The sequence below is a fragment of the Carettochelys insculpta genome, chromosome 9 (genome assembly GCF_033958435.1).
Source record: "Carettochelys insculpta isolate YL-2023 chromosome 9, ASM3395843v1, whole genome shotgun sequence".
Classification (NCBI taxonomy): domain Eukaryota; kingdom Metazoa; phylum Chordata; order Testudines; family Carettochelyidae; genus Carettochelys; species Carettochelys insculpta.
The window spans coordinates 6388889-6452560 of NC_134145.1; the positions used below are offsets into that span (position 1 = coordinate 6388889).

At 47.9% G+C, this 63672-nt stretch overlaps 1 protein-coding gene across 1 annotated transcript; it reads left to right on the top strand.

Annotated features, from left to right (window-relative positions):
- The first annotated feature begins 2400 nt into the window (after positions 1-2400).
- LOC142017420 (cytochrome P450 4B1-like) lies at positions 2401-27757 on the top strand. Its single transcript, XM_075002238.1, has 12 exons — positions 2401-2610; positions 4978-5119; positions 7484-7528; positions 9370-9497; positions 11460-11584; positions 11663-11817; positions 13370-13476; positions 15960-16150; positions 16926-17059; positions 24236-24300; positions 25150-25232; positions 26898-27757. Exons 1-12 carry the CDS (start codon positions 2425-2427, stop codon positions 27064-27066), a joined length of 1530 nt encoding a protein of 509 aa, XP_074858339.1. The 5' UTR covers positions 2401-2424; the 3' UTR covers positions 27067-27757.
- The last annotated feature ends 35915 nt before the right edge of the window (positions 27758-63672 follow it).

The following is a 63672-nucleotide window of genomic DNA, read 5'->3' on the forward strand; positions in this document are numbered from 1 at the left end:
GGGCCTGCACGGACTGGACCGAGTTGTAAGTGGGGCATTTGAAGTGGAAGTATGGAGAAAGTTGGGTGTGTGGATTGGCTGTTTACAGTATTGGACTGGTGAGCCTGAGAAGCCAAGGACACTGCTCAATCCGTTTGAGCTGGGACAGTTATTTGAGGATTGGTTATGAACTTTTCATCAATGATCTAGAAAATGAGGTAAGCAGTGAGGTAGCAAAGTTTGCAGATGACACCAAGTTGTTCAGGACAGTCAAAACCAAGAGGGATTGTGAAGAACTACAAAAAGATCTCAGCAAACTGAGTGATTGGGCAGCAAAATGGCAAATGAAATGTAATGTGGGTAAGTGTAAGGTAATGCACATTGGAAAAAATAACCCAAATTACACGTACAACATGATGGGGTCAAATTTAGCTACGACAGATCAGGAAAGGGATCTTGGAGTTATAGTGAATAGTTCTCTGAAGACATCCACGCAGTGTGCAGCGGCAGTTAGTAAAGCACATAGGATGTTAGGAATTATTAAAAAAGGGATAGATAATAAGACAAAAGATATCATACTTCCCCTAGATAAAACTTTGGTACGCCCACATCTTGAGTACTGCGTGCAGATGTGGTCTCCTCACCTCAAAAAAGATATATTGGCATTAGAAAAGGTTCAGAAAAGGGCGACCAAGATGATTAGGGCTTTGGAACGGGTCCCATATGGGGAGAGGCTAGAGAGACTGGGACTTTTCAGTCTGGAAAAGAGGCGATTGAGAGGCGATATGATAGAGGTATATAAAATCATGAATGGTGTGGAGAAAGTGAATATAGAAAAATTATTTACCTTTTCCCATAATACAAGAACTAGGGGACACCAAATGAAATTGATGGGTAGTAGGTTCAAAACTAATAAAAGGAAATTTTTCTTCACACAGCGCACAGTCAACCTGTGGAACTCCTTGCAGGAGGAGGCTGTGAAGGCCAGGACTCTATTAGGGTTTAAAAAAGAGCTCGATAAATTTTTGCAGGTTAGGTCCATAAATGGCTATTAGCCAGGGGTAAAGTATGGTGCCCTGGCCTTCAGTACAAGGGCAGGAGATGGATGGAAGGAGCTAAATCCCTTGATCATTGTCTTCTGTTCTCCTTCTCTGGGGCACCTGGCATTGGCCACTGTCGGCAGACGGGATACTGGGCTGGATGGACCTTTGGTCTGACCCAGTATGGCCATTCTTATGTTCTTATGAACTCTGGCTGTGGTATTTTCCCAAACTTATGCTTATTGACCATTCTGCCTTCTTCATTAAAGCTCTTTTTTCCCTCAGACTCTGTGCTTGTGAGTAGGGAAGCATTGCCTCTCTGAGGCGCCCAGGAGTGCCTGAATTTCCCAGGCTACTGGGTGGGGGCTTGAGCCGGCTCTGTGTGAGATGAATGAAAAGGAACCCCTAGATGTTGACCCTGACCCTGGTTGCTGCTGACTTCTTCGGGCAGAAGGGCTGCAATAAATAAAATGGCTCATCTTTAAGGTGTTACAGAGCTGCTTGTTTTTTTGGTTTTGATTTTATTTCTCAATGAGCATTTCTCTTACCTGACAGGATACTGCTCTTACTCCATGTATGGAAGCCTTAGGAGGAATATTAAAATTCTACAAATGTACAGAGCCACATTTGGTATATATTTGCACCAAGACTGAACTGGGCACATAGTGCTAAGAGCAGTGACATATTTAGGGGTTCTCTGGGCCCTGTTTTTGTTTCAATATAAATTGGGGGTATTTTTATAGCCTCACAGATATAAAAGACCAAAAATTCAGCTGAAGACCTGACCCTAAGTGTTTCTATATTTGTTGCTTTTTGCGTCCATAAGCCCCACCAATGTACCTCTGCTGGGAAGAGTTCATATTTGTAAAAGCATCCAGAAATCCACACTAAACCCAGAGCCTTGGAGAAAGAGCAAGAAAACTGATCTGTCCGTTACTGAAAGTAGCAGCTTTCCACCTCATTGCCTTCTTTGTTATGCAGCTATGTTATGTGAGGTAGACCATAAGTCAAATAAAGATACGCGTATTAAAGTCCAAGGATGAATTACATCGTCTATTGAGGCAACTGAAGGAATGATACAGACTGCAGCCTGTCTTTCTGTATCAGAAAGTTTTACTGGGAGCGTAATATTTGCTAGGTATCTCTATGATTTTAATTATTTTGTATCTTTCAACTAAATTGGCAGTGTAGCCCATATGTTCTAACTTAACTCATGCCATACACTTAATGGATTAAAGAATGACAGCTCCTTAATATTACCACAACATGATTTACCCACGGTACTGCATTCCAAACTGGGAGGCGTGCAGGGGGCGGCGTTAGATTGCTTTCACCATTGATATGAAAGGAGCGTGATTACAGGGAGAGATTCACAGCCTGTCAAGGCTAGGGAAAAAGCAAGACCATGGCTTTTGTGCAGGAGAAAGTAGCCAGCCCTTTCGCTCAGATTTTCTACCTGGCTGGGGGGTTCTGCATCATCTACATGCTGCTGAAAGCAGCCCAGCTTTATCGCAAGCGGCAACAGCTCTGCAAAGCCTTTGAGAGTTTTCCAGGTGCCCCCCATCACTGGCTTTACGGCCACTATCATGAGGTAGGGAAAGACTGAGTGGAGGGGTCGTATACCTATGTGCGCTCTCCAGCTGTGTGGCAGAGCGCAGGTGGAGGGAGGGTAAATACAGTGTGTGTGTGTGTGTGTGTGTGTGTTGGGGGGGGTGGAATCTGCTTGTCAGGCAAGGATCCAGGCAACGTGGGTGACCATATACAAAGCGTGAAACAGCAGGTGGTGTAGGCACTTACAAGGTTTCCAACAGAATTGCTGGGGTGTGCAGGACGTGTGGAGAAAAAGCCCTGGGGCCCCAGAAGGGAGAAGGCTTTGGGTGGAAGCAGTGGGACTGAGCGTAAACCTCCCCCAGCCACTCTTTACATGCTGCCCTGAATATCAAGATTGTCCCTCTAAAGTCAGGTCATTGGGCCCCCAGTGATGCCTTGCCTTTCCTACCCTTTAGCAGGGACTGGGCTTGTATGTCGGTATTGTGTCTGTGCGGGACTAAGCTAGGGCAACCATAGATCCCTGTCCCAAAATCGGGATAGCGAGATATGTGGGGGAGCGGCAGCGCCACCAAGCCCTGGGTAGCTGGGAAGGGGGCAGTAGCCGCTGGCTGCCTTCCTGGGAGCTCCAGGGAAGTGGCAGCCACTGGCCTTCACCCCAGAGCTCCAGGGAAGTGGCCGCCCCCAGTGCACCCTGGGGAAGCCGCAGCTGCCAGCCCTCCCCAGTAGCCCTGGGGAAGTGGCAGCAATGCAGCAGCTGCCCCCGCCCAGCTTCCCTGAGGCCCTGGAAGGTGACTCCTGCCAGCAGCAGCGCCTGCAGAGTTGCTGGCAGAAAAGGTCAGCAGGGGAATGGCCCAAATACAGGATAATTTGTGCCTTTTAAAAAATAAGGTGGGGCATCTTTTTGGCGTCCCAAATACAGGACCCTCCCACCAAATACGGGACGGCTAGTCACCCTAGGCTAAGAACAACGTAGCCACAGTAAGAGCTGGCTCCAATTTTCAGCTTTAGCCCTTTAAGCAAAAAGACTTCCATGACTTAGCACTGGCTTCTCGCCTGCTTATCATTCAACGTGCTTTCCAGACGCAGAACTTGGGGGGTCAGATTGAACAGACGTGATGTGCAAAGTTGCATGCCTCCACCTAGAGGCAATTCTCTGTAGGAAGTAGGTGTGGGTTTGTTTTCACAGTTACTAAGCTCCCCTGTTCACATGGGGAGCAGTTCCTGTAGCTGCTAGCGTATTCGGTCATGAGACGGGCTTGTAGCACTGCTCCCTCTAGCGCTGCATAGCTACCGTGTGTTAGATTTTGATTCTCTCTACCCCAGACAGCTGGGGGCCAGCAGGGGTTCTCTTCTCTATGTCAAGGTGCACAGCTCCTCCTTACAAGCCCACCCCACCCACTCCCATTCTCCTGCAGAGAAGGCTTGAGTGGCCCAGCTGACCTGGTGCAGACTTTCCATGCTGAGGGGAATTTCACTCCTTTTGCCCTAAGCCCACCCAAAGCCTTGCTACTGCCCCACCCCTCACCTTACATCCACCAGTGGCCCAGCAATCCCGTTGGCAGCCCTGTAGGCGGCTATACCCCCCCCGACACTTCACGCTTTGTATGGAGTCACCCAAGCTCCCTGGTGTCCAGTGCATTCACTACTCATCACCTGTGGCGAATAGGGCACTGAGTTCTGGCAAATGCATGTTGAACTACAGGCAGACTTAAACCTAAGACCTCAGGAGCTTAGTGCAGGCGCCTCTACAACTTGAGCTAAAGGCCAGCTGGTTCTCAGCTTAGCCTATAGAGGACGCTTATTTTTTCTCCATGAAGTGATCTGGGTACCACTACAAAGGACAGTTAAGCACACATAGGCATGTGGGTTACACGTGCAAATCTAACTCATAATAATTCTTCAAATTCGTCACACGTACTTAAGACAATTAGCACGGACGTTCTCCCAGGCCAGCCAGCAGGGAGCCCCTGTGGGCACTGATATTGCCCGTGCTGAAAGGGAGCACTGCAGGGCATGGCAAGGATGGAAGTGTGTGATCACACCCTCTAAAGCATGGGGGCAGCAGCTCCACACATTACCTGCAGTGAACTTCTTGAGCTCTGCCACTCCCAGAGGCACCAGAGGGTGGTTATTACAGGCTACGCAAGGTTCAAAGCCTCTCCGTAATTAGCCTCTCTTTGCTGCAAGGAGCCATGTTGCCACACTTGCGTCCATGATTATTGCACCATCTCACCGTTTCGTGAGAATTCAAAGTCCAGAAGGGATTTACTTTTCTAGTATTGTTGAATAACATTTTGTCTATGTGGCAAATATGGAAAGACAATAACCACAAGTGTGGTGAGCTTTGGACACCATTGCCTTAAGCTCTCTGTCTCTCTCTTTCTCACTCTCTTCATTATCTCGGCAGATTTCTCAAGCTGAAGAATTGAAGAATATATTATCTTGGGCAAAAATTTACCCCTATGCCTTCCCCGTGTGGCTTGGGAGATTCATGGTTTTCTTAGTAGTCCACCACCCTGATTATGCCAAAGCCATGTTTGGCCATGGAGGTAAGGTCATTGGATCTTAGCGCAGAAAAATTAGCACTTGGCACCCTCTCTGTGTCTTCTCTTGACTATTACGATTCTCCCCCTTATACCGTCCCCATATGCTTGGCTCTTCACAGTTACATTGGGGCACTTTAAACATTCACCCACAACAAGAAATCGGAACCAGACATCTGCTCCCTCAGAAATGTCATTTAGCTCAGGGGTTGCTAGTTTCTAAGTTGTTGGCAGGATGAGTTGACATCCCACAATTTTTGGTTGTTCTCCCTTTCTGGTTTAGGAAGCTCTAATTATTATTATTACTGTAGCTGTAGTACTTACGGGTTGTGACAGTGCCCATCTTGAAGAGGTATATTTCAGTATGATTCCACTCAAGATGCGAAAAGCTTTTCAAAGAAGAGGATTTTGCTGTACATGCTAAATGTGGTCACAGTCTAGATGAGCCTAATCTCCTGGGCTACGTCTACACGGCACCCTAAACTCGAAATAAGATATGCAATTTGTGTGGCTCAAGCTGCGTATCTTATTTTGAGTTTATTTCAAAATAGGCATGTCAGAATTGGCATTTGACATGGTCTAAACAGCACCAAATGTCAAAATAATGAGTTATTTCAAAGCATCCCTTACTCCTGCTGCAACAAGTAGTACAGGGGTGCTGAAATAGTGCACTCGGTAGTTCAGAAATTATTTCAGAAAAAGCCAGCACATTTCAAAGACGCAGAGTAGCTATTTCAGAATACCAAGGTATCCCAAAATAGCTCTGCCATGTAGACATAGCCCTGGATTACCATCCTTGCCACCACGGATGTAGAAGCTCTTTACATCAATATTCCACATGAAGATGGACTACAAGCCATAAAGAACACAATCCCAATGTTACCATGGCACCACTGGTGCTTGAGCTATGTGACTTTGTCCTTACCTATAACTATTTCTGATATGGGGATAATTTACACCTCCAAATCAGTGGCACTGCTATGGGAACCTGCACAATATGCCAACATTTTTATGGCTTTTATGTTCCCTCAGCTCCTGCCCCCAGCCCACTGGAAACCCACTGACGACTATTCTCACCTACATGCCTCCAGATTCCATCCAGGACATATTACACTACGCATTGTTTACAGTCATCCACTAAGATACGGTTGTATCTGCTTCAATCTCACTGACAGGGAGGAAAAACTATAAGATCCTACCAGGGGTTTGTAAAATTTACTCACTGGGAGAAGAAAAGAAACAGATCAACAGGGCCAGAAGAATACCCAGAAGCCAGCTACTTTTAGATAGGCCCAGGAGGGTAAACAACAGAGCACCACCACTGGGTCTCAACAAGGATCTCAATTATCTCACACAGTACAGGAACAATTTCCCCACCTCTGATAGTCCCAGGAAAGGCAGACACCCCACTTAACTTAATTTACTCTTCCCAGAGATCTTCTGAATGATAAATAACTCCCTGATCCTCCCTCCTGTTTTCTTTCCTTTTTTTCTCCTCCTCCTTCTTCCTCCATCCCCTCTCACTCCTTGCTTAATAGTTCCCTGATTTCTCAGTTCTGCTCCATAAGCTGAAGAAGTGGACCTTACTCATGAAAGCTCATTACCTAATAAATAAAAGGGTTAGTCTTTAAGGTGTGACAGAACTGCTTGGTTTGTTTTGTGAAGATACAAAATGACACAGAGACCTCTCTGAGATGTCTGGAGTCGATTCCCTGGTTGCCTTGTCCCAGAAGAGCACACCTGTCCTGGTGGATCATTGATGTCAGTGTGACCACTGATATAGCTTGGATCTTAATTCCTTTGAAGATGAGATGATCTGGCAATAGCATCTCCACTAACTTTTATGTTCCCCCAGAATAAAATCATTCAGAGCTTCCAAGGGCTTTCCTATGTTTGCCCATATCTCTAATGTCATCTTCCCATCACCTTCCCCATTCCTGTGTGCATCTAATTATATCTGGACTTCGGGGGAGAAGGTTTAATACTCATCCCTGCCTTTTGGGTGGGGACCCGACCTTTGCAGTTTTTTCTTTTCTCTGGGACTGGCCAGGAAGGGTGGGCAGAGAGGAAGAAAAGACTTAATAGTTGTCCCCAGAAGTTCGGGTGGAGGGAAAGCTTAGTAGTCATCCCTGGGAGTTCAGGGCAGGGAGTGGGGCCATGGATAGACAAGGAAGGCACCCTGGCTGTGGCCAATGGGGTGCTTCCCTCCTCGGGCTCCCTGGAGTATCTTGTGCCTCTCATCTCCTAGTTACTTGAACTCCTTCACTATGACTAGAAAAGTGAATTCATACCAGAAATACAACCACATTTTTATTCGCATGGTGTGTCAACCCCTAACCCTATATTTCTCTACTCTGTTGCATTTCACAGATCCCAAGGATATGACAGCCTACAAATTCTTAATTCCCTGGATCGGTATGTGGAATCATGCTTTGTCCATCCCCTTGAACAGATACATGAAGGAATCAAGGGCATGTCAGGCCCTTGTGTGATAGCAGAGAGTTTCAGCTTTCGTTCTTGCTTCCTTGTCTCAGCAGTTTGTGGTGGGCCACACTCATCTCTTGTACTTTGACTTACTTTATTCCCCTGCTATTATAAAACCACAGAAGATGACCATTCTGTTATGGAAAGCTATTGGAGTAACTAGTCAGCACTAGACTAAACCATTTCTCTATTTAGTCCAGAATCCTGCTGCACAATGACTGGTATCTGAGGTTTCAGATGCCAGCGAATACCTTCACCCATAACCAATGCACAATAAAGTTTGTGCAGGGCAGATGATACCCTCAGTCACATAAGTTTCCCTGAATGGCAGGTGTCACTGAGGATGCCTGAGAAGGAAAACACCCAGCTTAAGTCTAAAATAAGCCTGTTTTGACACATGCCAATTTCTTCAAAAGTGACATGCTAATAAACAGCCAGAAATATGCTAATAAGGCGTGGGTGCAAATTCCCGGTGCCTCATTAGCATAAGGTCACGTGATTTGGAGTCCGGAAGACGTTCTTCCAGACTCCAAAACAATGTGTGGAAGTGCGGCCCCAGGGGGGCTCTTCTGGAAGGAAGTCCTTTTTCCAGAGGCCCCTTCTTCCTGAAAATTTTCAGGAAGAAGGGGCATCCAGAAGGAGGACTTCCTTCCGGAAGACCCGGGGGGGCTGCGCTTCTACACGCTGTTTTGGAGTCTGGAAGAACGTCTTCCGAACTCCAAATCACATGACCTTATGCTAATGAGGTGCCAGGAATTTGCATCCATGCCTCAGGGGCACATTTCGGACTGTTTATTAGCATGTCACTTTCAGAGGAAAGTGGCATGTGTCGAAACAGCCTAAGAAATGTGGTTGAGTTTGCAGGACTGGCCTCTTTTTTTCTGTAAACTGAGCCGTCCGTATGTAGACTCAACACGGCACAAGGATGCGGAGTTCCTTAATACTGCACATGGGACATCATGATTACACTGCATATTTGTGTGATTCCTCTCAACTGCCAGTGCTTGTTGCACCATGTGACTCCATAGCACTGGGTATTGGCATACATGCAGATATCATTTGTAGAGAGGGTTGCAAAATTCTTCTCTCCCACGCAAAAACAAATTCTGCTTTTAGTCAAAACTCTGGAAGATAATGCAGAAAACTAAAATGTTGGGTTTCCAACCAAAGGGGAAATGGTTGTCATTAAGCAATACCCATCAAGCTTTCATTGGAAAACCGAAATTTTCCATTTTGGAAAGCCGAAGTATTTTCGGTTTTCAGTTGTTTGCCTCTTTTCATTTAAAATTGGTTCTGAGCGGCTCGAGTTGCTGCAATAGCAATTCCATCCTGGCTGGGACACAGCTAATGTCAGTTTCTTGAAGGGCCCTGTGTGGTTCTTACCCACAGATCAGTAAGGTGCCACATCCAATACTGATTCCTTTCGCATTTCCCCTGCCTTGCTTCAGTACCTGCATATGCCCTTCCCGTCCAACAGCATGTTCCTGCCAATCCCTCAGCAAGTTGTCCACGCTCCCTCTCCTTCCTCATGTTACTATCTATCAGACTGTGACCCACTGAGGACCTGCTTAGATACAGAATTAAGTACAGGTTCAACCTCTCTCATCCAGCACACTTGGGACCTGACTGGATTAAAGTGTTTCAAACTGTATTTCTGTTTTAAAATTTCCCTCCTTTCAAAGCACCAGAAATATGATGGGTGCAATAAAAACGATAATAATAACTCACAGCATGTTGAAATGATCTGTCTCTTTGCTTTTATATTCTTGCAGGGCAGGGATTACTGATCTTAGATGGGCCAAAGTGGTTTCAGCATAGGAAGCTGCTGACCCCAGGGTTTCATTACGACGTGTTGAAGCCTTATGTCTCGCTGATGGCAGAGTCTACCAAAGTGATGCTGGTAGGAATCATCCCCATGGCTGCTTTCAGTGGCAGAGCCAGGAACATAACTGGGTCCGGTGCTGAACAATTAGGAGACAGAGCAGGAAGGGCCAGCTTGCTTCCCACAGTTGCCCTACAACTAAGGGGTCACATCTTCAGCTGGTGTAATTCCGTGGAAGTTACACTAACATTTATCACCTTAGAATTCAGCCCAATATATTTTTCTGTCACCTGGTTTCCAATAAAGTGTATGATGGATGCGATTGAGCCCGGAGATGGTGAACGTAGAAGATAAACTAGGAGACTAGGCTGATTGTCAGAGAAGAAACTGAATTTGGATTAGTGTAAAATAGAGGAACAGAGTAAAAAAAATCCCCACAAACGTAGAGAATAGTAGACAGAGAAAAGGACAGGGAGAAATCTATTAGCTTCCATATACTATTTTACATCATTCATAAGCTACCCCCTTCTACTACACCAGCTTGTTTAAACAGTCCTTCATCTCAAAATACAGGTTGAACCTCCTTCATCTGGCACCCTTGGGACCTGTCCAGTGCTAGACAAGACAATTTGCAGGATCACAGGAAGTCAATATTGTCTAGCAGCATTACAAACATTTCCACTGCTTACTGGGCTCTTAGACATTTAGGAATAAACTACTGCTAAATAACAGCACAGAACACTGAGAGCCAGGACTGGTGACTGTAAACAAACTTTATGGGACCATGGGAAACTTGGCCACGCGCATGATAAGTAGTCATCTGACAAACCAAAATCATGCTAGCTTATGGATGTTGCCATTCCAGAGAGTTCCAGATTAGAGAGGTTCAGCCTTGTACTCTCTTTTGCTTGAGTGGTGAATTCCCTATGTCTCTGATAATAATTAGAGTATCTAAGCCAAGTTTATCTCTAGAGTTACATCACTGAAAATCTTGGCCCAAAATCGCTCCAGCTTTTCAACCATCATTTGAGCTGTGCTCTAAACACTCACAAATAACCATTATGTCTCGCCTTTTAATGGTGCTAATTAATAAACTTGCCTTAGTTTATTTAGAAGGCTGGCAAACAATACAATTTGCTAGAGGCAACCATTCAGGTGCTGAACAAAAAAATCTTTTAGACACACCCTCTAACATAGCTAGACAGGGTCACTTTATGCCCTGCCAGACAGACTTAGTTATCTGATTAATTTCATCATCATGATCGTCATCATCAATAACTGTGGGGTCAGTGCCCATTGGTGTCTGATGCCTCTCGCACTATTTCTTTCCATCTTTCCCTGTCCAGTGCAGAGTCACTTAGTTTCTGCTTAATTTGCATTTAAATTTTGCTCAGATGACATTCCTTTATGATGAAAGGCTGGCTGCTGAATCATACCCATTAGGAAACCAATAAAAATGAGCTCAAACTGCTACCTTGATTTCTGCTCATATCTGCTGTATACTAATTTGCGCAAAGGTGACAGATACTATAGAAAATATATTAGATCAACAATGCACCACTGCATATGGATTCTCCCTTCCCCTCTCAGATTGGGAGCTCACTCCTGCCAAAAATAATGGATCAAAATCTGTTACACAGATCAGTTTCTATTCACTTAGCTGAAAATGATCTCAGGAGATCATGAAAAGAACTTGTAAGCAGAAAGGCCCATGAATTGCTCCTGCCCTGGTTGCAAATTTGCTTCACGTCCAGAACAACAAAGCCCAGAAGCAGACCTACATCTTACCAACTTCAGAGATCAGGAAAGAAGAATTCAGATGTCGTTTTTCATTTCTGCCTCTTCTCTGGCCACTAATAAATAATCCCGTAACCCCTGATTTCACAAGGGAATTCCAATCCCTGTTCACATTCCGTACAACCTTAGTGGGGTAGAAAGTGAATATGGAAAGCAATGAAAAGAACAAAAGGGCAGTGGACAGGACCTCCAGTTCACACAAACCTTTTCTAGATTCCTGTCCTTCTCTGTCTCCTCCATTAGGATAAATGGGAACATCTGGTCACACAGGTTAAGTCAGTGGAGCTCTTTGAACATGTCAGCTTGATGACCCTGGACAGCATCATGAAATGTGCCTTCAGTTGTCACAGCAACTGCCAGACTGACAGGTGATTTTAAATCCTAATGAAAATGTTCTTCCCCCACAAAACCCATATTCGCCTTATATAACTGTCTCTTTCCTTCAGTGACTCAGATGGCTACATCAAAGCTGTATATGATCTGACCTACCTGGTGTTTCATAGAATCCACTTTTTTCCATTTCATAATGATTTACTGTATCGAATCAGTCCTCAAAGACGCCGCTTTCAGGAGGCCTGCCGACTTGCACACCGGCATACAGGTATTTCCCAGTGTTCTTCCCTTTTTGTCTCCTATTGACCACAGGATGTTGCCTAGAATTATAGAACACTAGAACTGGAACGGACCTCAAGAGGTCATGGAGTCCAGTCCCCTGCCCTCATGGCAGGACCAGGCACCATCTAGACGATCCCTGTAGATGTCTACCTAACCTGCTTTTAAATATCTACAGTGATGGAGATTCCACAACCTCCCTGGGTAATTTATTTCAATGACAGTTAGGAAGCTTTTCCTAATGTCCAACCTAAACCTCCCCTGCTGCAGTTTAAACCCATTGCTTCTTGTCCTAAAGTTTGATGGGATTAATCTATTTTTCACTGGTCTATCACAAGAGATAATCTATGAAAGGAAAACCTGCAGAACCTTTTTTTTTCCTAAATCCCTGAGGAAGAAGCAAGGCTTTAAAACTGAGGCACATGGCTAGCAGTCAATAGATCTAGGGCCAAATCCAATTCTTATGGAGTTTCATGAATTTCAGTGGAAATACACAAAGCATGGATTTGGCCTGATTTCTCCTCCTAGCTCTGCTACTGATTTCCTGTGGAATTTCAGATCAGTTTGATCAACTGCAAAACAGACATAATAAATCCACTGGTTGTAACATTCTAGCTGCGTCTACACGTGCACGCTACTTCGAAGTAGCGGCACCAACTTCGAAATAGCGCCCGTTGCGTCTACACGCGTCGGGCGCTATTTCGAAGTTAACTTCGACGTTAGGCGGCGAGACGTCGAAGTCGCTAACCTCATGAGGAGATAGGAATAGCACCCTACTTCGACGCTCAACGTCGAAGTAGGGACCGTGTAGACGATCCGCGTCCCGCAACGTCGAAATTGCTGGGTCCTCCATGGCGGCCATCAGCTGGGGGGTTGAGAGATGCTCTCTCTCCAGCCCCTGCGGGGCTCTATGGTCACCGTGGGCAGCAGCCCTTAGCCCAGGGCTTCTGGCTGCTTCTGCGGCAGCTGGGGATCTATGCTGCAGGCACAGGGTCTGCAACCAGTTGTCAGCTCTGTGGATCTTGTGTTGTTTAGTGCAACTGTGTCTGGGAGGGGCCCTTTAAGGGAGCGGCTTGCTGTTGAGTCCGCCCTGTGACCCTGTCTGCAGCTGTGCCTGGCACCCTTATTTCGATGTGTGCTATTTTGACATGTAGACGTTCCCTCGCTGCGCCTATTTCGATGTTGGGCTGAGCAACGTCGAAGTTGAACATCGACGTTGCCGGCCCTGGAGGACGTGTAGACGTTATTCATCGAAACTATTTCGATGTCGCAACATCGAAATAAGCTATTTCGATGTTGGCTGCACGTGTAGACGTAGCCTCTGTGAGGTATTTCAATGGAAGGGACAGTGCTTCAGAAACACAAAGTCTTTCAAATACTGGTTTCTAGAAGACCACATCTTCTACTTATCTTCTTTATGTCCATTTCAATGTTTGCAATAACCAGAAACTAACCTTTGACTGCTCAACAGCCTGACCTTTCCAGGATAAGTCTCGGTGATGTCCACGTGAAGCTAATTGATTTGCCACTCTCTTATACAGATAAAGTAATAAAAGAGAGAAAGAAGTCCCTCAAAGATCAACAAGAACTTGAGAAGATTCAAAAGAAGAAGTACGTGGATTTTCTGGATATTCTTCTCTGTGCCAAAGTGAGTGTTTGAATTAATCGTGTAAACAGCCAAGAAACATCCATGTGGCCTTACCTTACTGAATCCTCGTGGCAGTCACTCAATAATGAGTAGGATGTCTTCATATCACCCTCCTATTTGTGAGTCTGTTGACGGCTGATCAGCCTGATTCTGGAGCCAACACAGGTATTATCACAGAAAGGGTGGGTGTAAGTAGCTCTTGGAGGGGCACGTGGCAGTTTTTTGCCCCTCTTTTCTTCTCCACCTTGCCTTGTCTGCACTGAGGTGAAACATCTCAACTTTCACCACCTCCTCATGGATTACTGTTCTCCACTGGGGATGGTGTTGGGCAAGGTTCTCCCAAGTGTCGACATCAATGCTGCACTTTTCCACATGTGATATTCTTCTGTGTGCCAAATTGAGCATTTGAATTAATCGTGTAAATGGCCAAGCAATGTCCATGTGGCCTTACCTGTCAACAGCAGACACCTGGATAGTGTCGACAATAACTTCCCATCATATATATTCTCCCATCAATCCTGACAGCTTGCAGTAGGTTGAAAGTGAAGAGAAGAGATGTCAAGGGAGCATGTGCAAAGGACGGTGCTCAGTGACTGAATTTGTACAAGGAGTAAAATAAATAACATGCAGTCTAGTAGCACCTTAAAGACTAACAAATGTATGACATTATGAGCTTTTGTGAGTAAGACCCACCGCTTCAGATGACTGGAGTAGGCACTTAGAATCATAGAATCATAGACTCCTAGGGCTAGAAGGGACCTCAGGAGGTCATCTAGTCCAACCCCTTGCCTAAAGCAGGCTCAACTCCATCTAAATCATCCCAGCCAGGACTATGTCAAACCAAGACTTAAAAATCCAGGGTGTATAAAGCAGGGAGGGAGAGTGGGTGAAGGAAGAAGAGGGAAAAAGAGGAAGCGGGATTACCTCTCACTAGCAGGACTGGCAGACAAAGAAATTAAGATATGATGGATGTGTACCATTTCTGAGAACATCAATGGTGGGAAAACTGCCCTTTTACATACAAGATAGTTGAGCTCCCTGTTAGGGCCTCATTTAAATGTGTCATATTTATAAATGAATTCCAATTCAGATGTTTCCCTCTGTAATCTTATGGTAAAATTCTTTTGTAGAAGAATGCCTACTTTTAAATCCATTGTTGAATGTCCAGAGAGGTTAACAATAGGTAACTGGGCAATTTCCCACTTTGGTTCCCTAGAGTACTGTATCTGTGTCCGCACTGCAGGTGGGGGAAGGGAGCCGGAGGGCTGGGAGGTCACAGAGAGGAGGTGGCAATGATCCAGCGAAGGAACAGCGGGGGGAAAGCAGCAGTGCTCGTGTGAGGTAGGTCGAGGGGGGCATGTGGGGTGTGAGGGGTTTCAGCCTGGGGGCAGCAGATGGGGTGTGGGGCTGCCAGGGGTTTATAACTTTTTTTTCCCCAGGGGAGAACCTCCTCCCCACCCCCACAGGTTTTGAATTGCCTTGGGTCGCACAGTCTTACTGAGCTGTCAAAATGGGTCGCTGTGTTGAAAAGGTTGGGAATTGCTGGTCTAACCTGTATATCCCTTACCGCAGATTAACCCTGGTACTTCTTGCTTTATCTCCAGTACCGAGGGAAAATAATTCCTCTCCATCCTCTTTGTAACAGCCCTTAATAGGGTTGAAGATAATTCCCAGGCCCCTCTCACTGTCTTCTTTTCTCAAAACTAAACAGGCCCCTCTTTTAACCTTTCCTCCTGGAGTTCAGGTTTTCTAAAACAGCCATCATTTTCTTCCTTTGCTCTGGAACTCTCTCTCTCTCTCTCTCTCTCTGGAACTCTCTCTCTCTCCTGGTCCACATCTTTCCTCAAGCGTGACACCCTTTGCTCTGGAACTCTCTCTCTCTCTCTGGAACTCTCTCTCTCTCCTGGTCCACATCTTTCCTCAAGCGTGACACCCTTTGCTCTGGAACTCTCTCTCTCTCTCTGGAACTCTCTCTCTCTCCTGGTCCACATCTTTCCTCAAGCGTGACACCCACAACTGGACACTGACTCCAACCAGGGCCTCACCACTGTTGAACAGAGTGGATCCCTTGTCTCCCGCAATTCACAAACCGCACTCCTGCTAATGCACCCCAGAATGGCGTTAGATTTTTTCACATCTGCTTCAGTTTGTTGGCTGCTATTTAGTGTGGCAGCGCAGAAAGTTCTCACCTGACACCCTGTTGATGAGAAGCTCGGGTTCTGTCTCATCTCTGCAGCCTTCGCAGTCCTAGAAGGGGAAAGCCTGTCTTTGTATCCAAAGGAACTGACTCTGATTGCATTTATAATAGGTATTTACTTGTGCTATTCCATTGCTTCCAGGGGTGTGTCTTCTGAGTTCCTGTGCAAACATGACAAAGCATACCTGGGATCTTCGCCAGCAATTAAGGTGTATTTTTTCATTGTAAAAGAGTCCTCATTAAATTAACAATTGTCTGGGGATTATTTACCCGGCTGCTTTGCTAGGATGAAAACGGAGCTGGATTGTCTGACAGAGACCTACGGGCGGAGGTGGACACCTTTATGTTTGAGGGTCACGATACCACGGCCAGTGGCATATCGTGGCTCCTGTACTGTATGGCCCTGCACCCAGAGCACCAGCAGAGATGCAGGGAAGAGATCCAGGAGATTCTGGGAGACAGAGACACTGTTCAATGGTGAGAGTTGCCTCACTGGTTTAGCATCATTGGTGTTGAATTGTTCTCTTAGGAATGTTTGAGGAATTAAAATGGATCTGTTTTACAAGCTGTACACCGAAGGGTCAACATTTCACATGGCAATGCTACAAACGACAGATCTGAAGGCAGATCCTAACTTCCCTTGTGCTCAAAGCCGTTCAGTTCCAGATCTTTGGTTTCTCTCTCGTAGTTAATAAAACACTGGCGTTTGATTGGAAAAGGAATTGTAAACTGCTGAGGTTGAGGGAGTTCCCCTCAGTTACACTAGGACTGAATTCCGCACTTGGAGTTTGCAACTGAATTAGGAATAAAACAAATCTGATACATTTATTGCTAAATGGAATCCCAAATAGTAAACATTTGCATTTCCATAAACGATTACCTCCAAGGGTGTCAAAGTGCCTTGTAATTAATAGATTGAGCCTAACCACAACCGTGTGAAGCAGAGTTAGTTCATGGCTGAGGACCCCATTGTGCTAGGCACTGTACAAAGGTAGAACCAAAAGTTTATTGCTGGGGAAACTGATTCACTGGCTTATCAAGCAAGTTGCTCAGTCTGTTGCAGGAAGTATTACAGAGGTGGGAAGAGAGCCCAGGAGGCCTCTCTTCTTTAACTAGAAAATCACTTTTCTGAGTTTCAACAAAAAGAGTAGGAGTGTGTGTTTTACTGGCAGATGTCGATGCTGCCAGCCATTATCTTGGTAGTGGTAGGAGCTGTTCCTCATTCATAGTGTCCACCTTTGGTTGCTTTCAGGGATGACCTTGGCAAAATGACTTACAGCACCATGTGCATCAAGGAGAGCCTTCGCCTTTACCCGCCGGTACCTGCAGTGGGCCGACAGCTCAGCAAACCCATCACCTTCCACGATGGCCGCACCTTACCCGAAGGTCTGTTTAGCCTCTTTGCTAAGGTCCAATTCTAACTTCAGCCAGGCACTTTTCACTCATGTTGAAATCAGAGTTTGTCCCTGAATGTGCTTTATGACAGTCAGAGGGGAAAAAATCCTCCTGGTAAAGCCAAGACCTAGGTGGAGTGATCTGTGAGGCTCCCGAGGCCTCATCTGGCTCCATGTTGGCTTGTCCATAGGGAGCTCACCAGGACAAACTGCACTTTCTTGTACCTGTCTGCCCGATTGAGCCCGCAGGGGATTCATCCTGGGAAGAGTTTCTGGGACTGCTGCCTACCCTATCTCGGAGACTACTAATCTAACCCACACTGCTCTCCATTGGGTGATTTGTGAGGCTCCTAAGGCCTTGTTTGTCTGCCTCAGGTGAGCTTCCCTTGGACAATCCAACATGCATTGTCACATTGCTGTACTTATCCAATTAATATCTCATGTGCATGCAATAGTGCCTAGCAAATGGGACTTCCTTCTTAGTTTGTGCTTCTGGATATCCTCATAATGCAACTAATAAACAATAAAAAGAATCCTTGGGATTTTCAAGGGAATTAGGTAACCAAATGCCATTCAACTTCAATAAGATTTGAAGTAACCCACACACCTTGTTTTCCTTCAGGACTTCAGCAGGAATTCTGTTGTTTCCTGGTGCTTTTCCATTGGAAAAAGCATCAAGAGCTTGAGAAAGTTCCTCCTCCATAGGCTCTGCATGTAGCTCAGACATTTCTGGAAGAGCTGGGATGAGGTTGTCAAGCTCATTGGGCAAGATCACACCACAAGACTGCGTGGGTGTATGACAGAGCACTGATGCAGAATTGCTCATGGCATGTTCTCATCAACTCAGTACAAGCAGAAATGTTGAGGAACAGTATGTACCGAGCTGAATCCAAAGCTTTTCAAAGTCCATGGAAAGCCTCCCATGATTTACTGTGCTTTGGCCAGGCCCAAGAAATTTACAAAACTGAGTACCCTATCATCTCGGTCTTCTATGATCTTGAGAGTGATGGAGGATTACAGGTGTCTATTACCAAAGCAAACCTTTATTATTTAAAATGAACCACAGAGGACATTATAGTAAATTTCACCCTGTGCTTTCTCACATTGCGTTCTGCTCGCCTTGTCTTGATCTTACCAAATTCTCCAGCTGTTTCTCCTCTCTTCACTCAGTGAGATGGGTTTGATTATGCCCATTGCAAAATACTAAACCAAAGCATCCAACCATCAGAAAGCAAGCAAACAGAGAGTGGCATTTAATTCCAGCCTGCAATGTCCATGGCCAGTGCATGCTGTCCTATCCCATGCATATGCATTGAATGACTTAGATTACTTACAGAGTGCCTCCCGCCCCTGCATTAGGGGGCCTTGTGGGACCAAGTGCAGGGACCTTTGGACATTCTGGTCAAAGCTGCAGAGTTCTCTGACTTCACCTGCTCTGTGCCGATTGGCCGTATGCTCCATCGCTACCTTGTCCTCCTCTCGCCAGTTTCACACCCACTCTGCCCCTTCTACCTACTGCCCCTCTGTCTTAACCCCGCCACCACCTTTTTCAGCCTAACCTGAACCCTCCTAACTAACCCCACCATGCAAATCAATCAATGTGTTTCTTTGCTGCCATCACATTGTGTGTGCTCTGTACCTTGCTGTTCCTGTGGGTTTCCTGACATGGGGTATTCTTGCTATCTCCACAAAACACACTGCAGTAGGTCAGAGGTGGAAGTCACCTTTAGCCTAATAACTGAGAACTATGCTGGTGAAATATTAACCTGAAGCAAATATGTTAAGGCACATCTACCCTTCTTCCCTTTGCTCTTGCCCAGTTGTCTAAACATTACCTGCTTCTCATGCAAAATCTTGCGACATTGTTAGCAGTCTGCTCCTGCGTCATGTTGAACTTCATCGTCTTGCATGCACCGGTCTTGATCCAAAGATGCTTGAAGGTTATGGGATGTTTTTCCCCCACAAGCTGCAGTGGAATTTGGATCACTTCCATGAGGAACCCACATATGACTGCTGAGTGTAATATTTTTACAAAAAGAGTTTAGCTATTGCATAAGATCAACAAAATATACAATTCACTCAGGGCCAGATCACCCCCCGACTCCCACAAGCCAAAAGTGAAAGGGTGAAGTTGTGCAAGTCTTACCCTGAAAGTAGGACAGTCACACAAGTACTCTTGTCCCTCATTAAACAAGAACTTTACTTACGAGTACTCGCTTAAACGAGGGACACATACACCTACCTTTGTTCACTAGACGAGAGAACTCCTCCCCCACTAAGACGAGCCTTACCCCGCCCTGCCGCCCCATCCTGCCTCATCCTGACCGCCCCCACTGGCCCTACACACCCAACCCACTACGGCCTGAACCCCCACTGGCCCCACAGCCCCAACCCACCGCAGCCTGTACCCACACTGGCCCTGCAGCCCCAGCCTGCCTCAGTCTGACCCCCCACTGGCCTCTAGCCCCAAACCGCAGCAATCTGAACCCTGCCCCCCAGCCCTGCAGCCCCAACCCGCCGCAGTCTGATTCCCACCAGCCCCGCAGCCCCAAACCGCTGTGGTCTGACCTCCCCACCAGCCCTACACACTCAACCCCCTGCAGCCTGACCCCCCACCGGCCCTGCAGCCCCAACCTACTGAAACCTGGCCCCCTACAGGCCCTACACACCCAACCCACCGCAGCCTGACCCCCCACTGGCCACATGGCCAAAACCCACTGCAGCCTGAACCCCCCTGCCTGTCTGCCCCACAGACCCAACCGCCACCAGGTTTTAATCCTCCCTCCTGCTCATGTCCCCAACCTGCCCCCAGCCTTCGATCCTCCCCAACCCCCCGCAACCCAAGGTTCACTTACCTTTCAAAAGCAGCACCACATGCTGTCGCTTCTTCCCAGAGGTAAGAGCACTTGGAATGAATCAGAAACTTTTACATGCATTTTAAAGGGAATTCAGTGTCCCTCTTACAGGTTTTTGCTTATGAGCAGAAAACCGGGAACCAATTGTGCATATATAAGCAGTGTCTACACGTGCACGCTGCTTCGAAGTAGCGGCACTAACTTCGAAATAGCGCCCGTCACAGCTACACGTGTCGGGCGCTATTTCGAAGTTAACATCAAAGTTAGGCGGCGAGTCGTCGAAGCCGCTAGCCCCATGAGGGGATGGGAATAGCGCCCTACTTCGACGTTCAACGTCGAAGTAGGGAACGTGTAGTCGTTGTGCGTCCCGCAACATCGAAATTGCGGGGTCCTCCATGGCAGCCATCAGCTGAGGGGTTGAGAGATGCTCTCTCACCAGCCCCTGCGGGGCTCTATGGTCACCGTGGGCAGCAGCCCTTAGCCCAGGGCTTCTGGCTGCTGCTGCTGCAGCTGGGGATCCATGCTGCATGCACAGGGTCTGCAACCAGTTGTCGGTTCTGTGGATCTTGTGTTGTTTTGTGCAACTGTGTCTTGGAGGGGCCCTTTAAGGGAGCAGCTTGCTGTTGAGTCCGCCCTGTGACCCTGTCTGCAGCTGTTCCTGGCACCCTTATTTCGATGTGTGCTACTTTGGCGTGTAGACGTTCCCTCGCAGCGCCTGTTTCGACGTGGTGCTGCGCAACATCGAAGTTGAACATCGACGTTGCCAGCCCTGGAGGACGTGTAGACGTTATTCATCGAAATAAGCTACTTCGAAGTAGACTTCACGTGTAGACGTAGCCATAGTGAGGGATGAGTGTATATTCAAAGACTGTGAGGCGTTTTTAAGTTTCTGCTCTCTGCAAATGCTGCATTTCTTTTCTCAGATTCACCAAGAGATTTGGTTAACATTTTCAAACAGCATTGAAGAGTGCTATATTAAAGCACCACTGATAAATGCCAACTTGGCTAGATTGAAAAGCCCATTATTAAACATCAGTTCCTCAGGCAGGTGCTTACACTCTGTCCCATTATCCCTTAGTCTTCCCATTTTTAATCTAGGCAGCTTGAGCTCTTCGAGTTTATAACTACAAGGCTTGGTTTCATTAAAAGCAAGAGAAAGACCAAGGATAGGCTCAGCCCATTGCTCAGTGAGGAGGGAGAAACAGTAACGGGAAGCCTGGAAATGGAAGAGATGCTTAATGACTTCTTTGTTTCGGTCTTCACTTAGAAGTCTGAAGAAGGAATGCCTAACGTAGTGAATGCTAGTGGGAAAGGGCTAGGGTTAGAAGATAAAATAAAAAAAGAACAAATTAAAAATCACTTAGGAAAGTTAGATGTCTGCAAGTCACCAGGGCCTGATGAAATGCATCCTAGAGTACTCAAAAAGAGGTGAAAGGGTATCTGAGATATCTGAGCCATTAGCTATCATCTTTGGAAGATCATGGGAGAGAGGAGAGATTCCAAAAGACTGGAAAAAGGCAAATATAGTGCCCAGCTATAAAAAGGGGAATAAGAACAATGCAGGAAACTATGGACCGGTCAGTTTAACTTCTGTGCCAGGAAAGATAATGGAACAAGTAATTAAGGAAATCATCTGCAAACACTTGGAAGGTAGTAAGCTGATAGGGAACAGCCAGCATGGATTTGCAAACAACAAATCATGTCAAACCAATCTGATAGCTTTCTTTGATAGGATAACGAGCCTTGTGGATTAAGGGAGAAGCGGTGGATGTGGTATACCTAGAATTTAATAAGGCATTTGATAATTGTCTTGCATGATATTCTTATAGATAAACTAGGCAAATACAACTTAGATGGGGCTACTATAAGGTGGGTACAAAACTGGCTGGATAACCATACTCAGAGAGTAGTTATTAATGGTTCTCAGTCCTGCTGGAAAGGTATAACAAGTGGGGTTCCGCAGGGGTCTGTATTGGGACCAGTTCTGTTCAATATCTTCATCAACAATTTAGATACTGGCATAGACAGGATGCTTATTAAGTTTGCAGATGATACCAAGCTAGGAGGGGTTGCAAGTGCTTTGGCGGATAGGGTCAAAATTCAAAATGATCTGCACAAATTGGAGAAATGGTCTGAAGTAAACAGGATGAAGTTTAATAAAGACAAATGCAAAGTGCTCCACTTAGGAAGGAACAATCAGTTTGACACATACAGAATGGGAAGTGACTGTCTAGGAAGGAGTGTGGCAGAAAAGGATCTAGGGGTTATAGTAGGCCACAAGTTAAATATGAGTCAACACTGTGATGCTGTTGCAAAAAAAGCAAACATGATTCTGGGGTGCATTAACAGGTGTGTTGTGAACAAGACACAAGAAGTCATTCTTCCACTCTACTCTGCGCTGGTTAGGCCCCAGTTGGAGTATCATGTCCAGTTCTGGGTGTCACATTTCAAGAAAGATGTGGAGAAATTGGAAAGGGTCCAGAAAAGAGCAACAAGAATGATTAAAGGTCTAGAGAACATGACTTATGAAGAAAGGCTGAAAGAAGTGGGCTTGTTTAGTTTGGAAAAGAGAAGATTAAGGGGGGACATGATAGCAGTTTTCAGGTATCTAAAAGGGTGTCATAAGGAGGAGGGAGAAAACTTGTTCTTTTTGGCCTCTGAGGATAGAACAAGAAGCAATGGGCTTAAACTGCAGCAAGGGAGGTTTAGGTTGGACATTAGGAAAAAGTTCCTAACAGTCAGGGTGGTCAAACACTGGAATAAATTGCCTGGGGAGGTTGTGGGATCTCCATCTCTGGAGATATTTAAGAACAGGTTAGATAAGTGTCTCTCAGGGATGGTCTAGACAGTACTTGGTCCTGCCATGAGTGCAGGGAGCTGGACTCGATGGCTTCTCAAGGTCCCTTCCAGTCCTAGCATTCTATGATTCTATGATTTCAAATCCTTCAATCATTCTTGTGGTCCTTCTCTGAACCCTCTCTAATTCATCCCTGTGCTTTTTGAATTCCGGACACTGGAAATGGACGCAGTATCCAAGCTTGTCCTCTGAGTGACAAATAGAGGAAAAAGTAGCCTCTCTACCTGATTCAGGAGTCTTCTTCTGGTGCATCCCAGCATCGCATCGGGAGCTCATTTTTAGCTGATTATGCACACTATTGACTAATGTTTGTCAGTCCCTCCTTCCCAGGAGAGAGTCCTTCATCTGGGCCTCTGTTCTTTAGAGCCGCGGATCTACTTCTAACGTGGCAGCATTACAAAACATATTGATTGCTTGTGCCTCGTTTACCAAGTGACGCAGATTGGTCTGAATCAGGGACCTGTCTTTGCCATTATTTACCACTCTTCCCGTCTGGGTTCATCCGCCCATGTTCAATAATCTTTTTCTGTTTATTTCCAGCCTGTTCATAAGAGTGTCTGCTAGGGTAGGGCCCTTGGGACCTCACTCCAAACCCACCGCTCAGTGATCATTACTCACCAGTTTGAGACCTATCACATTTGCTGATGAGACGTGAGCCAGGCTACACCCCAGCTCATTCTCCTGTAGTTTGACGCTGCTTCTGCAGGATAAAAGGCAGCGAAAACATGTACAGTAAACCCTTGATTTATCAGACCCTGATATAACAGACTTTGGAAATAACAGACGCTGTCTGCCAGCTCCCACCCCCCAAATAAATGCTGAAGACTCACCAGAGCTGCCACCGCAGCAGCTGGGGCCAGAGGATCCAGGATGGGGCTGTGGCAGAACGCAGGAGGTCTCCTCCCTCAGCCCCGCATACATGGAGCACACCGCTGCCTGCAGTGGTGCTGAGCAGTAGCCATGGTGTCGGAGGCCGCTGCCCATTGTCAGGCTGGGGGCAGCCACCGCTCTGCCTTGGTGCGGGAGGCACAGAGCCGGGGGCTGGAGGAACCGCAGTGCTGAGAGCTGCAGGAGGTGGAAGGAGCCAGGCCAGGATTCAGCTCCTCTCCTGGTAACTGGGAGAGGGAGATGGAGGTGTGGGGGAACGAATGGGGCAGGAGCAGGGAAGAGAAGAGGGGCAGAGGACAGGAGTGAGTGATGGGCTGGGAAGGTCAGAGCATCATCATACAGTATAACCATTCGGCTCTAATGGACATTCAGCATTAACAGACACCCCTTCCCCACTATTAGGCCATGAAATTGAGGGTTGACTGCATGTGAAAATGATTCAAGGCATTTCTTAGCTAGAAGGTGCGTTAGCTGAGAAGACTAAGGGTATTCCACAGGATCTCACGCTGTGCTAAAAACAGATGTTTGTCCTGTGAGGTCACCAAAGTATTTCTTATTTTAATTCCAGGTTCTCTGGTGGTCATACATATTTATTCCCTTCATAGGAACCCAAGTGTATGGGACGATCCAGAGGTACGTTTAACTGTACACAAAGAAAATGTGATTTCCTAGTTGAGACAAAGGGCTGGGCAGCAAGAGAGATGGCTTCTCTGCCTGGTTCTACCATATCTTTCCTTGAGCAATGCCTTGCTCACGTCTGCCTTCCTCTTCTGCAAAGCCAAGGTAATATTGACCATGCTGAGATGGCTGGCAATCTTATTCACGTCTGTCCAGAAAGGCAATAGATATGCAAAACAGGCGTTCAGCCTAACGACTCAGAGTCACAAAATGACACAGTAGTTGGTGGAACAGCCTGTCTTTACACACTCCCAGGTGCACTCAGTAGAATACTGCTTCATAGTGTTTGTGGGGCAAATATACCAAAGGAACCTCTTGGTTGTACCAGCAACTCCTCCCAGTCACATGGAAGCTGTGGGTGAGATTTTCAAGAGTACTTACAGCAGAGCGGGGAAGGGGCAGTAGCGCTCTGGTCTCTGCAAAAGGGCTCACCCACTTGGTAGGGGGCGGCACAGGACATGTGTTAAGACAGAACCTCCACAGCTTACAGGGTGACTTAATGGCCCTGGTCGCTACAATTCACGTTAAGGAGGGACTGGCCCTTGGTGGGAGGGGAGGTCACCATCCAGTCACACAGCTGGTGTCCTAGAAGAGTTTCCACCTCCTCCCCTGCATCAGGGCTGCAGCGTCAGGAGCCCATGCAACTCTCGGCTGAAACTGGACTCTGACATTGCATCCTGGGGAAGGATGTCACCAGGCGCAGGGTTGGAGTTTATACAGCTGCTGGCATCAAGCCGAGCAGTACCGTAGTTTCAGGACAAAAAGCCTTTGCCACAGACCTTTGAACTCACTCTCTCCCTGCAGGTGTTTGACCCCATGAGGTTTTCACCAGAGAACTCCTCCAGGAGGCATTCCCATGCGTTTGTGCCCTTCGCTGCTGGAGCACGGTGGGGGGATATTTCATTCTCTCTCGGGGTGGTGTCAGCTGAAAACAAAGCAATGCTTTCTGCCAGCATGTTCCTGATGCCCACTGAAGCCTGATGTGGTGGCTCCATACGGTTGTGTCTTTCACACAGGGAGGGGAAAGGGGGAGCCTCTACAGTAACATCAAACCAGTGTGTCCTTCTTAGTGATTGAACTCTCTGGCCTGGTCTGAGTCCTCTTCCCAATGCCCACAGAACGGTCCCCTGGAGAGCCCAGGCTCCACAGGGCATGTGACATGCCATAGTCCTTTGGCAGGTGTGATGGTGGGCTGGCTGCACCCTTTGGGGTCTCTGAGTGACTCCCTCAGCTCTTGGGCCTCTGCTGGTTGGAATTCTGCAATTCCCTCTCTCAGAGCAGGCCAACCGGTCCAACCCAGTTCAGACCCCTGCAGTTCCTCCCTTTGGGGCTTTGCGACCAGTGGTTTACAGTGACCAGCCAGATGCTTACAACCAAAGCCCTGGTTGTTTCACAGTAGGAAGAAACCACTTGGCAGGGAAAGATTCCAAACTAACAAGCCGCCTGCCCGCCTGGCTAACTCACCTAAAGTCTGACCATCCCCGCCGGGAATCCGGGCAGGCCTCACTTTTCCTGACATCTGTATGGGTGCTTGTGTCTTCGCCTGGGTCCCCCAAACAATCACCCCGACCAGCGTTCCCTGTAAATAGTGGGCTTGGGCAGCCACCTAGGACAGATTTAAATGCTGCCCTACTGATTAACAGAGCACCCACAGCTGGCCACACGTTTCTATTGGTGTACATCTGCACATGTTTTTGTGCACATAACATTTATTCCTGATACGGGTGGAAAAGATTAGACACATTGGCTCCCACTGTCAGAAGAGTGTCCTTATTTAAACAAACCTTTTGATTGCAGGCTTTCATAGGCCTTTTCCTCACCGGGCACTGTCCTTTAACATCAGCGTTTGGGGAAATGTGGCCTATTCTGAGTCATCGTTTCACCTCCCTGCTTCATTTCCCAACCACCCCCTACTAAACGTAACCCAAAATATTTGCACCATGTGCATCCAAATAATCCGATCGCAGGAGGTTGCCCCGGGTGGTTACAGAGCAGATCCAGATCCATCACTTGTGGGACAGAATTCTCATTTGCTTGGCGGGTGGGGAGAGGGCATTCCTGGCACACACGGCAGTTCAGTACACTGCAAGCCAATGGGAATTTGATGCTTAATTGCTATGTGGCCATTGGCAAAATCTCCCACTGTGTTCAGCATCCATCTCTTGTCCCTGTGCACTACAGTGGGGGAGTAACTATCAATTTTCTTGCAGGGTCAGTGGGAAAGAGCATTTTTGCACACACCTTGGCCCAAAACCACCCAATTACGTTGCACTGCACGATTAAACAGCTGCCATGTTTGAATCGCATAGTGGTAGCACTAAAACGAAGGGCAATGGGATTCCTCTAGGCTACATAGCAGTAGCAGCCGAAAGCCCCAGCTGAGATGAGAACCCCTTTGTGACAGTTGCTTTACTACACATGAAAGATGGTCACTGGCCCAAAATGCTGGGTTGGGCCACTCTGCTAGCAGATTACCTTAGGATACATTTGTGAATGAAAGGCAATTGCTAAGCAAGAGCATCCATCTTTACAGGCTTCCCTCCCTCTTCCAGGAACTGCATCGGGCAGCAATTTGCCATGAACGAGATGAAAGTGGCTCTGGCCCTGACTCTGCTCCGCTTTGAGCTTTCTCCTGATCCAGCCAAACCAGTCAAGCAAATTCCTCAGCTGGTCCTCAAGTCCAGCAATGGGATCCACCTCTTCTTAAAGAAACTTCACTGATGTCCCAGGCACCATGGGCCTCCACATGGGGAGTCAGCAGGATGGGCTCCTTTCCAACGGATGGAGCCAGTGTGTGTTTTACTGGATAGCCTCGCCTCAGCCAACCTCTTCTATAGCCTCCCTGCAATTCTCAGCACCCGCTGCTTTGTCTAGATCTTTCCCTATCCTCAGAGCTGGGCTGAACAGGTTTGGGGGGGTGTCATGAATGAATGCTTGTAAAGGGTTAAATCCAGGGGGGTGGAGGGTCTCTGCGAGGAACAGCCAAGTAAGCCAATGGGAGAAGGGGAAATTATTTTGAACTGAAAACAATTGGAATCTGAGGGGTCTTTGTGTGGCTGATGCAGAGAAGAAAGACAACAATGGTTGATCTTAAGCAGCTTCAATGAATCCGGGAAAGATCCTGGCAATCTCATGATCAGCACATAGATATGTAATTAGAAAGTAAATGTTTAGTTAGATACAACCAGGTTGTTTTTATTTTGGTTTTGGTGTGGGATTTCTCAGGCTGACTGATACATTGTCCCCCTCCACTGTGTGAATTCTAAGCTGCATCCCAGGGAAGTAATTCTCTGTGCTCTAATATTGATAATCTTTAGTTGCTTTAATTACATCTAGCAAGCAAGCACATTTATTTACTTTCTTGATATTTTTCCATTTCTTTCTTGAGGAATAAATTACTTTATTAAGGCAATGATTTGATTCTTGTGTCCTAGAGGAGAGTTTGTGTACATGCCTAGACCCAAGGGTCATCTATCAGATTACAGCTCTTGTTTCCAAGCTATCTCCTCAGGGAAGGGTGAAGCTTGGGGGTCACCCCACAGGGAGATAGCCAAGTGTATCTTCATGGGTTTTAAGGGGGACTTTCTCACTTGGTGGCTTCAGCAATTACTCCCTGCCCTGCAAAGTCAGGGAATCTGTGACCTTGGGGAGCTTTTTAAAGCAAAGCCTGTAGAGGCAATGTATATTTAAGGTTTGTGCAGGCCCCCACATGCTACACTCAGAGGATCAGAGTGGGGAGGCAGCCCTGACAGAGGAGGCCAGGCAGAGCCTGGATATGTTCCTGAAAATTATAAAAATCATGTCTCTAAGTAATCCTTGCATGGATTTTAGGTGTACAATCTGAGCATTCAGCTGTAAAGGCTTGGAGCTTCAACATCCAACTTCACATCCAGTAAATTCCTTCATATCCAGTATTGGTTATATCAGAACTCTCAATCAGCACCAGCCCTTGCTGGCTCCTCCCCAGCCTGGGGCTGCAGCTGCCAGATCTCGGGCCCCGGGCTCCTGGAATTCCTCTGGCCACAGTGGAGCTCTGCTGCTGGTGGAGCCTAGGGCCACCATCATTCCCCCACCCCCCAGGACTGCCAGCAGAGCCCAGCACCCAGGCACAGCCCTGCACACCAGCACATCCCCACACGCCAGCAGAGCCCAAGGCTGCTGGCTTTGCCCTGGCTGCTGGGCTGCTGGCACAGCCCCGTACTGCTGGCAGAGCCCCAGAAGCCTGCCAAGTTCTCCCAGCCACAGAGCTGCCAGAATTCCCTCTAACCCACTGCCCCAGCCAGCTCCTAGCTATGGGGACAGAGGAGTCTCTGCCCCCTTACCGGGGATCCTGCAGCCACCTCTCTGTTAAGCGGCATTTTTTAATATCTGGCAACCTCCCAGTCTCTGGGTTGCTGGATATAAGGGAGTTTACTGAAGTGTATTAAATAAATTCTTTAAAAGACCTCACTTATCGAAAATATACATTTTAAGTGTAAATTACAATAGTACAAAAACTTGCTTCTAAAGTCTTCTTGCCCATCCCTGCTCTCGTTTCAACCTCCAGCTCAAGAGAACCCTTAAAGAGACAACATTCCTGTTCTTCCAGATAGTTGGACAAACGTCTATTATTATGCAGATCCCACAAATAAATTAGTTTTCCCTTTTTCCTAAAAGCAATGAACTTTGTTCTGAGCATATTAAACTGTTTGGAATAGTTTAAAAGACAGTAAACACCCGAGAGACATGCAAGCAAGTTGCATGTGTTTCAGGTTAATCCAACTGCCACCCCGACAGAAGCAGGGAAACTCCTCCTGTCAGGGGCTGCAGCCTGACTCTTGGCTGCCACCCCCACAGGAGCAGTTTCCTGATCCTAGGGAGTGCTACGGAGCTGGGAACAAGGCAGAAGCCTGGCTCCTGGCTCCCCTCCACTTGTGGAACCCAGGAAACTGCAAGTGAGGTGGGGAGCTGGAAGCCAGAGGGCATCCTGGTCACCAACTCTCCTCCAAGGGCAGGACCCAGGAAACTGATCAGCAATGTGCTGGCCAGTTTCCTGGGTCCCGCCAGTGGAGGGGAGCCAGGAGCCAGGCTGATGCCTGGTTCCTGGCTCCCTGCCACTCAAAGATAACTCCCCAAGTTACCCAAAAATTCAACTTACGTGGGGTGGCCAAGAACCCGACCTCTGCTTAAGTCAGGGGTCTGCTGTAACGTTTTTGTTTCAGTACAATATGTAGGAAGCTGGAATAATTGCTTTATGAAGGCTTAAGAATACTTTTAAAGTAGAAAAATCAAATCAAAAATACTGATTAAGAAAATGTAAAACAGAGGAGCTGCATCCTGTATCCCTTGATATTTAACGTTGTATTCAACAGGACACCTGGCTCGCCCTTACTTACAGAGCTTTGCTAATAAGCCTGTGACCAACTTTATATAAAAACCACTAGTCTGACTTCTGTATCCCCAGATTTAGTGCTTAATTAGGTGTCTTCTGCATGTCCATCTTCATAATCTGGCATGCAGTGGACAGCGTGCTCCATTTTCTTTAGGAAGAAGGTTAGAAGTGCTTTTTTTCAAATGCCCTTTGTGACATTTGGGTTCAGGGTTTGGCTGGAAGAGGTGCTTGGAGCGGGGGCAGGAAGAGAAGAGGGAGACAGCGAGGTGTGAGCAGACCAGGTGCCTGATCTTCTCCAGGAGCTCTATCACTTTGCCCAACTGAACTGACTACTTCTTTGGTAAGTGGGTAGCGGAGCCCCTCAGCTGACCTGCCTCCATAACACATCTGGGTGTGCCACTGTCTGCAAAGACCAGTGACCCAGCACCTAAGCACAGACCTTGTCACCAGAGATGGCATTGCCAACATAAGGCAACAGCCCCTCTCATCTTGTCTGGGCTCCAGCACACAACCTTGCCAGCCAGTTGTCACAGTTATGGTCAACCCTAACCACAGGTACCGATGGTGCCATTCTCCTGCCCTTTTTGTTACCCAGGGGGAAAATAATGGTTTATCAACTCACCATTGAAAAATGTAGCACTATGGCCCTAGTTCTCCAAACTGTCATATACACACCGTTGCCAAGGTTCTACTCCCGGAAAAATCAAACACCCCCCACCGCTATTCTGAGGTCCCTCCCCCCCTTATTTCATTCCTCTCTCTCTGTAGCTCTCTCCGCTCCCTCACTCATTCTCACACTACGCTGGCTCAGGGGGCTGGGGTGTGGGAGGGCTCTGGCTAGGGCCAGAAATTAGGATCTCAAGATGTATGAGTGAGCGATGCAAGAGGTGAGGAGGACTCCAGCTGGGAGTCTGGGATCTGGGATGAAGCCAAGGATGAGGGGCCTGGGGCTAAGGAGGGGGCTGTGGGCTAAGGCGGGGGACCTGAGGTGATTGACACTGGTAGACAGCCACCTGCCCTCATGAAGCATCTGTCATGTGATGTTGCGAGCAACTATGGGTAGTGTGATGAGGTTTACCTGCCAGAAAAGCTCCCCTTCCTGTCTGTCTTAGGGATTACCTCCCTCAAACAGTATGTCCTCTCCTGGTGGTGGTTCTCCTGACACCTTCCCTGCCTGCAGACTCACCTGAGTCCAGGAACTGCAGTGTCCTCTTCATGACACAGCCCCTCATTTGTACTATCATCCACGTTTTCCCTCTTCTGGGGGGTAGGAAGTATCTCCTTTTCACATAGTCCAGGCACTTCCCTAATGGCAAGGGGGGAACCCCAGGACCCCCACTACAGCAGGTCTCAGCCCAGGGACCCTGCAGATAGCAGCTTCCTGGTGCCACTTCTTAACTTGGCTGACAAGACTGCTACAGTTCCCCAGGCCACCAGCACCTCCTTCTCAGACCTCCAGCCAGTGCTTCCCTCTTGCTCTGGGGCTGCTGGCAGCCATTGCTCTGTCCAAGGTGCTACCTTGCTGCAACATGCTAGGAACACAGTGATCCCTCTTTGAGCTCCCTGGAGCAAGTGCTTCAACCACCTCCCTGTGGCTCTTCTTACATGGGAGCCTGCAGGCCCCGATTGGGTGCCCCATGCAGCCGCCTCTCTCTGACTGGCTGTTTTTAACCTCTTGCTTTCCAGTGTTCTGACCGGAGAAAATTCTCCCGTTTCTACTTTGTAGCTCTGATCTCTGTTCTGATTCAGTAAAAATCGCTCCACTCTGAGATGGATGCCACAGGCCCTGAGCACATTCAGTGAGAACTTAGGGTTTCTACATGGGCGGGGGGGAAGGTGCCTGGTAAAGGACCATGGGGTGGGGGCTGGCTGAGCAGAATCACAGCTCTGAGGTGGAGGACACCAGCCAGCACATAGAAGATTGGGAAAGTCTGAGTGTATGCAGTAAGTGGGGCAAAAAGGTGAGTGAATTGAGCCTCTGGCTGGTCAGAACTGCCTCATATGGGCCGCAGCCTGCTCCACAGGGCAGAACTGACCTTCAGACTTCTTTGGTAACAGTTCAGACTGAGCATATGTGAGTGAGGTACCTATAGGTAAGCCCAAGGGGCACCATAAAGCAAATGCTCAGTGGAGCATCAAAGGCCATCCGCCAGCAGCTCATTCAGAGTCCAGCGGCTACACCTGAAAAGAAGAGAGCCCTACAGGGAGAGCCAAGAACCCAGTGTGTTCTTAAATCCAAGCAATCATATTTTCATTCCATATCGTAATTAACCACTGAATGCAAATGTCTGTAAAGCAGAGGTCTCAGAAATAGTTACTAGAGTGAGAAGTCAAAAGCGTTTATTCAAAGAAAAGGCCTTTGTTTTAAGAAGAGGCTGATAAAGAATAAAATCAGAGTATATTGAGAGCATTTTGCTCACCTGCTTTCAATCTGAAAAGCAATTAGTATGTGCTGGAGTCTAACGAAATTAATGTAATTTAGGAGAGCTGAGCTGGTTCTGGCTCTTGCGTTACAAGGCCTGTACTTATTTATTTATGTATTTATTTAAGTTTGTCAGTGGAAATGCAAGAGAACTAGTCACAGAAGTCTGAAAATGCCATCCTCAATGCACATTTCCATCTGTCATGCCCACAGTCCGGAAATGTTGACTTATTGCGTATACCTGGAAAATAACAAATTCTTACTCCCTAGAGCTGTTGCCTCTTTCTTAGTGGGCAAGCCTGCACAGCTGAAAGTGCCACCATGCTCAAATTCTGCTGTTGTTTTTTCAGTGCAGGATATGAGTCAGGGTAACTCTGCATTGAAGATAAGCCCTGATAGAGTAATTGCATATCTTTTTTGTAGCTTTCTACAATATCTCTAAGGGATATCCCTAATATCCCTAAAGGAAAGTACCAGTCAGAGAAGACACAAGCAGAGAAAACCCAGCCTGTTGAGTGATTTTTAACATAACTAATTTGCTTATTTCCCAGTGCTCTGATAGGACAGTGATGGGAATAAATCTGGACAGATGAATGAATAGATAAATGAATGAGAAGTGTGTGGTCTAAGTATGGAGAATTGTGCTCACCTTTTTTTTGTAAATGGTCAATGATTTGACAGAACTGATGGTTTAATAAATGGCTTGTCAGTTGCTTTAGAGGAGCCTAAGCAGTCAACAGGTTGTTTACAGCCATCTATTCTGACTTTTTCCCCAATGTGGCCATAACCCCCTATACCAACATGTACTCCTCTCAGTTACCTGCTTACTATGTCTGTCAGTCCTTTATTGAACCCTTGGAAACTACAAGGGGAACCTTAAAATACAGATTTTGTTGCTAACAAGAGCATGATTAAAGTTTAGAAGCAATTGTTTCATTGTCTGGCACAGATGTAGACATAATGGCCATGTCTATACTTGCATTTGTCTTTCAAAAGAGGCATGCAAATGAGGGAAATTGAAAATGCAGATGAGGTGCAGATTTGCATATCAGGCACCTCATTTGCATATTGTCCTTTTGAAAGAGCTTCTTTCAAAAGAAAAAAGCAGTGTAGAGCCAGCATTTTCGAAAGTAAACCCCACTTTGAAAGAACCTCTCTTGCGAAACAAAATAGGAAGAATGGTTCTCTAGAAAATGGGATTTACTTTTGAAAGAGCTGCATCTACACTGCTTTTTCCTTTCAAAAGGAGAATATGCAAATGAGGTGCCAGATACGTAAATCTGCATGCTATTTGCATTTTTGGTTTCCCTCATTTGTATGCCTCTTTCAAAAGAGGAATGCAAGTGTAGACACGGACAATGAGTTCATTTAAGTTACCTTAGAACCTTTCTTTCTCATCTGCATTTGTCCTGACGGGAGCACAGATGTTAATGATGATAACATACTGCCTATGTTTTAATGGCCATTGCAGGACTATAGAATGACCATGTATGCCTTTAAGTAGACTTGTAAGCTTGCAAACAAGGGAGTTCCTACGGGGAAATCCAACACCCTATTATCCTGCTCTGAAGATGGGCAGTCTTCCCAGAAGAATGTGTGACCGCCACACATCTCTGACAGGTGGCTTTCAATAACAATCCTGGTTTCACTGAGTAAGGCATCTCCAGCCCTCCACCTGGCCAGTTCTCCTGCAACAAAAGCCATGCCGCTCTTATGTTGGCTAGTGGGAGAGGCGGTCACATAAAGTATTAACAGAGGAAGGGGACAGGCTGATGCTCTGAGGGGGGAAGTGCAGCCCTGAAGCTCCATGCCTGAGTCCTGACTTCAGGAGCCAATGGAAACCTACCACAGAGAGAGAAGCAACAGCACCTACAGGTCAGAGAACTGACTGAAGTGACTCACTTCATGAAGCCTAAAAGGGTAAGAACTGGCCTAAGGGGGCGGCAGCTTCATACCTCAAAGGGTCAAGTGTAACTCTCTGACCCTGGGCCCTGGTCCAAAGCCCAGTAGGTAGCACAGGCCTGGGCTCTCTTATCCGCTCCCAGAGGGCATTAGAGTGGCAGGGATATTCACCTAAGGCCATGGTCCCCCAGTTGTTTTGGTCATACCTCCCTCTTACCTGGTCCATTTCTCCCAGTCCCCACCCCACTAGAAGCCACAATCAGGAGCCAAAGTTGGGACCTGAGGCTGTGATAGGGAGCTGGGACTGTGGCTGTGGCTGTGGCTGTGGCTGAGAGCGGGGCCACAGAAGCAGGGCCCAGGGAGGCTGGCTAGGAGTAGGGCCGCAGAAGCAGGGCCAAAGCTGAGGTTGCAGCTGGTGCTCGGTCTGGAGTGCGAGCAAGTCAGAGATCAGTGGTGTTCACACCCTGCCACCAGTGGTCCCAGCCATCCCCCCACAGGCATTCCTCCCTGCCCCCAGGGGACCACTAACCCTAAGCCTCCTGAAATAGACCTGGCTGCTCAAAGGGCTAAATCCAAATCCTGTGCTGAAGGAGGGGGTGGGGAATCCTTGCGGTGGGGAGATCATAGAATCCTAGGGCTGGAAGGGACCTCAGGAGGTCATCAAGTCAAGCCCCCTGCCTCAAGCAGAATCAACCTCAACTAAATCATCCCAGGCAGGACTTTGTCAAGCTGGGACTTAAAAACCTCTAGGGATGGGGATTCCACCACCTCTCTAGGCAACGCATTCCCATGCTTCACCACCCTCCTGGTGAAGTAGTTCTTCCTAATATCCAACCTACTCTTCTCCTTCTGCAACTTCAGGCCATTGCTCCTTGTTCTGCTGTCTGTCATAGCAGTGAACAGTTTCTTTCCATCCTCTTTAACTCCCCTTTCAGGAAGTTGAAGGCCGCTGTCAAATTGCCCTTCACTCTTCTTTTCTGCAAACTAAATAAGCCAAAATCCCTCAACCTCTCCTCATAGGTCATGTGCTCCAGCCCCTCAATCATTTTTGTTGCCCTCTACTGAACCTGCTCCAGCACATCTACTTCCTTTCTATACTGGGGGGCCCAAAACTGGATGCAATACTTCAGATGTGGCCTCACCAGTGTTGAATAGAGGGGAACAACAACTTCTCTAGATCTGCTCAAAATGCTCCTAATGCACCCCCATATGCCCTTCGCCTTCTTGGCTACAAGGGAACACTGTTTACTCATATCCAGCCTCTGATCCATCAGAACCCCTAGGTCCCTTTCCACTGTATTGTTGCTTAGCCTTTCGGCACCCAGCCTCTAATAATGCTGGGGATTCTTCCATCCCAAGTGCAGGACTGTACACTTCTCCTCGTTGAACCGCATCAGATTTCTTTTGGCCCAGTCCTCCAATTTATCTGGGTTATTTATCCAGATAAAGAGCAAGACCTTGTTTTGAATGGTAAGGAAACCTGCTGACCTCCCACAATGTGGTGGCTCTGTGGGTGGTTGTGCACCTTGTACCAAGCAACGTAGGACTGGTTGAAATACGGACTGCATCAGGCCAGAGGTCCATTTAATTCTCCTTGCTGAATATCTTGGCCAGATACCTCAGAGGAAAGGTGTAAGAAATCCTATAGACTGGGATAACCCACTTACAAGGGAAGTTTCTTCTTAGTCTTCCTTAATGTTCTTTGTGCCTAATCTCCTAAATGGGAGGTTTCCTTAGGATGTTGTTAGACACCTGATGTAGGAGGAAAGGAAAATGAGTCCCTATGGAAACTGAGTCTTCTGCCAACCCATGTCTGAACAATTGCTGGTGAGACCTTCAGAAACTTCCTCCCTGCTGTGCACTCCCCATAGGTTATGCACCATGCGGTACTCCGCACAAGCCAGGAGGCGTGCAAGGGAGGGGTTGGATTGCTTTTATCTTTGGCTAACCAGCCATAAAAGGAATGTGAGCACAGGGAGAGATTCAGAGCCTGTCACTGCCCCACAAACAGCAGGACCATGGCTTTTGTGCAGGAGAAAGAGGCCAGCCCTTCCTCTCAGCTTTTCTACCTGGCTGCTGGGTTCTGCCTTATCTACCTGCTGCCGAAAGTGACTCAGCTTTATCGCAAGAGACAACAGTTCCTCAAAGCCCTTGAAAGTTTCCCAGGTCCCCCTCTCCACTGGCTGTACGGCCACAACTATCAGGTACGGAAATATGGGGAAGTGGGGGTTACACACCTATGTACACCGTGTGTATTAGTGTCAGCAGACCACAGGCAGAGGGAAGAAAAACAGTGGAGGTGGAGTGGGGGGTGAAAACTGTAAATCAGGAAAGGATCCAGGCAGCGTGAGTGACCACCTAGCAAGTGTGAAAACTCGGGGTGAGGTCAGGGGCTATGGGTGCCCACAGGGCTGCTGATAAAATTGCCAGGTCACTGGCCAATGGGGGGAGGCTGCCTCTGAGCCCCCACAAGGGGCAGGACCTCAGGCAGAAGTGAGGGGGGGGCATTAGCTTCCCCCAACCAGCCTTTCATGTCAGCCTGGCGCATGCTGCATGATACTCTGGCAGCGATTTAAGAGGCCCAGACATTGGAGGATTTATGCAGTTTTGCACCCAATAACAAAGTTCCCATCATCAAAGTGCAAACAGATCCTCATCAAATAAAAGTTCAAAATGACAGTGGCTTGTGAGCTTCAACAGGCTCTTTGATGTGTCTCCTGCAGGTCTTTGCAGCACCTGGCATGAAAACACTGTGTGATTTAATTATTAACCAGTCATACTGGTTGATTTCTTGTTTGCCTCCTGAACCTGTGTGGTCTGAGGATGTGAATTTTTTCTTCATAAACATGCAATTCTGGCCAAAAATGGTTTGATAACCGAAGCAAAAATCTTGCAGAGGACAATTTCATTTTTGGCAGGTTTCCTTTTCTGATGCCAAACCAGAAACTTACTTGTTTCTTTTTTTTAGTGAAAAAAAGTAAACCTAAAAATTGTAACAGGATACAGTTCCCAAACACCCATAACATTTCAGGTTGTGGCTTCAGTTTTTACATTTAAAAATTGCAGAGAGAAATGTTGCCAATTTATTTTTTGTTAAATTTCTCTAAAAAACCCAACATTTGCCAGTCAGCTGCATCATTTTTCCCAGTGCAAGGGAAGTGTTAAGCTTTGCTATTGTGATTAACCAAGGAGACAAGGATCAACACCCTTTCCAAGGCAGAGTGACGAAATTTGACTATTAGACCTATATGTATGGCCCCAGTGCGGTGATCCACTCCATCTGCTCCACTTCTCCCGCAGAGAAGGCCCAGATGACCTTGTGCAGACTTTCTACGTAGCATGGATTTCACTCCTTTCTCCCTAAGCTCTCTCTTTTTCCCCTATCATTGCAGAATTTTCAAAGCTGGAGAATTAGAGAACATATTGTCTTCGGCACAAAAGTACCCCTATTCCTTCCCCAAATGGTTTGGAGGTTTCATGGCCATATTAGTAGTCTACCACCCTGAGTATGTCAAAGCTGTTTTGGGCCATGAAGGTAAGGCCCTTGGGTCTAATTGCAGAATGATTGACACTTTTGCCCCCTTAAGTGTTTTTTCCACAGAGAGCCGCTCAGATGCTCCTTCCTGCACCTGTTTTCTGTTGACTATTGAAGCTCTCACCTTTGCACCATTCTCATATGTCTGGCTGTTCACTGTTACACTGGGGCATTGTTAAATATTAACCCCTGGTGGGAAATGGGAACCAGATACCTACACCCTCAGAATTGTGTCTAGCTCAGGGCTCCTAGTATCAGGATAAACAGAACAGAAAGTCATCTAGTTGGCATTCCCCTGTTTTCCATTGTTCTCCCCTTCTGCTGCAGGACGTTCTAATCATTATTATTACTGTTGCTGTAATACCTAAGGATTGTGACAGTCCCAGTCTGAAAGAGATTTCTATCTCAAGGTATATTTCAATATGATTCCACTTACTACGAAAAACTTTTTCATAGAGGAGGTTCTTGCTGCACGACCTAACTGTGGTCACAGTCTGGATGAGCCTAATCTCTCACAGTTGCTTCACCAACTGCCAAACGCCAGAAGACTACACGAGTCTTGGTGGATCATTGATGTCAATCTGATCACTGAGAACAACAAGAAGTCCTGTGGCACATTATAGACCAACAGCTATTTTGGAGCATAAGCTTTCATGGCAAAGACCCACATCATCAGATGAAAGCTTATGCTCCAAAATATCTGTTAGACTATAAGGTACCACGCGACTTCTTGTTGGATTTTTGTTGTTCTCGAAGATACAGGCTAACATGGCTGTCTCTATGAATCTGATCATTGATATAGCTTAGACCTCCCACATTACTTCCTTTGAAGATCAGACCCAAGGCTTTGATCTGGCAATAGGATCTCCACTCACTTCCTTGTTCTAATACAAAATGTCCTTCTTCAACTGTAAAAGCTTCCATGGCCTTCCTGTTCCTCAGCCATATCTCTAATGTCATCTTCCCAGAAGTGGGTCTGTCCCACGAAAGCTCATCACCTAATAAATTATTTTGCTAGTTTTTAAACTGCTACATAACTGCTTTTTTGTTTTGGTAGAATACAGACTAACAGGGCTGTCCCTCTTGTCTTTATTTTCCTGATGTGTCAACCCCAAACATGCTATTAATTTTCTTTGTTAAATTTACAGATACCAAGGCTACCAAATTCTTTAAATTCCTTAATCCCTGGATTGGTATGTACAATCATTCTTTGTCCGGTCTTTTGAATAGTTTTATGAATGAATTGTGGGTTAGCTTTCATCCTTGCTTCTTTGCCTCATCACTTTATGGTGGGCCCACTTCTCTTGTACATTGATTAACTTTATTCCTTGCTATGACTTTTCTGGTATGGAAAATTATTAGATATGAGCAGGGTCTGTATTAGGTAGACCATGTCTTTATTTAATCCAGAATTCTGCTGCACTATGATTAGTATCTGAGATTTCAGAGGCTAGTAAACATCTTTACCCATAACAAATCCACTGTAAATAATGTTCAGGCTACATGATACCCTCAATTACACATGTTTCATTTCCTGGTCTTCAGACTATGCCCGTGATGCAATCTTATGAAGTCTAATGGGGTTAGCAGGTGTCACTGAGGAGCCTGAGAAGGAGAGAAAAAAACAGGTTGCTTCTCCAAAACCCAGTTGAGTTTACAGGACGGGCCTCTTCTTATTCTATAAGCTGAGCAAACTGTGTGTGGAGTCCACCAGGCACACACACAGTGCGTTCCGTACTAGTGCTTGTATTGAGTAGACCCACACATTGTGCACCAAGCTAATGACAGAGATTAGCATTATGTCTCCAAGCTGATGATGTCTATTGCACCAAACCCTGAGGCCAAACTCCGTCCCAGATCCTGCACCCTGGACACCTCCTTCACCTCATTACTCTACCCGCAGGCCAGACCTGACCCCACACCCTGCAGCCAAACTCCATCCCAGAGCCCTCACTTCTCCTGCACCCCAAGCCCAGAGACTGCACCCAGCACCCAAACTCCACCTCAGAGCCTGCACCCCAAGCAGCTGCCAGACCCAAACTCACTCTTGTACCTAAACTTCTTTCCAGAGACTGCACCCTGCCTGCATATTTACCCCTCCTGTACCCCAATCTCCTACCCCAACCCAGAGCCTTCACCTGTCACCCAAACTCCATTTCAGAACCTGCACCCCAAAACCTTCCAACAACCCAAACTCCCTCCTGCTCCCATACTCCCTCCCAGAGCCTGTGTCCTGCATCCCTCCATGCACCCCAATTCCCTGCCTTAGGCCAGATGCTGAACCCAAACTCCTCACCCTTCCTGCACCCCCATTCCCTTCCCCTGCACAGAGACTCCACCCAGCACCCAAACTCCCTCCCAGAACCTTAGATGGAGCAAGGGAAATACTTGGACCCATTCTGGGCACCACCAAAATTTCTTCCAACCTGCCACCTGTATCCTCATGGTGCCATCCTTCCAACTGTGACCCACCGAGAACTTGCTTGGGTACAGAATTAAGTCATCTGGTTTTAAAGGTTCCCTCCTTTCAAAGCACCAGCAATAGAATGGGTGCTATAAAAACGCTAACAATAATTCATAGCATTGTGAAATGATCTGATTGGCTCTTTGCTTTTTCATTCCTGCAGGCTGAGGATTAACATTCTTAAATGGGCCAAAGTGGTTTCAGCATAGGAGGCTGCTGACCCCAGGGTTTCATTATGATGTGCTGAAGCGTTATGTCTCACTGCTAGCAGATTCCACCAAAGCGATTCTGGTAGGAATCATCCCCATGGCTGTGCTTTCAGCTCCACAGCTGGGAACATAACTGGGTCTGGTGCTGAATAATTAGGAGACAGTGGACTGAGATACAGTTTCCTTCCCACAATCACACGACAACTCTTTTAGTAAAGGGACCAGATCCTCAGCTGGTGTAATTTCGTGGAGCTCCACCAACGTACATCAACTTAGAATTCAACCCAAGACATTCTTCTGTCTCCTGGGCTACGTCTACACTAGGAGAAAACTTTGAAAGGGCCATGTTAATAGACAAATCAGAGAATACTAATGAGGCACTGAAATAAATATTCAGCACCTCATTAGCATGCTGCCGGCTGCAGCAGTTCGAAAGTGCTGTGTTTTCCTCGCGCGTGGCTCGTCTGCGGTGGATCCTTTTCAAAACGACCCCCGCATATGTCAAAATCCCTTTATTCCTATCAGCTGATATCAGGGGATTTTGACGTTTGCAGGTCCCTTTTCAAAAGGTCTCCCTGTAGACAAACTGAGTGTGAGCGAAATACGGCACTTTCAGCATGGTGATGGTGAGCATAGAAGATAAATGAGGACAATAGATTGACTTCCAGAGGAGACACTGGCCTTGAGATGGTATTAAGTAGAGAGTGTCTGAAACAAACTCAAAGACAGAGAAGAGTAGATGCAGAGGAAGGCGAGGAGGAATCCAATGAAGTACGTATAGTATTATACATTCTCCATAAGGTATCGACTTCTACTAAACCAGCCTGTTGGAAGGATCTTTTATCTCAAAATACTCTCTTTAGCTTGAACCTCATATGAATTAAAGTCTCTGAGGCTACGTCTGCACTAGGCAAAGCAAGTCGGCCACAGATACGCAATTCTAGCTGTCAGGGGAGTAGCTGTGTTAGTCTGTAGCTGCAAAAACAACAAGGGCTATGTCTACATGTGCAGCCAACATCGAAATAGTCTATTTCGATGAATAACGTCTACACGTCCTCCAGGGCCGGCAACGTCGATGTTCAACTTCGACGTTGCTCAGCCCAACATCTAAATAGGCGCAGAGAGGGAACGTCTACACGTCAAAGTAGCACACATCGAAATAGGGATGCCAGGCACAGCTGCAGACAGGGTCACAGGGCGGACTCAACAGCAAGCCGGTCCCTTAAAGGGCCCCTCCCAGACACAGTTGCACTAAACAACACAAGATACACAGAGCTGACAACTGGTTGCGGACCCTGTGCCTGCAGCATAGATCCCCAGCTGCCGCAGAAGCAGCCAGAAGCCCTGGGCTAAGGGCTGCTGCCCACGGTGACCATAGAGCCCCGCAGGGGCTGGAGAGAGAGCATCTCTCAACCCCCCAGCTGATGGCCGCCATGGAGGACCCAGCAATTTCGACGTTGCGGGACGCGGATCGTCTACACGGTCCCTACTTCGACGTTGAACGTCGAAGTAGGGCGCTATTCCTATCCCCTCATGAGGTTCGCGACTTCGACGTCTCGCCGCCTAACGTCGAAGTTAACTTCGAAATAGCGCCCGACGCGTGTAGACGCGACGGGCACTATTTCGAAGTTGGTGCCGCTACTTCGAAGTAGCGTGCATGTGTAGACACAGCTATCAAGTCCTGTGGCACCTTAGAGACCAAAAACATTTTGGGGCATCAGCTTCCATGGGCAAAGACCTGCTTCATCAGATGCTATGTAGACAATTGGGCAGCCAAAATCAACATATCTGGGCTCGGCTAACTTGGCCGTCTATACGGGGGAAGGTTGAGGACAGAGTTTTGCCCATGGAACTCCTTTAATCCTCATGTCTGAGAGGTCGATTTAGTGTGTCCGTACGAGACATATGAAATCACACCCTGGAAGATCGACCCTGAGTGGCTTGATCTTCCGGGGTAGCATAGACCTAGCCTGAGACAAATTTATCTCTGAGATCACTTCATTTTCTACAGTTGGTCTCCGGTACATGCAGTATTTCCTTGCATCTGCTCTTCAGGGAACGGACACTGGGGAGCCAGGTGGAATTGACTAGATCTGCCCCTTGGACCACAGAGTGCAGGTTTTTGCTCCATCGCTGACTCCAGCCCTTCAGCACAGCCTGGTTTGCTGACCCCTGAGTTCAGGTTTTCTAAATCTTTGATTAATTTTCTTGCTCCACTCTGGACACTCTCATTTTTTTGTACACCTTGTTCTTAAGTGCAGTGCCTAGAACTCTACACAGACTTCACCCGGGGCCTCACCACTTGTGCATAGAGGGGCTCACTTATCACCCGTGTCACACATAGGACACTCCTGCCAATGCACACCAGAATGGTGCTAGCCTTTAGCACAACTGCTTCCTATATTTGGCTCCTATTCAGTTTGTTAGCACAGCAGGTTGGCACCTGACACCTGGTTGGTGAGTAACTTGGATTCCACCCTATCTCTGCAGCCTTGGCAATCCTAGCAGGGGAATGCCTGTCTTTCAACCCAAAGCAACTGGCTCTAATTTCAGGCATTTACTTCTGCAGTTTCATTACTTTCAGTGGAGGGCCTCATGATTTCCTACACAAACAAGACACAGCATGCCTGGGATCCTCACCAGTAATTAAGAGTATGTTTTTCACAACAAAAAAGTTCTTATGAAATTAACGTTTGTTTGAGGGTTATTTACCCAGCTGCTTTGCTAAGATGAAAGTGGAGCTGGATTATCTGATGAAGACCTACGGGCCAAGGTGGACACCTTTATGTTTGGGGGTCATGATACCACGGCCAGTGGCATATCGTGGCTCCTGTACTGCATGGCCCTGCACCCAGAGCACCAGCAGAGATGCAGGGAAGAGATCCAGGAGATTCTGGGAGACAGAGACACTGTTCAATGGTGAGAGTTGCCTCACGGATTCAGCATCATTGGTGTTGAATTGTTCTCTTAGGAAAGTTTGAGGAATTAAAATGGATCTGTTTTACAAGCCGTACACCGAAGGATCAACATTTCACATGGCAATGGTACAAATGACAGATCTGAAGGCAGATCGTAACTTCCCTTGCGCTCAAAGCCGTTCAATTCCAGATCTTTGGTTTCTCTCTCGTAGTTAATAAAACACTGGCGTTTGATTGGAAAAGGAATTGTAAACTGCTGAGGTTGAGGGAATTCCCCTCACTTACCCTAGGCCTGAATTCTGCCTGGGAGTTTGCAACTGAATTAGAAATGAAACAAATCTGATACATTTATTGCTAAATTGAATCCCAGATATTAGGTGTTTCTATTTCTATAAATGAGCACAGCCAAGGATGTCACAATGCCTTGATATTAACATATTGAGGCTTACAATCACCCTATGAAGCAGAGAGATATTTCATGGCCAAGAGATGTCTTAATCCATTGTACTAGGTACTGTATAAATGTGAAACAACTGAAGCATTACCAGATTAAAGGAATTGCCCAGTCTGTTGCAGGAAGTCAGTGGCAGAGGTGGGACACAAAGTCACTTTCCTGTCTTTTAACAGAAATGGGTGTGTGGTGTGTTTGTTTTACCTGTGGCCGTCAATGCTGCCAGCTAATATCTTGGTAGTGGTTGGAGCTGTTCCTCATCCATAGTCTCCACCTCTGGTTGCTTTCAGGGATGACCTTGGCAAAATGACTTACAGCACCACGTGCATCAAGGAGAGCCTTCGCCTTTACCCACAGTGTCTCGAAAGCTCAGCAAACCCATCACCTTCCACGATGGCTGCACCTTACCCCAAGGTCTGATTAGTCTCTTCCTTCTTAAGGCTCAATTCTGCCTTCAGCCACATATGTGCCCCTCCACTGAATGTGGCTTATATCCAGGACAGGTGGAAAAGTTCTCCTGTAATGTCTGGTCGAAGACCTAGAAGAGGTATAGTCGTTTGTGGGGCTCCCGTTTCCTAGCCTGTCTCCTTTGAAAATCAGAACATGGCTCTTTGTGCATGGGAAACACACCACTGGAAATGTCACTTCCCTGTACCAACCTGCCCCGAGGAGCCCCTGCGTTGATTCATCTTTGGGAGGGTAGCTGGGGATCCTGCCTGCCCTGCCTCAGAGACCTAGTAAATAGCAATGTCAGTCTGCTCCTTAGACTCCACAGGAAGTCACCCAGCTGAGTCTATCTGGGGCAGGAATTCCCAGCCTATGGCTCAGGAGCCAAACATGGGTCACCATTAGATTTTCTAAGGGTCTCCGGCTGGGCTCTTCAGGAGCCATTTGCAGCCGCCTGACTCCTCCTCGGCTCCCAGTCCCTGCCCTGCGGTGCTGAAATGGTGAGTCACATATAAGCCTGCAGGGCAGGGAACTATGCCACTGCAGGTGGGGGAAAGGAGTAGGTGAGCTGGGGGAGACAGGCAGAGAAGGAAGTGGCCCAACGAAGGAGGAGCAGGGGTCTGCAGTGGCAACTGGGAACTCCCCTCTGAGGTCTGCGGGAGGACCGGGCGGGGGTGGAGGACTAAGACTGGTATAAGCCTGTGGACAGGTTGGCAGAGGGAGCTAAGAGGGAGCTTTTCGAATCGCACACCGCCCGTGGAGACAAGACCTTCCGAAAGGACCCTCCCCCCAGTTTTCGAAAGCCCTTCTTCCGATCTGTGATCTGTGATCTGTGATCGGAAGAAGGGCTTTCGAAAACTGCAGGGGGTCCTTTTGGAAGGTCTCGTCTCGACAGGCGGTGTGCGATTCGAAAAGCCGCACTTTCGAATCTCCACGGCCGCCATTATGCTAACGAGGCTCCGCATATTCATTGCAGTGCCTCATTAGCATCTTTCAAACCTGCTCATTAACATGCCCCTTTCGAAAGGAAGGGGCACATGTAGACGCAGCCATAATCTTTAATTGCCTTAATTATATAGAATCACAGAATCATAGGGCTGGAAGGGACCTCAGGAGGTCATCGAGTCCCGCCCCCTGCTTCACACAGGATCAACCCCAACTAAATCATCCCAGCCAGGACTTTGTCAAGTCGGGACTTAAAAACCTCTGGGAATGAAGAATCTACCACCACTCTAGGCAACGCATTCCAGTGCTTCACCACCTTCCCGATGAAGTAGTTTTTCCTATTATCCAACCTACTCCTCTCATTCTGCAACTTCAGACCATTGCTCCTTGTTCTACCATCCGTCACCACTGAGACCAGTTTATCTCCATCCTTTTTTAGAGCTCCCCTTCAAGAAGTTGAAGGCTGCTATTAAATCACCCCTCACTCTTCTCTTCTGTAAACTAAACAAGCCCAAATTCCTCAGCCTCTCCTCATAGGCCATGTGCTCCAGCCCCTTAATCATTTTTGTTGCCCTCCACTGAACCTGCTCCAGCACATCCACATCCTTTTTATACCAGGGGACCCAAAATTGGACACAATATTCCAGATGTGGCCTCACCAGCGCTGAATAGGGGGGAACAACCACTTCTCTAGATCTGCATGCAGTGGTCCTCCTAATGCACCCTAATAAGCCATTAGCCTTCTTGGCTACAAGGGCACACTGTTTACTCATTTCCAGCCTTTCATCCACCACAACCCTTAGGTCCCTTTCCACTGTACTCCTTCTTAGCCAGTCAGTCCCCACCCTATAACAATGCTTGGGATTCTTCCCCCCCAAGTGCAGGACTCTATTCTTGCTTCTTCTTTTTGAACAGTATCAGATTTCTTTTGGCCCAATCCTCCAATTTATCCAGGTCACTCTGGATCCTATATCTACCCTCTCACATATCTGCCTCTCCCCCAGCTTACTGTCACCTGCAAACTTGCTGGGAGTGCAATCCAGTCCTTCATCCACATCATTAAAAAAGATGTTGAACAGCACCCACCCAAGAACCAAGCCTTGGGGTGCTCCACTTGAAACCGACCACCGTCCAGATATTGAGCCATTGACAACTACCCATTGGGCCCGACTGTCAAGCCAGCTTTCTATCCATTTTATAATCCATGGATCCAATCCATACTTCCTCACCTTAGGGGCAAGGATGTTGTGGGAGACTATCAAAAGCTTTACCTGTGTCAAGGTATATCACATCCACTGACTTCCCTATGTCCGCAGAGCCTCTTACCTCATCATAGAAGCTAATCAGATTGGTCAGTCACGACTTGTCCTTGGTGAATCCATGTTGACTACTCTTGATTACTTTCCCCTCTTCCAAGTGCTCCAAAATGGATTCCTTGAGGATCCCCCTCCATTATTTTTCCAGGAACTGAGGTAAAGCTGATCAGTCTCTAGTTCCCTGGATTGTCCTTCTTTCCTTTTTCAAAGATAAGCACTACATTTGCCTTCTTCCAGTCATCTGGGATCTCTCCTGATCTCCAAGAGTCTTCAGAGAAAATGGCCAAAGGCTCAGAATGACATCTGCCAATTCCCTCAGTACCCTTGGGTGCATTAAATCCAGACCTATGGATTTATGTACTTCTAGTTTTTCGAGGTAGCTCTTAACTGGTTCTTTCCCCACCGATGGCTGCCCTTCACCTTCCCATGCTGCATTGTTTAGCATCGTAGTGTGGGAGCTCTCCTTGTGCATGAAGCCTGAGGCACAAAAAGCTCTGAGTACTTCAGCTTTTCTTACATCATCTGTCACTACATCTAACAAGCAAGCGCATTTATTTACTTTCTTGGTATTTTTCCATTTCTTGTTTTGGGAATAAATTACTTTATTAAAGCAATGATTTGATTCCTATGTCTGTCTATATGCCTAGACCCAAGGGTCATCTATCAGATTACAGTTCTTTGTTTCCGAGCTCTCTCCTCAGTGAAGGGTGAAGCTTGGGGTTCACCCCACGAGAAGATATCCAAGTGTATCTTCATGGGTTTAAGGGGCACTTTCTCACTTGGTGGTTTAGTGGACAGCCCCACTTCAGCCAACCCATTCTACAGCGTAAACCCCTACTCCCCCCGGAATTCTCAGCACCAGCTGCTTCTTCTGGGCCCTTCCCCATCCCAGAGCTGGGGTGAGCAGTCTTGGTAGGAGACCATGCAGTGCCTGGACTCGGGAGCACACCTTATGCCTGGCTAGGAAGTGCTTTTGCTCTTCACTGCCAGGTGCTTTGGGAGCTGAGATAGTTTGCCCCCCCACACACACACACCATGTAGGGCTGAGAGCAGCACTTCTCCCCTTTCCACAGGTTCTCAATCGGTGTATTGAAGGCACGAGCAGAGCTGAGTGCAGTTTCACATCTGTTCCACAGGTCAACCCCTACAGGGCAGCACTGAGATGGACCCAGTTCCTCCTCCTCCAACCTTCACGTCCCCTTGGTTCCCATCATATGCAAGCCAGTGATCTATCTGGGGTTTATGGCCTCCTTTCACTGGGATTTTAGGCTCTACTGCAAATCACTAGTGTAAACACAATTTACACTGGCGCATTGTAATTTGCAGTAGTGCCTAACCGCCAAGTGTAGATTAGGCCAAATGATAGCACATTTTCACTACAATCACTTACCCACCCAGCCTTGCTCAGAGCTGCTCCAGCCCAAACATAACAAGAAAGGTGTAAACTCCACTGCTACAACCACTTGCATCTCCACAGAGGAACTAACACTTACCCTGGGCTGGGAATTTTGAAACAGGAGCTCGGCCAAGTTTCCCGCTTGAGAGGTGCTGTACGCTGCTGCTCATGGAGAAGCGCTAGCGTTTTGGCTTGGCCCATTAGTGAGAATTTTTGCTCCCAATCTGAACTTTCTTCAAGTGGAGGCTGATCAGAGCTCAGCTCAGAGCTCTCTGATTAAACACCGCCATGATTGGACAATCCCAGACCTGTGCAGGCTGATCTCAGCCTGAACACACAACTCTCAACGACCCTAAAAACTCACTCAGCTGGAGCCAAGAAACCTTACACTCACCTTCTCTCTAATCCACACTGACATGATCCCTAGAGTGCAGCTTCCTTGTCATGTCCTTTGTGCCAGACAGATGTTACGGCTTCTCCCTGCCTATTCATCCTTGGAATCTGCCCCTGCATCAACATACGTACCTTCCAGCCCAGAGAAAGGTTCAGTAATTCTTTCCCCCATTGGAACCTGACCCAACTCCCCCAATGACTTCAACGGGCCTTGGAACCTGCCCTTCAAGAATGTGACAATGAACTGCCCATCTGTTGATGAGCAATATTCTGTACATTCCTATGCCCAGGTTAGATCTTACACCAAGCCTGAGCATCAGAACGTCAAAAGCAGTAGTGAGCTGGAACCAGAAAGACCTGAGACATGATGACACAAAAGGATTTAGTGAACAAATTAGCCAGGAGTCCCTTGTCTTAGCAAACGGGGTCCATGCCACTGTTGCTGGGGCACTAGCTCAATAAAATACGTTTGTCTTCTCTGAAAATATTCCTGTGTTTTGCTTTCCAAACATAACACGAGGTGGCAGCAGAGAGATTCCGACATGCTGAAGAAGAGTCTTCCCTGGTGGCTGAGTTCAGATACCAAATTCACCAGGCTAATACTGCCAATCTAATTTTTTAATTATTCATGTGGAAATCTAAATGGCTGCATTTTGGCTGTTTTCATACTTTTCTTGTTCTTGCTTATGTAAACCCAAAGGCACTGAGACTCCGACAAGGGAAAGTGAAATCTCTGCTCTACGGCCTTGCCTGAGAGCCAGCTGGCCTTTAGTTCACATGCTAGTGTGCTGGACTTTAGCTTCTAAGGTTACAGGTTCAATCTCTTGAGCTGATGGGGGGTCCCTGGACCTTATACATATTTAAGGCTATTATAAATGCTGGAGGCAAAGTGGGATTTGGGGGTGGAAGCTAACAGTTTGTGGAGCCCTCACTCCCCCACAGGTAACAGCCTCACAACCCCCTGTATGGGAACCTCATGCATCACTGACCTTACCCTGGGTTTCTCTTTAAGGCTGCCCAGCCGAACACTGAACCAGCCAACGGCAGGGTGTGTGTTTGTATCTCACAGTAACTCGGTAGCCCATCATGACAATTTGCAGTGTTTATTTAGGAAGGGATCTCTGGAGACTGGACAGACATCCTAGGTCACATGGCAAGTTAAGGAAATAGACAGTGATTCTTGTCTGGAAAGGAAGCAAAGTACAACTGTGCGGCCCTGCCAGCAGATGGAGCATCTGGACTCCACTGAGTGGTTGGCAGAGAGGATGTTATCACCCTTTCAGAGCACAATCAGTGAGGCAGAGCAGTGTGGAGGGGCTGGCTTCATGCCCCTGAGAAATGGCAGGACCTCAGGTAGAAGTAGCCAGCCCTCAGGTCACAGCAGGACCCTCCACACACACCTCCTAGAGCTGGAAGTGACCTTGGGTGGTCATCTCGTCCAGTCCCCTGCCCTCTTGGCAGGGCCAAGCACCATCCCTGGCATATATTTGCCTCAATCCCTAAATGACCTCCTCACAGACTGAGCTCACAACCCTGGCTTTAGCAGGCCGATGCTCAAACCACACAGCTATCCCTCCTTCCCTGCAGCCTTCAGAGTTGTGTGGAGAGCCTGGTGTGGTACTGTGGCAGCCATTCACAGGGGCCTGGGACTCCAGCCGCCACCGCTACTGCAGTAGCAGTGGCAGCATCCGGAAGCCCAAGGCCCCTTTTAATCATCGGCCCCAAGACAACTGCTCGGTGAGCCTGAGCACAGTCATGTAGGCAGAGGCCTGTCATCATGCGCAGAGGTTGCCAGCTGTGTTCGGCTGGAACATGGGAAGAATAATAGACCAAATCCTCAGCTGCAAGTCTGACACCATCAAAAATACTCTGTGGTTGGGGTTCACGTTGTATCTACAGCCCTAGGGCAACACTTGTTGCGAAAGGCCCAGCTGCTGTCCTTTATTTAGGGCTGTTTTCCCATGGGTAAGCCACCAGCTTCCAGCCCAGCCAGCCCCGTTCAAATTAACGAGCAACAGGGTGGTTCCAAATGTACGAAAGAGCTGAAAAGAGAGAACGAAGAACTTCCTTGTGGTCCTTTCAGTGTGGGGACAGATGCGCAGGGAGGGCATTGCTGTCCGGGGCTCAGAACAGGGGACTAGAAGTTAGGGTGACCACAGTGGCCGATGGCATCTACGGGACACTGGCCTCCAGGGATGGGGGCTGCTGTTCTGCTCCTCAGCAATGGCCCACAGTGAGCTAGCAGGGATGGGGGCTCCACAGCCGCCTGATGAGGGGAAGTGGAGGACAGGGGCTCCACAAACTCCCATTGGGGATGGAAACCTGGGAATGAAGAGGCAGAGCTCACCAGCAGTGGGGGTTGCCTCTGTGTGATGCCAGAGAATGGGGCAGCCCCCCAGGAGAGGAGCTCCCTGGCAGCAGGGGCTGCTGCTTCAAGGCATTGGGTACCAGGGAACAGAACAGGAACAGAAGCCTCACAAAAGATGGGACAATTTGACCATTTTCTTAAAAAAGCCGGGACACTTGTGAGACAGCTTAAATAAGGGACAGTCCTGGGAAAAATGGGATGGATGGTCACCAAATCAGAGCTTCTGAGTTATGTTCTTGACTCAGTGTATGAATTATTCTGGGTGTGTCTGTGTTATCTGGAAAGCAGCCAACTCTTTGCTCCCTCTCAGCCATGACTGAGGGAATGCCGGGTTGCAAAGCGCTTGGAGCTCTTCAGAGGACATGCACTGTGTAGCAGGGTTAGCAGGTTAATTTTTGTTGTCAGTTGTTATTTTTAATGCTGCCGGTGCATCTTTCTGGCATTCTGTCCCAGTGTTTGGATCAAAGGCGTTCCATCTATATCAACATTTCCTAAACTAATTTGATCACGGAACACTTTGGGGCTTGGAATATTAGGGTTTCGTACGGAAAAAATGCCACGTGTAATATTCAAACGTTGATTTAAAACAAAAAGCAGTCAAGTAGCACTTTAAAGACTAGCAAAATAGTTTATTAGGTGAGCTTTCGTGGGACAGACCCAGTTGTCTGAAGAAGTGGGTCTGTCCCACGAAAGCTCACCTAATAAACTATTTTGCTAGTCTTTAAAGTGCTACTTGACTGCTTTTTGTTTTGATAGTATCTAGACTAGCACGGCTTACTCTCTGTTACTGTTGATTTAGAAGAGTTAGATTTTTTAGATCTCTTTGATTTTACATAGCACAAAAAATAACAAGGGAAAATCATCTGAATGAACAAATAATGTCCTTCTGATAGGATGGTTAGCAACCCTATAATTAAGTATAAAAATTAAAGATTAAGTACAAACCCAAAAAAAAATCACTATAACAGCAGAAAGAAGGATGGTTAGTGTCATTTTTTGTACAAAAATAGAAAGGACAATGTTATTCAAAAAAGAACTGTCCTTCTTGAAAGCATATAAGACATTTTTATGAAAATGAAACACAGATCAAATTGGGTATGGGAAAATATTTTAAATTGGGTTTTATAAATTTGTTATTTTTACAGAAAAATACTGGAAAATAAAAATAAGTAATAGTTGACCATTTGTTTAATGGGAAGAGTATTTTTGCATGTGTGTTTCAGCACAAGTGGCATAATAACAACTATACTCTTACAAAGCCTTTATAAATATTAATATGCCTACAGTATAAACACTATTCAAACACCTTAGTATTTTTGATAGTCAAATAATCTCTTATTTAACATTTTAGAAGGAACTATAGCGCTAGCGTTGGAATTTTTTCACAGCACAGGAATCCTGTTCACATCACGGAACGCAGTTTCAGAAATGCTGATCTATATAGAAGTAGCAGGTAATAAGGAAAGAAACATTTCGCTGCAGAATAATTTCTATTTTTACGCAACCACTTGACAGCTTCCCCCCACCCTGCTCTTGCAAGCAATGCCAGCTGTTGCCATTACCGATGAAGAGGCATGAGCTGAAAACCATTTTTAAAGCTGATTGACAGCTTTTTCCTGCAGCCAACATGGATAACGTGGTTTCATCAGAACCTTATTCTAATAACTATAGTCAACCCCGACTGGGGCATGCTTACCCTTCACTCGTTTGCGAACGTAGCACACGTGGCCAACAGTTGTTGGTCCAATTATCTGGGGAAGTGATCAATCCAACTAATCTTCATATATTCCTTTCCCGCAACTGATGCTGTGGAGATATGATAACATCCTTGACTATGATGAAGGCATCCCGGGTTTGAATAATGCTATAGACAGCAGTTTACACATGTCTGATGAGTTCCAGTAAGAATGAAACCAGTCTTTCCTCAACTTCTAGATTTGCCTTTAGCAAGACTGTTGATACTGGCATGATATTAAAAACCGCTAACCTATAGTTCATTAATGGACTTCATGCAGAGAGGCAACTTCTTGCTGTTCTGAACCCAAGCCATACCAGTAGGCTGATTAGATGACCCAGATGGTCCCTTCTCACCTTAAAACTGCATCTGGAATGCCTGCGTGTTCTCATGATGTCAAACAACTCTCCATCTCGTTCTGAAACTGTCTTATAAAGGAGAAGAAAAACAGGGTGAGACACAGCCAGCGTGGCAAAAAGAAGAATCTCAAAGAATCTCAGAATCCTAGGGCTGGAAGGAACCTCAGGAGGTCATCAAATCCAGCCCCCTGCCCAAAGTAGGACCAACCCCAATTAAATCATCCCTGCCAGGACCTTGTCAAGCTGTGACTTAAAAACCTCTAGGGATGGAGATTCCACTACCCCTCTCGGTAACGCACTCCACAGCTTCGCCACCCTCCTGGAGAACTAGTTTTTCCTAATAGCCAGCCTACACCTCTCCCTCTGTAACGTCAGACCATTGCTCTGTTTTGTTCTGCCATTTGCCACTACAAAGGACCACGTCTCTCCAGCCTTTTTGGAACCCTCCCGCCACATCTCGACCTCCACCGATCAGGAAGTTGAAGGCTGCTATCAAAGCACCCCTCTCTCTTCTCTTCTACAAACTAAATAAGCCCGAATCCCTCAGCCTCTCCTCAAGGTTCATGCACTCCAGCCCCTTAATCATTTTGGTTGACCTCTGCTGGACCCACTCCAATGTATCCACATCCTTTTTATACTGGGAGGGGCTCATTGTTCAAGTGTTCATCCCCAATCACTTCGTCTAACACAATGACACTTCTCTGCCCTCCTGGCACTCTCTCTGCATTGCCATAGCTATGACAACTGCACAATCAAACAGCAATTTATTGGGGGGGGGGTCATAAATCCAGTTAAAGACACAGATAGAGCCAGCTCCTTTGGCATGAATGAGGTTGTCGCATGGCGCTTAGGGAAACCAGGCTGTGAGTTTAGCACCAAATATTCCTCTCTCTCTCTTTTTATTTTATTTTGTTTTGTTTTGTTTTTGAACGGCAAACAATGGAGCTAAAAGGTTAGGTATCAGCCCGATAATCGCCACTGGCGTGTCGTTATTACATAGCTCACGTTTATTATCTCCTGCTCCAGCCCTGTCACAGGCGGCTGGAGCAGGGCAGATAACTGGTTCCTCCATGCAGATGGCTTATTATCAGCATGCTCCAGGAGGAGGTTTAAGACAGTTAGTGATGCTGGTTGCCAGTTAAAGATTAGAGACCCCAGAGAATAATTAACAATCCCAAAACCCAGTTTTCTGCAGGATTCTGATGGTTTCTCTCTCCTCCCACCACCCCTTTAATCTATTCATTCTAGCAGGTGTAATAAATTGATAAGGACAGGCTCGGGGGATGTTTGTTTGACTGCTGTGGGGATACAAGCTAACAATGGAGGGGGTTTTACAGCTGCCTTTTCATTGGCTTGAACCCAGACCAAAAACTTTTTGAGCCACTTTGCCACACACACTCTAGTGCGGGCCAGCACTCACCCCAGATCGGGCCTTGGGGGCCAGACCCATGGCCAGGGCCAAGGGAACATATTCCTCTTCCAAACAAGCCGCAGAGCTCCCATCCTGAATTGCAGTCGTGCACGGAACCAGGGGCAGTTTGTGGGTTAAAAACCATTTGGCTCCATTTCTGTTCTCTCCGGCCGGTGGATCAGATCATGTCATCTTCTCTCCCCTGTCCCTGTAGAACATAAGAACAGCCACACTGGGTCAGATCCAAGGTCCTTCTAGCTCAGGGTCCTGTCTTCAGACAGAGGCCAGTGCCAGCTGCCCCAGAGGGCGTGAACAGAACCGGCAGTCATCATCACGGTGACCCCTCTTCTGTCACCCATTTCCAGGCCCTGACAACAGAGTCCAGGGACACCATTCCTGCCCACCCTGGCTTATATCCATTGACGGACCGAACCTCCATGAATTTATCTAGTTCTTTTTTGAACCCTGTTAAAGTTTGGGTCTTCACAACCTCCTCTGCAAGGAGTTCCACAGGCCGACCGTGTACTGTGTGGAGAAGGGAATTTAGAGAATTTTTCATGCCCCTGTTCTTTGTGTGTATTTGACTCCCATGTAGCCTCTTGATATACAAACTTCCTATCCTCCAAAGCATTGCAGTCATCTAAGCGTTGCTCAGGCAGCTTCTGCCCAATGCAAAGAAGGTAACTCAGGGTTCTCCACGCACACAGCAGCCGAAAACTAAACCGCAGTGAAAACCCAGCTGTATTTCCACACTGCCAGGACTGTGGCACAAACCAGGGCTGCTGCCAACGCTCATTGAGCTGTTTCTTGCGGTGAGCATTGAAATGCAAGGAACTCTTCTGGCCTGATGACATAAGCTGCTGGCGGGAACGGGCATCCTTTCGCTGAAGGCCACACAGCAGCACCAGTTTACATCACCTGAGAACTTGTAAGAGGCAATGAGGCATCACCAGCCGAGCATCCTGTCCTTAATACTAAGCAACATTCAAGCTCTTTGGGGTGAGACCCATCTTTCTGCTCTGTTTGTGCAGCACCTCGCACTGTGAGGTCCCGATCAGCAGCTGGGGATCCTACCTGCACCGGTAAGACAATAATAGAACCAGTGCCTCCCCTTCCAATTCACTGGTGTGTGGGTCCCCAGCTCAGGGTTGCCTGTAAGCCAAGTGCTTGGGCAGCCACCCAAGAGAGATTCAGGTGCCCCCCCAGATGACTAACAGAGTGCCACAGCCGCACTTAGCCAGCAACATGTGTTTCTACTGATGATGCACATCCTCACATCAGTGCATATAACAAAATTTATTCCACACATGGATGGAAAAAATAATTAGCGGGAACACTGCTGTCCATGGGGAGTTTTGCTATAGACTTCACTAGGGAGCAGGCCCTTACTGACCGCATCAGGAGGAAAACAGCCTTTTAGTGACTGCGCTGGTAATAGTGCCAGTTTCCAGATAATGCACAGGCAAACAGCTTGCCATCTCCGCGGGCTGCACGCCAGACAATGCTGTCAAGCAAAAAGGACAGGATGGGGAAGGACCACCCAACGGGACGTGAGCTGAAAGGCTGTTCCTGTTCAAATCCTCCCCTGTAGAGGGCAGCACTGACACCACTGCAGGGAGCTGGATGGCAGAGACCCGAAGGCACACGCCTGCCACTGGAGTTTGTTGTGTGCAGTGCTGTCAGGCCAGCGCTACTCGTCTGTGGGTAAGATACTACCTGCGACTGGCCCACCTTCTGCCGGTGAGGCAGCACTTGGCCAGCGCTCAGCGGTAGATTGCCATTTAGTGACCCCTCCACCCAGCGTGTTGTCCTTCAACTGAATTTTCACAGGAGCCCTCGGAAAACATTCCATGGGTTACGCTGCCCTTCTCCCCCGGTACGCAAAGTTCTCCATGTTCACACCCAGCTGAGGATTTCACTGCGGGCCCAGGGGTCAACTTGCTCTGATTCCTTCGCCTCTAACACCCTGGTTCCCTGGTGCACCTAGAGTACAGCCCCGGGGGATGATACTAGGAATCTGTTACCTCCCTGTCTTCCACCACTGTTACCCCCTTGAATTCAGTGTGGCCATGCTGGTATGGAACCGGCATGACACAGTCCTGGATCGGGTCCCAAAAGCGTGATCGCTGGAGCTCAGCTCTTCTCTCGCATCATGGGACCAGGCCTTTGCTTTTCATCTTAGGCCAGGTCTACTCTGGACATGCAAGCTGCATTGGAGACGTGTGCAGCTGGAATCGACTCAGCTACACTTGACTTAGCTGGCCTTCCTCACGGAGGGAGGTCGGTGGGAAAAGCTCCCATGGGACGCGGGACAGAGAACGGTGCTCCGAAGGTGTGTGGGTTACATGGGCACTAGGCTGACCTTGTGATCAGCACAGAGGTGCTGGGGAACTGGCTGCCCCCTTTGGGGACAAGCAATGGTTCTCCGCTCCCTGGCCATGTTATAGCTGGCCCCTATGGAGGGCCGTGAAAATAGTCGTTTCCTCCTTGGTTTCAATCGCTAGGCCTGCTAGCCTTCTGCTCTGCCAGCAGGGTTGCTCCTCCCTGTCTGGTACATGGGATCAGAGATGGCAGGGAAAGAACCAGCTACCAGGTGAAAAGCCTCCCGTAATTCTGTCAGGAGAGAGTCAGGGTCCTGGTCTGGATGAGCCTGCAGAGAGCACTCAGTGGTCCCCCTCCATGGGGCAACGTGGCCAGCTTCAGCCTACGGCAGGAGGAGAAACCAGCTCCCCCTTTGTATAGCCAAATTATAATGGTGCTGCCCGTTCATTACCTCAGAATGGGGACCTTTACAGAGCCTGCTTATCACCCTCTGCCAGAGCCAGGGGTCACGTCACTGTCATCAGGAGCCTGCCCCAGCCCCAAGCCCGTGCTACAGCTCGCTGAGCTCTCAGCCTGGTCACAGCGAGCCATCACCTTCCCAATCATGGCTGTTCTGTCAGGAGGATACAGTGCTGTCAACATGGCCTTTAAACACTGGCCCTCCCTATCAGCCAGAGATGAGATATCCTAATTACGGCAATCCAGCCGAGACCCCTTCAGTATCAGCCAGCACAGCAAGGTAAAGAAATAAAACAATGCACCTTTAGCACTCAGCTGGGTCAGATAATTCTTCATTTTCCTACCACTGGGGCTTAAAATGAAATTAAAATTTTCCAACAGTAAATGTCTTTTGTTCTACGCAGGATTGTGTGAGGCAACGTCTGTGAGCTGTCTGATCAATAGTGAGGGCAGCTGGGTAATTTTCTGTCATGATCTGTACCACCACAGCACCTTGTCTGAGATCAAGGCCCAACTCCCCGACTGTGCTGGTCTGTGTAGAGACATATAATGACAGACAGCCTCTGCGCAGAAGAACTTTACAGTCTCAGTGGACAAAGAGAAAGGGGACACCAAGGGGCAAAGTGACTTGACCAGGGCCATGCAGCACTTCAGTGGCAGAGCTAGGACTAAACTCTCAGCTTCCTGCTTTCCCATGTAGTGCCTTAGCTGTATGGGTGATTGCCTCCAAGGTAAGCAACTAGCAGTCAACTTCACGGGCATTAATTCAGGCCATTTTGTCTGCTCTGCAGCAACATGTGACTAGAGCAGACAACATTTCATGCAGGAAAGTGCAGCGAGGAGAGGTGCACCAAGTCATGTTCCCCAGGCGAAGTGTGCTCAGGGTTCCTCTCCTGCAGACCACAGCTGAAAGCAACTTCACACACACACACCGCACAAGGGTCACTCTCCTTTTGCATGTGGTGAGCTCTCGTAACCCATTCCCAGGGACATGGGGCAGGCCTAATAAAATCTATGACCTCACCTCTAATACCTTAGGGCCAACAGGGTCTCAACCACCCAGCAAACAGCATGTGATAGGTGCTGAGTCCTCATGCGTGAAGATGCACCAGCCTTACGGTTACTCATTATACGTGAAGTTATTTTGCAACCAAGAGGTAAAATGAAGAGGACCCCCTCCTTCCCCACGACTCTTCCCCTGCTCCCAATTAATGGGAGCTAAATGCTTACATCACGGAAATGCAAAATGACTAATCTGAGGCACGTTCCCTTGAGCAACGAGTTACCAATAAACTCCAGGGATCTCATTTCCAAAGTCCATGTAGTGTTCAGCACATCAGCTGCACTCTGCGAGAGTCTTTAGGCTCGGAAGGCTTGGGAGAGCCGTGCGGCCTTGTGGTGAGAGCCGGTGACTGGCTGTCAAGACTCTGGGATCCTATTTCTCCCCCATCACAAATTTGTTATGTGACATTAGCCGTGTCAATGTTTGCATGTCGCTCTTCTCACCAGTAAAGTAGGGAGAATGCAGACCCGGCTCACCATGGAGCTGGGCGCCTTAAATCTGAAGCAGAGAAATTGCAAGCCTGGATCAGCACACCGTCCATCTAGCCCAGCAGACTGTTTCTGACGGTGCCTATTTGCAGCTGCAGCAGAAGGAAATGCAAACCACCCTGCAGCAGGGCATTAGGGGATGCAAACGGGCCCCTGGAAAAGTTGCTTCAGGAACCCCAATAATCAGCAGCTGACGTAGGTCCTGAGGGGGAGGTGGTAACTTGTCCAAAACTCTCCGATTTTTTTAAAATCTTTTCTTTGCTATGCGTTTATGGGCTCTGAGACAATCGGTGTGGTGTCCTGAAAATGGTAGTGACCTGGAAAACTGGCACTTTAAATGCACAGAGGTAGGGCTGTCCCAAGGGGCGGGTACAGACCAGGACAATGGGGGGTGGAGACCAGGGTGCAGGCAGTGGGAGCAGGGCGTGGGAAGCAGGGGCAGGCTCCCGCAGCAGCAGGGAGTCGCCTCCCCTCCCTTCACCCTGCCTCCCTGAGCCCACTATGTTATTCACGTCACGTGATGAGTACGGTGGGGGGGAGGCCAAGAGGAGGCAAGCTACCCCCCACCCTCCCGCCACTGCTGCGGCCGCTGTGCCCTGCCCCAGGAAATCCCTGGCCAGGCTAGTTGGGGAAGGGGTCAGGGGATGGGGTCAGAAAGGGGTGGGAACTGTATCACTGGGCATGGGGGGACTTTATTCAGGGCATCACGCATGGGGCACTGGGGGGGGGTTGCCCTGGTCTCCACCCCCCCAGTGCCCCATGTGTGATGCCCTGAATAAAGTCCTGGCCAGGGATTTCCTGGGGCAGGGCACGGCAGCCGCAGCAGTGGCGGGAGGGTGGGGTGGGGGGGTAGCTTGCCTCCTCTTGGCCTCCCCCCACCATACTCATCACATGATGTGAGTAACATTGTGAGCACAGGGGGGCAGGGTGAAGGGAGGGGAGGCGACTCCCTGCTGCTGCCACGGCCTGCTCCTGCTGCCCACATCGTGCTCCCACTGCCTGCATCCTGCCCCAGGTCATCTTCCTCCCTCCCGTCCATAGGACCGGTGGGGCATCTGCCACAGGGCCCCCAAAAGTGCAGGCCCTGAGGTGGCCAGCCCACTTCGTCCTATGGATGGGACTGCTCTGAAAAGGGGAGTTTCCTCCTCCTGCTTGCAGGTCAGGAGGCTCTCTAGGGAAGCTTGCAGTCTAGAATTAACAGCAGTGATGCAAGAGTAAGGTGGGGACAAGTTGCACCTCTCTGTTTCAGAGAGCAGCCTGTATTCTTTCTCTCTGATTTTGGGTTAGTGTGTGTTAAACCCTATGGCTCTGATTTCTAAGAAATAAAGTGCTGAGATGTTGCAGCCTTTCAGCAAGGGTATTTTTATGTTAACTCCTCTGTTTGTATGCCATGAACATAATATAACAGAGGGAACTTTATTTATTTAAGTAGGCCTGTTGTCTGGACACTGGCTAGGCCGAGTTTCTATTTTCTGGGGCTGCTACTGGCTGAAGACTTCAAAGAGCATCACCTGGGTGAAAGGATTTTCAAATTCCAATAACATTTGGTTCTGTGCACAGTGGAAGGAGAAAGGCTCCAGGGAGAGAAAGCCAGAGGAGACTTGAAGTCTCCGACTGTCATAGGCCACAGGGATAACACACGCTAAAGGGTTCCCTAGTTCATTCTGTGTTGCTCTTGAGCCTTCACCTGCCTCAGCATAGAGGTGCTGTTGGTGTGAGGGGGAAGGATTAGCACTACGCTGAATTCTGCATCTCCTCTAGGCTCAGCTAATAACATAACAAAAATCTCTGGTAGCTCGCTAGCTCCCTCCCCTTACCCTTCACTGGAGTCATTCCCTATAATAATGGTGTAAATGAGCTGGCTGTTTGTCCCTTAGTAATTTATTCTTTCAACACTCCCCTAAGATCGGCATTATCCATGTTTTACACACGGGCAAACAGAAGGACAGAGAGATGCAGTGACTGTCCTCAGTCAGGGTCAGATCCTGGACCAGGAGCCTGCTGTTCTGCCAGCGTAGTCCTTTGTTCAAGCCAGAAATCTAGAAGAACAGACTGGGCTCTTGAAACAACACGCTTCGTTCCTTTCGCTCCAGGTCAGTTGAATCTGCTGCTCACCGAGCCAACTTTCAAATCGCTCTTGAAATAGGGCATGGGGTTAGGCGGTGGCTTTTGCTCGTCTGCGAGCTGCTTGGCCGCCATGGGACGTGGGCAACACAGAGCCCTAGGCTGGGGAGCAATTTGGATCAGGCTCTGAACACCAGCTCTTCTCCACTTCACCAGACACAGCCCGAAGCTCACAGACTTTTACACACCCATCCAGCGTCCCCACCGCCTCTCACAGCCACCTCCTTCTGTACTGGATATTTGAGCCCATGCAAACCTTTCAAGGCTTGCTTGGCAAATCCATGCACCCAGGGGAAGCCCCCCCCCAACACACACACACATACACAGACAGCCCCTAGCGCACTGAGGACAGGTTCTTGACGGAAGTGTTTGGGAACAGCTGAGTCATTCAACAACAGCTGAGGGTGCACCAGTGAGGAAGTCAGGTTGATTTGCAAGTGCTCCAGGGGTCGCTGATGGGCCCCAGGGAGGTGCTGGGGGTGGCAGGTGAAATGAATATGGCTGCGGCAAAGAGCCTGTGCAGTTTTAAAAGCTTGTGATCTATGTTCAGTGCCTTAAGGAGCAGGGTTCATGAAGCTAGAGCTGAATGAGGCTGAGCTAAACTAGGTGAGTCTAATCTGGCTGCAGCAGCTGTTGGCTGTGGCCTTATAGCTAGATTACATGACTTTGGGGGTGGGGTCCAGGACTTTTCCTGTCCTGTTTATTCAGCAACCAGCTCTGCAATGGGATCCTGGCTAGGTACCACTATTACTAAACAATCATAGGCTACACCAAACCAAACCTCCTTTCCCAGCCTAGCTCCCAGTGTTCCCTCTTAACGTTTTCCATCCGTGTGTGGAATAAATTTTCTTACATGCACCAGCGCATGCCCAGGTGTACACCACCAATAAACCACATGTTGCCAGCTGTGAGCCGCTGGGGGTGCTGGGCGAATCAGCTGAGTGACAACTGAATCTCCTCTGGGTGACCACCCAAGGGCTCAGCTTACAGAGAAAGCTGCTAACTCCCAGAGCTAGTCAAACCTGGAGCCTGCCCCAAAATCCCTCCTCTAATCGGCTTTCCTTAATGATCTCATTCCCTTCAGCTTGGTCAAGCACTGGTCCCCCACGAATTGAAAACAGGCACCTTTGTGAGCCATGCCGCTGAAGACTTCATCCCAAAAGGGTTTAAAGGGTTAATGGCCCAGCTATGCAAACACTTGCCTGCCTAAGAGAAGGCACTCCTGGCCTGGGTGTGTGCGCCCAGGCCCTTGTGGGCAGTCACTGGCACATTGCATTAGCCAAGCACGCCTGGGAGAGAGATCAAGAAAGGCCTCTCCTCTGCCACTAATCTCTCCAGACAGTATCCCAGCCTCAGCAAAACCACCCACCTCTCACGTAGGAAGGAAAGATGTTCTGGTGCATTGCGCTCAGGGGAAGGAACCACTTTAACCCAGGAGGAAGGAACCACTTTAACACACAGCCAGCAAGGAAAGTGCCAGCACCTGCCCGGTCAGGGACCTGAGCCCACTCCCAGAGCATTTAATCAGAGCTTTTCTGGTCAGCTAGAGGCGAGTTGGCTCCAACCTTAGGCATATTTGCATTAGCAACCAGTTCAGTGTGGGCCTGACGATAGGATATGGGACTGGAGCGGAGGCTCTGCCACTGTCTGGGTTTCCTTGAAGAAACCCTTTGCACTCTGTGCCTCAGTTTCCCCATCTGTAAAACACTGGTAATGCTATTTAACTCTTTCGTAAAGCACTTTCAGATCTATAGCACTGTGGGGCAACTTAGGCTACTGAGTGGGCCACCTAACTGGCCTCCCTTTAGCTCAGTGAGCTGCAAGGTTGCCATAACCCAGCCGGTCTCCTGGGATGGGATACTTTCACTAACTGCGTATGCACACCTAGAAGTTGCAGGAGGTGCCGATTGAACCAGAGCAGCACCAGGGCTCTCACAATGTTGTGTGCGATCAGCACACCCCTCACTGCATGTGCCCCTGCTTCAAGTGCAGCTCTCTTTTGCAGGACTGGTGGGAAACAACCATACAGATGACAGCCAGCAGAGTCTGGGGATCCTGTGCAGGGACAATGATAAATAAAAAGCCTTGGGGAACACAGAGAGAATAAGCCCCATGCAGCCCTCCAGCTGCAAGCTGCCCACCACTGAGCTATAGCTTTTTCACCTGAGTATTATCATACCTTTCAATGAAAACACAGCTCCCTCCCCCACCCCCACCAGAGAATCTCCTCTCCCCCAGGTTTCCAACCAGACAGGCCCTGACCTCTCCTGAGCTTAAAAAAGTTTTGTTACCTTACTTTATTATTCTCTCTCCGTTAGCCATGCACAAGCAAGACCCAGCCCGATCGAAGTGCACAGCACTGAGACAATCAGCACAGAAACGCCACAGAGCTCCTTTGTAAATGCTGGAACGTGCCCCAAACTGGTATGCATCAATTTATTGTCTCAGTACGTGCCCTGGGGAGGGTGGGTCAGGCTGAAGGAACATTGAACCTTCCCCAGTTTTGATCTTGCTGAAGTCTGCCACAACCTGGCAGACTTCCTCCAGCAGCAGACAGCTTTCAGACAAAGCTATGGCACTGCCTTTCCTTTCAACCCACTAGTATCAAGAGCATAGGGCAGCCGCTAGAAACTACAACAAAGATCAGGACCACATTATGCTAGTTACTGCCCAGCAGTGTTCCCTGTAAGCTGAGAGTTTGGTGGCCAAACAGGAGAAAGATTCAGGTGCCGCCCAGCTGATTAGCCAAGTGCCCACAGCCGGCGGTGTGCATTTCTAATGGGGGTGCACATCCACACATGCGCTGGTGCAAATAATAAAATTTATTCCACTCGTGGATGGAAAAATTAGAGGGACCCCCACCATCTGTCCATAGCAAGCTGCTGTCCCTGCCTTACAGGCTGACAAGGCAGACAGAGTGGGAGAAAGGTTGGAGCACATTCCCCATTTCATAAAAGGGCAATGGAGGCCCAGGCTCCTACGCTTCACTGAAGTCAACGACCATCAGCAACTGAAAGATGCTGGCCATAGAAACGACGGCCCAGGCCCTGCAAGATGTGTTGAGGCGTTGCAAGACTGTGGGGAGACCATAGCAGTTTTCAAGGACATGAACAGGTGTTTACAAGGAGGGAGAAAAATTGTTCTCCTCAGCCACTGAGGGTAGGACAAGAAGCGATGGGCTCACATTGCAGCTAGGGAGGTTTAGGTTGGACATTAGGAAAAAGTTCCT

Bases quoted from the DNA above. Each gene is read 5' to 3' on its own strand.
- LOC142017420 (XM_075002238.1), top strand. From the start codon at position 2,425: ATGGCTTTTGTGCAGGAGAAAGTAGCCAGCCCTTTCGCTCAGATTTTC. The intron at 7,529-9,369 runs GTATGTGGAATC...ATATTCTTGCAG, and splicing joins ATTCTTAATTCCCTGGATCG to GGCAGGGATTACTGATCTTA. The intron at 11,585-11,662 runs GTGATTTTAAAT...TCTTTCCTTCAG, and splicing joins AGCAACTGCCAGACTGACAG to TGACTCAGATGGCTACATCA.